Below are 60948 nucleotides of genomic sequence, written 5' to 3'. Positions count from 1 at the left end.
CTGCGGGCCCTCTCGGAGCGGCTGGGACCCCGCCGAGCCATGTCGCTACAGCCTCGGGGCCCCCCACCCTCGCCAGGCACGCGCGGGAGGAGGGGTGGGGGGGGGGCCCAGCGCTGCAGGCATCCCTTGCCCACCCCAGCCCCTGCAGGTGGGCCCACAGACCCCTGGGTAAGGCGCGGCCAGCGAGGGCAGGGCCTGGGGTCGGAGGTGGCCGGCTTGGGCCTCGAAGGCTCAGTCTTGGGGCCAGCGGGGGTGACTCTGGTGGGAGACCCGGGACCCTGCAGCCCTGCCCCTGGGTGGGTTCGGGTGCCGAGGACGCCCCCCCAGGAGTTAAGCGGAGTTAAGGGTCCCTCAGGCCCAGCCCAGCGGCTTGGCCCTGACGTGGGAGCCGCGACAGCTTCTTGAGCACAGGAGGGCTGTGTGTGACTCAGGTCAGGAGAGGCCTGCTGGCGGCTTTACTGAGGATGGGGGAGTCGGGGGACCCACAGGGGTCCCCGCAGGCTGGACAGGAGGGACTCGAGTATAGGCCCCGGGAAGCCTGGGGCTGGGAGGAGTGGACCCCCGGTCCCCGCCCTTCTTTCCCTTGTTGGCCCCTCTGGTGACAGTGGGGGCCGCAGGGGCGCCCAGGGTGGGGGTGGGCATCGCCGTGGTCCTCTCGTCCTGCAGCTTGTGGCCAGCAGCGACCCCTGGTGGCGGCCAGCATGCCACTGCAGCCCCCCAGGGGCCTGCCCTCCTGAGGGTGTCGGGGGCCTGCTGCCCCTCTGTGGGGACCGCCGCTCTGTGTGCTGGTGGCCCCCTCCTCAGGCCAGCGCCCTGGGGTCGGGGTGGACGTGCAGACCCTGGGAGTGCCCTGCGGCCGTTCCCGGATCCCGCCATGAGGAGTAACAGCTCCAGAGGTTGAGCTTCCGTGACCGGTATCCAGCCAGCGGTCCGGCTGCCTCCTCCATGGCCCCGCTGCCCTGAAGGCTGGGCCTGCTAGGTTCAGAAGGGCCCCCGCGGGCCGCTCGGCCCTCACTGCCCCCAGGCCAGGAACGCCCAACCCCGTCCCCACCCCGTGGGAAGGGGCCCAGGAGGAAGACGCACTCTGCGCCGGTGACCAGGGTCCGGTCGACGGGGACAGCCTTGCCTGGGGAGCAGGCCGCTGGCACTGGGGGTGGACTCTGAGCCCCACTTTCAGACTGTACTTCTGAGCCTTTTGTCTGTCAGGAGCGGCGGATGTCTGTCTGGCAGGCCTCTTCAAGGAAACCGCTGTGGAGACCCCCTGCCCGTGTTGCCATGCATGGCAGCTTCCTGGGTCTCAGGACTGGGGGCTTCCAGCTGGGAGGGGGTCAAGTGGGAACTGCCAGTTGTGCGACAGACCCCTCACCCCTGTGAGTGTCCCACTGCAGGCCTGCAGCCCTCCATGGGACACAGAGCCGACCCCCGCCGTGGCTGCCGTGGTTTCCTTTCTTCCACGAAGGCATTGGTCTGCGAGATCCGTGGTCGATACAGGCAGTGTCTACTCCAGCACCACGTGGCTGACCAGGCAGACCGGGGGGATCGGGGCCCACTCAGCCGACGCTCAGGAGGCGCTGGCGGCCAGTCAGGCAGCTGCGAGGTGCAGGGCAGGGACAGGCCGAAGTTACCAGAGGGACGGCGGCCGTGGTCAGGTCAGCAGAAACTGCCCCTTTAATGAAGACCAGGACAGCTCTATTGCTTAGATTTAAGGGAAACTTTATTTTTTTCCTAAAGCAACCTAGTTTAAAAACGAATTGAAAAAACAATTGACATCAATAGAGAAGAAAACCCTAGACAGACAGACAGACAGGCAGACAAATAGACACACACACAGGGAAGACGGCAAGGTCAGGGCCATTGCATCAGATTCTCTTCATCTTGGAAATGAGGTCGTCGCAGATCCTGGTCAGCTCATCATTCTCTTTAGTCTGAAGAGGAGAATTGGCCCCTGGATTTCTCACAGTGCTTGGAACCTGGAGCCCCCCGAGCCGCGAGGGCTGCCCGCCCCTGCCCCCTGCTCCATCCAGCCTAGGGCTCTGCGCCCACCTTCTGCTCCACCACCTTCTCCAGGGAGTGGACACGCATCTGCTCCTTCCTTAGGACCGCCTGCAGCGCCAGAGCATCTGTCTGGGCCTTGCTCCGGACCTGGGCGATCTCCTCACTTGCCCTAGAGCAGCAGAGGACCCGGCTGAGCCGTGGGTGGGGCCAGACACCCCGGCTCCTGCCCCCCCCCCCCCCCCCCCCCCCCCGAGCCCCCCACCCAGCTCCTGCCCCCTGAGCCCCACGCACTGCTGGAGCTTCTCCTCCGCCTGGGCCTTCAGCGCCTGGTACTTCTGGGCTTCCTTCTCCACCCTTCCTATGTAATCCTCCACACACTTCTTCAGCGACTCTTCGTTCTGGGAGGAAGATGGACGCTGAGCCCCGAGCGGAGACCCAGCTCTCTGGGGGGTTCGTGGAGCAGCCGTGGTCGAGGCCATGTGGGAGCAGCCTGCCTGTTTCCCTGCAGACAGCCTAGGCCCCCCCGACCCCCACCCGGGACCCTGAGCGCCCCTCGGGGCCCTACCATGGGGTTCCGTCCAGGCACTGTGGGGGAAACTGGTTCAGGCACCAGGCCCACGGAACAGCCTGTCCTGTTCCCCCAGCCCCGGGCTCTGGGGGCCGGGTGCCCTGTGGCCCCAGCGGTGGGGGTGGGGAACAGCGCAGCGGCCAGCACAGACCCACAGTCTCTGCACAGGCCCACATAGACCCCTCGCAGGCACCCGTGTCCAGTTGCAGTTAACAAGCTGAGAGCCCAGGGTGTGGGCAGAGGCAGGGTTGAGCCTGGCCCCACCTCCGGGCCTGCCTTCTCCCTTCTGCCAGGCTCCACACCAGGGCGCTCAGCCCCTCCTCCTGCAGGATCCCCACCGCCCCCGCCCCCGCCCCCAGGCTGGCCCAGCACCCACCTTGCGGTAGCCTTCGATCACCACCTTCTGTTTCTCAAACCGCTTGAAGAGGTCGGAGAACGACTTCTCCATGGAATGCAGGTCTGCCGTCAGCTGCGCCTTCTCCTTCAGGACCTTCTGCATCTCGGTCTTGGAGAGCTCCTTCTGTTTCTGAGCCTCCTCTGGGGGAGAGACCAGCACCTCGGATGGGCGGGCGGCAGGGGATCTGCCTCTCTCGGGACCTCCCAGGGTGGACCCTCGGGGCTCCAAACGCTCAGAAAACAGCCGTCTCCACACCAGCTACGCCCGGAAACCGAGGCAGCTGGCAGTGAGCCCAGACCTGTCCCAAACTCGGGGCTTCCAGCCCGGACACGGCTGGTGCCCAACATCCACGGAGGCCACAGTGGGACGCACAGCCCCCATGGCAGGGTGGACACTGCAGCGTCAGGGAAGGGACCCAACCTGCCCACCGCCTCACCCCAGATGCAGGGGAGGGGAGGGGGAGGGGGAGGGGAGGGGAGGGGGAGGGGAGGGGAGGGGAGGGGGAGGGGCACTCACCCATCACCTGGTACACAGTCCCCTCATAGCTGTCCATGATCTTCCTGTGGGAGGGGAAGAGAGGAAAGCAGAGGCGTGAGCCGAGCACCGCACGCACGCACGCACGCACGCACGCACGCACGCACGCGGCGGGGCCGGCCGCACTCACCCCATCTCCAGGAGCCTCCCCTCCAGCGCCGTGCACTTGCCCTGCAGCGCCTCGTTCTCCTTCTGCGTGGCCTCCACCTGCGTGGCCACACGCCTGCGTTGGCCCAGGTCCCCCCCCCCCCACATCTCCTGCCGCGCTTGGTGGATGTCCTGTGCTGGGGACACCTCCCAACATGGGCGGGGCGGGGTGGCCTGAGGCGGGTGGGAGGTGCTGGGAGCAGCAGGGTCCAGCCCAGGTCTCCACCCACTTAAGACATCGCCCTAGCCTCGTGCCATCACCCAGTGAGGAGGCTGGGGGCGTCCCCCCGGGACAGCGCAGACCCTCATGCCACTGGTTCTGTGACACACGTGGGACGGAAACAGGATGCCCGGCTGCGAACCGCCCCGTTCGGGCGCGGCGGGTAGAGCCTGTGACTCTGCCCGCCCCAGCCCCGCGCTCACCGCCGCGTCCAGGTCCTTTTGGCTGTACTGTAGCACATCGACGATCGGCCCAACAGGCAGCAGTGGGGCCCCGGGCCTGAGGTCACATGGAGCAGGGCAGGGCGTCTACCGGAGAGACAGCCGGGGCTGTGAGCTCCCCCACGCGGCTCTCCACCCCACCGGCTCCCCACAGCACAGCGCGGCCAGAGGCGACCCCTCGGCCCCCACCCAGCCCATGAAGCCTTCAGATCTGCAGCAAATGAAAGCCGGGCCCTTAGAACAAGCATGTCTCTAAAGCAGACGGGACGAAGCACTTACGGGAACGCCCAGGGCTCCTGGGAAGTCCAGGTCAAGCAGCTGGGCCTCCCGGGGGCTTCCAGAGGAAGGCGCGTCCACACCGTGAGCACCGAGACCAGGAGAGAAGCTGCCTGCCATCTGCGTGCGGCCGGGGCTCTCCTCGGAGGCCAGAGGGCCGGTGCTTGGGACAGGTGGGCCCCACGGCCTGTCAGGCGGCCCGCCTCTGCTGTGGGCACACAGGAGCACGCCAGCTCACTAACCAGGCCCCGGGGCGCCGTCCCCGCCCCCGGCCGCCCCTGCCGCTGGCTGGGCATACCTGCTGGGTGCCAGGGCCCAAGGACTGTCCTGCAGGAGTGGGTCGAAGTTGAGGTACAGTGACTGCTTCCTCAGGGCCGACTCTTTAAACTAAGAGGGAGGGAGCAGGGTTAGCAGCGTCCCCAGCATGCCTGCCTGCCCCGTCCCTCGGGGGAGCCCAGCACACAGGAGACGCCTCTGGGGCCTGAGCCAAGTGGTCTGGGGGCTGGGGGCAGGGGGCTGGGTGCGCTGAGCAGAGTGGCTGCAGCAGGGGCCTGGGGTGACGCCGCCTCCAGGGATGCAAAGCCTGCCCCTGGTCAGCGGGGCTGCGGCGACGCTGGATACTCACCGAGGACGCCCCAAACTGCTCCAGGTAGTCCACCTCGGCCCCTGCGCCTAGGACTGAGAGGGGGTCAGCAGCCGCCCCCGCCCACCATGGGCTGCCCGCCCCCCATGGGCCTCGGATGAGACACGGCCAGGTCAGCCATGTGCCCCCCAGCCTGGTGCTTGGCCGTGCACAGCACCCCTTCCTGGGCTCCTGGACCAAGCACCCTTTGCTAAAGAGCAAGGTTGCTCAGGGTGCCTGGGGCTGGAGGGTTGGGGGGGGGCGTGCTGTGCACCCCGGAGGCATCACAGAAATGTTCCTTGGGGACCAGGTTGCCCTGGTTGAGAACCACCATGGGAGGGCCTTTAATATCTGATAATCCAAACTCTGCTTAAAAAAACCCAAGGGTGACTCACGCCATAGACAAAAAATTTAAATTAACACCAAAAGCCCAAGCAGCAATGGAACAAATTGGGTTTGAAAGTGGACATCTGTGCTTCTGAAGACACCATCAAGAAAGTGAAGAAAGTTTTTGCAAATCATGTACCTGACAAGCAATTCTTATCTGGATTATATTAGAAATCGGTATAGCATGATAAAAAAAACAGTTCGAGTAAAACCAGGCAAAGAATCTGAGCAGATGAAGGTCAGGAGCACGCACACTGCTCAACATCAGGGAGCAAACCCCCCAGGCAGCCACCCTGGAGGGCGGCACAGGCTGGACCTCAGACCCTGCGGAGACGGGCTGGGTGGCAGCTCCATGAGCACACAGAGTGGGCCCCCGGGGCCTCTGTCCAGAGACAGACACGAGAGCACCTCTCCGGGCAGCCCACTCCTGAAGGCCAGAGCAGCTGGCGGAAGGAGACAAGGCGCCGTCCACGGCGGGGATGCTGCTCGGCCAGGAGAGAAGCCCTGACTCACCCTGACCAGAGGCAGAGTGTCACACAGTGACGCGCCTTCCCACTCCCAGCCCTGAGGGCACGGTGAGGACCCCACAGAGACCCTTGAGCTCTCCCGGCCCTGAGGCCCTGGCCGCGCTAGTGGGGCTCAGCCTGCACCCCCGGGACGGGCGGGCGGCTCCTCCTCCAGGGGCCTCGGTTCTCACAGCCGCTCCCAGCTCGGCGGCCTGCCACCTCCTGTGCCCACGCTGAGGATGGCGACCACGTACCCTCCACAGGGTCCCGGAACTGCTCCCCACTCAGGTCCAGGGTGGGCTCCGGCCCCCTCTCGGTGGGGGGCGTGGGGTTGGTGGGTGCAGTCGGTGGCTTGCTGCTTGGGCTGCCGAGGGGCGCCGACCCCCCCGAAGAGCCTGCGGTCCCCTCCTGAAAGGGAGGCCGGGGTCACTGCGGGGCTGGCTAAGACGAGCGGGTGTGGGGGAGCATGGGCAGTGGCATGCCCACCCCTCCCAGCCAGCTTCCCTCTGCCTGCGATGCCCTGCAGACGTAGTGCCCGCGCCCGTACCTCACCCGCCGCTCCTGGGGTCCTTGTCCCGGGTGTGTCATCTGGGCACGCCTGCCTGAAGAGACGGGGTCAGCAGGGCCTGAGCCCATCCCCAGCTCCGCGCTGCCGGGGTCCTGCGACCCCTCCCCTAGAAGCCAGGCTCAGGGCTGCATCGGGGGCCCCACAAAGCCACCCCCACAACCTCGCCTGCACAAGAATTGCTCCTCAGAAGTGGGCAAAGCACCCCGAGTCCATTTCAACTCAAGTAAAAGCAAAAATAAGTGAATCCTATGGCTACTAGGAAATGGCAACAGCAGCCAGCCCGGGAGGCTGGGGCCCAGGCTTGGCACTGTGCGCCCCTGGGAGTGGGCGGCGGGAGGCAGGTTCACTCTGGGAGGGAGACGCGGCGCTGAGGGGTATTCCTCGACCTTCCCGAGGCGCAGACAGCCCTCCTGGACTGCATGAGCACCCTACCCATCCCTGGGGGGTCCCGCAGCAGAGGGATGCTTCCCCACTGGTCCCCAGGGACTGCAGTGGCCCCAGGGCCCCCACCTGAGGAACATGTGGCACCTGTGGTCTCACATCTGCCTTGGAGCAGACGACCCGCCACTGCCAACCCGTGCTCACCGGCTCAGAGACAAGGCCTCTGCGGTCTGGCCGCTCTGGGGGTGCTCCGGGGGGCGGGCTTCTCCACCATCCACGGCCGGGTTACAGTCTGGGTCGTCCGGCTTGTCCCAGCTCGGGCTGCTGGACTCATGGAGAGCGAGCTCACAACCTTTGCCCGCCTCCTGGGTGGCCTTTCCGGGCCTCGCCTCTGGTCTCCTCAAGGGGGGCTTGAGACCCAGGGTCTTCCCTCGCTTCCGCAGTGGGGGCGGCCTTCTGCTGGTGGTGTCAGAGAAGTCAAACTCCAGCCGGATGGGCCCGCTCCTCAGAGAGCTGGTGGTCTGGCCACTGGCCTCCTCCCTCCGAGCACCAGGGTATGTGTCCCCTGCAGCCTCTCTGGGGCTGGTCAGGGCCATGTTCTTGCTGCCAGCGGCATCCGTGGGGCCCGTGGGGGCCTCTCCAGGCAGGTCCACGAGGGGCTTTTCTCCAGGATGGGCACCAGAGGGTGAGGTGGGCCCAGCGGGGGGAGCAGGGACGCCTTCTGAGTCCCCTCCCGTAGCGCTGAGCGGGTCCTCTGCCATGTCCCGGGATGCCACCTTGGGGGGCTGTTCTGGAGCCACGGGGCTGAGGGGCATGCTCTCCTCCGAGGGCCTCGGGTGGACGTGCTCCTCCTGGGCGCACTTGGGGCTGCCGGGCGCTGGGCCTCGGGAGGCCTCAGGGCTTTCCACACTCTCTGGGATCTGGGAAGAGCTTGAGGGACCCAGGCTGACCAGGGGAGCTGAGGGGGGCCCACCAGGAGGCTGGTCTTCGGAAGCTGGTCTCACATCCTCTGAGGGGGGCTCGGGGTCGGCCGGTACTGGCTTCTGGAGAATTCCATGGGTTGTTTTGGTATCTCTTTCCTTGGTGAACTGTTGGCTTTTCAGAAAGCAAACTTAGTTAACACTAAGGAACCAGTTAGGACTTTAGTTAGATTTTAGTCCATGTAAAAACATTACAGAAATAAGCATTTTGTCAACGCCCTCCTTGGGATCAGCTTTCACAAGAACATTCCCACAAGTCAGCGTTGGCGGGCCCTGGAGACACAGGTGACAAGAGCAGAAGCCTGACTGCTTCAGAGTTGAGCTTCCCCACACCAGCCCACTTCCCCCTTCTGGCTGGGGACCACCAGCCACGTGGTCAGGGGGAAGTGCACACGAGGGTCAGCCTTCCCACTGGAGAGAGAAAGGCCAGGTTGAGGCTGAGGCCTTCAGGAGGAGCAGGACCCCGGCTCCCTGCGGCTGGAGCAGCTCAGAGCCGGCGTCTCAGCAGCCTGGCCTCCCTCTCCTCTTTGGGCTCTGATGAAACAACAGTATTTGATTCACTCAAATCTCATTCAGCTGAATTTCAAACAGAAAAGTAAAAACCTGAAGTTGAAAAGCAGCAAGGAGACCTGGGTAGAGGGGAGTCAGGTGCAAGGAATTTCCACCCAAGGGGAGGTGGAAATGCCGCCTGGGGACATCTTACTTGAGCGAGAGGTGAAGGGTATGCTAGAGATATTTTGCTTTTATACCTTTCTCTGCACATCTAAAATCTGTTTAAAAGAAAAAGGAAGCTTTAAACTGTGTAAGTCAGCAAAAGTCAGAATGAGGCTGACTTTTATGCCAGCGAGGCCCCTTCCCACTCTGGATTCAGTGGGTCCCTTGGGGGCACTCGCTGGGTAAATTCAGCCAAATCTGGGGTGAAAAGCCGCCACCAGGGTCCCTGTCTTCAGACAGAGGCAAAAAAGCCCATGTGTTCACTGAGCTGACCACCACACCCAGCCAAATACCTAATGCCAGGTGAGGCTACAAAGAAGCACCTGCTGGTCAAAGTCAAGTGTTTCCAACCGGATCCGTCAGACCGGCCGGCACAACAGCCAGCCCCTGTGCCTGTCCATGGTCTCCTCCCGGGCGGGCTGTGAGCACAGGAGGAGACTCCTGACAGGTGCTGACACAGCAGCAGAGCCAGAGCGCCCCTCTCTGGAGATTCGGCCAGGGCACTTCAGGAAGTTAGAGGAACAAGAACCAACGTCAATTTGCTGGCAAGGGCACAACAAGAGAAGCAGAATGTAAAGTTCACACTTCCTCTGTTTCATTGCTCACTTTTCCAGTAACAAACGATTTCGGAGGTGCTCTGGGCCACGCAGGACACAGAGCGGAGACCAGGAGGAGCCTAACCGGATGTGGCAGACTCTGCGAACAGAGCTTTTCTGCCGAGTCCCTGAGGCTACGGACGGCAGTACATCAAACAACCCCACACTTACTTCTCTTTCTGCGGACAGACTTGGTGGCAGTTTTCTAATCCAATGGGGTCGCCCAGAGCAAAACAGGCTTCGAGCTTGCTACCCACGCTGGGACTTAAGATCCTGTGTGTCTGTGGGTCCCGCAGAGGTGTTTGAAAAGTCACCTGTTGGGTAGAAAAGAGGGCACCTGTTCAATAATTCAAGTCTTCGACACCCCTCTGGCAGCACTGTGCCCTGCCCGGGCAGCTCAGTAAGTTGCCAGGAAAGCAGGTGGCAGGGTAACCTCTCGAGGGACACGGTAGATCGAACGCAGGGGCCTGACGAGCTTACCTTCACAGCTTTGGCTGTGCTCTTCGGTGGCACATTCTCTTTCTGTGACAGACGGAGAACAGATGATCTTCCGGTAAGTTCCGGTGGTGAAAACAGGAAGTCGCAATTTTCTGTACTTTTGTCACCAGTGACATTTTCGTCACTGAAGATATGCAGACTCATTCTGGAAAAGCAGATAGTTTGGTGTCAGGAGGAGGGCAGTGACCCTCTGTTGCCTGAACGCTCATAGGTGACAGTGACAGGGTTGGCCCCACGGTGCTGCAGGGAGATGTCCCCCTTCGGCACAGGTGGGTCAGACGTCAGGCCGTGTGTCCTCTGCCAGGCAGTCCCCATCCTGTTCCGGGGGAGCTGTCACCTCCCAGGAGTAAGAGCCGGAGGAGCCTTCAGTTCACAGGGCAGGCGGGCAGGCTCAGGTGATTAAAACAACTTGAACTTTGTGGGTAAAACTTCAGAGACAGATAAGGGCTGATATGTGATGAAACTGAAGCGGCAGAGGAAGCCTGGGCCCCTTCATCAGGTGGAGCAGCTGCCAAGTTTGTGGAGAACAGAAATGTAATAGGGCCCAGCAGCACGGCCGAGGAGGAGCTGGAGAAGGGAACAAGCAGCAGGTGTAGAGTCACCTGTGGGGAGTTGAGTTTCTCCATCAGGGGCCTCCAGTCAGGCCCAGGGGGTTCCAGGAGAGTCTCATTCCTCCTTCCGGAGGCCCTCATGATGGTCAGGGCCACAGCATTCCCAATTTAGGAGTCACCAGAGAACTGAGCATTTGCCTCGCGGGAACACTACAGGTAGGTATTCGCTGGCGGTGGGGACCCTGGGGACTGGTTGAGGAGGCCAGGTGGCTGGGGCAGGGGGAGAAAGGATGGCTTGAAAAAGAGGTGAGGTCAGGGTGACAAGCCACCTCGAAGGGCTTGGGGGTAGGGGCTGCCTGTGGAGGACAAGAGGGGTAGGAGGGAAGGGGGTGAGTCAGAGGCTCTGGCACTGGGTCAGGGGCAGCCTGGTCAGCTCCTCTTGGCAGCAGGCTCACACACTGCATGGGGAGAGGGGAAAAATGAGCCTGAGCCGGGGCCACTCACTGTGAGGTCTGGCCTGAACAACTGGGTAAACAGGGGAGGGGGCTGGATGGCTGCAGGACACAGGACGGATAGAAGACTTAGAGGACGGCTTTCCGGCAGACGCCCCTTGGCCTGGGGAAGGTGCGGGAACAATGACGGCAGCCCTCCGCAGTTTGGCTTCTACTAATAATGAGGGCTTCTGCTCAAGAGGAGGAGTCTTTTGAGCAGAGGAGGGTTGGCCAGGGAGGCGGGGAGGGACTGGGGACCTAGGGTGAGCGGGGTCTGCGGAATCAGGTGCAGCAGGAGTCGGCGATGGGTCCGGGTGGGGCTGCACCCAGAGGGGCTGGGATCGGGAGGGCAGCGCTGGACGCAGGGCAGCGAGCGCGCGTGTACTCAGGCTCGGAGTCACCGGGCGTCTCGGGAGGCGGGGGCGGGAGCCCATCTGCTCTGCTCCCGGTTGCGGCCGGGTCGGCGGGATGAGGAAGGCGGGAGGGGACCCTGGAGGAAGCGGCGGGAGAACGGCCCAGACCGCGAGGAGGGCGGAGCCGGAGGCGGCATAGGCCCGGGTCTGGGGGGGGTCGCCAGCGCGGCAGGCAGACCCAGGCCGACAGAGCCCTAAGGCCCGGCTAAAGGCATGTCCGGACCCCCGAGCCGGGACCCCACCGCTGCCGCCGTCGCCCCCTTACCTGTCGGCCGCCGAACGGAGCCCAGGGTGGGAGGCGCCGAGTCCGCGAGCCCCTCAGCCCGCCGCCGATTCAAATACCGACGGTTGGCGAGAGCCGCCAATCAGCGCGCGGCTAAGGCGGGGCGCGGGGCGCCGACAGCCAATGGGAAGCAGAACGCCAGGCCACGCCCACTAGGAGGTTTCGTTTCCGGGGCGAGGGCACGCTGGGCGCGGCGGACGCCGGATTCCTTAGTAAAGGCGGCCGGCCTGATGCGCCTAGAGGAAAGGCCGCACGCGGGTGGATGGTGGCTGCGGAGCCAGCCGTCGCCCAAGAATCCCGGGCTTTGCTGCGGACGCGCCTGGACTGCGCGGAAATCAGGGCCCGAGAGCTTCTCCCCCGAGTCTCAGTTTCCCCAGCTGAGCAATGGGATCGAGTGCAGCACCGCCCCCAAGCGGGTCGTGTGGAAGAGCCAAACCCTCGCGAGAACTGGCTCGCGAAGTGGGGCCGAACGAGGGGCCCGGGAACTTCATTTCCCAAAATACTCCGCGGAACTCCACCTCCCAGAGGGCGCCGCGAGTGCCCCGAGGGCAGGGACTCAGTTTCCCAGAGCGCCCCGCGCCACCGGGCGCCTACCGGACCCGGACGCTGTGCTGGGTGGCGGGCCTCGCCGGGCCGGTTTCCCCGCGGCGACGGCGGCGCGATGGACAGCCCCGAGGTCACCTTCACGCTGGCCTACCTGGTGTTCGCCGTGTGCTTCGTGTTCACCCCCACCGAGTTCCACTCGGCCGGGCTCACGGTTCAGAACTTGCTGTCGGGCTGGCTGGGCAGCGAGGACGCCGCCTTCGTGCCGTATCACCTGCGCCGCACGGCCGCCACGCTGCTGTGCCACTCACTGCTGCCCCTCGGTAAGCCCAGGGCCCACCTCCGGGACCCGGAGCGGGAGGGACGGGGGCGGCCTCCCGTGCTGGAAAGCCGAGGCAGCGGGCTGAGCGCCCGTGTGCTCGGGGAAGTGCTGCCCCTTGCAGCTACCCGGCAGAGAGGCGGGCCCAGAACCCTGGGGAAGCGGTGCTCTGCTTACTGGGGCAGGTGGTGAGCTGGCTCTCGGGGACAGGTCCCTCGAGTCGAGGTATGAGTTAACTGATGCCCCTAGGGGTGGCCTATCCCACTCCTTGGAAGGTGGGTGCGGGAATGGCAGGCAGAGAGGGTGACGGCAGTCGAGTGTCATTTCCGCCTCCAGGGGATCTTCCTGACCCAGGGATAGAACCCGCATCTCCTGCATTGGCAGGCTGGATCTTTGCCACTGAACACTAGGGAAGGCCCCCACCCCCACCCCCAGCCTTTTTTAAAAAAATATAATTTTATTCATGGATGTGCTGGGTCTTCACTGTTGCGCTGTTGGGAGATGCTCTGTTGCAGGCCCTGGAGCACCCAGGTTTCAGTAGTTGTGGCTCCCGGGCTTAGTTGCTCCGCAGCATGTGGAATCTTCCTGGACCAGAAATCAAATCCATGTCCTCTGCATTGGCAGGCAGATTTTTATCCACTGCACCACCTGGGAAGTCCTAGAAAAGCCCTTTTGAAACTTCAGAGAAGTGTTATTTATTGCCACATGAGTTACTTATTATGTATCAGTTTGATCAATAGCATTTATTACTATGTTCTCAACTTTAAACCTTTCCTGCAGGTCACTGTCTGTTAATTTTGACATGCAAATTGGCTCCCATCTGGCCACCAGGGGCCTGGAGCTGGCTCCTGTGTGCCTGTGACACGCTCTTGTCAGTCTTCGTTTACTGTCTGGTACAGGACGTCCCAGGTCTGGGATGGGCCAGACTCTGCTCTGCTTCCTCAGAGCAGGCGGGATCCGGAGGCTGAGATCCATGCCTAGGACGGCCTGTGGGCAGCTCTGCATGAGGTGACACCAGATCCTTGTGCTTCTTTTTGCTTTTCTAGGATTTTCTCATTTTATTTCCTCTACTTATATGTGGTTTGTAGAAAACTAAAGTAGTAAGATGGGAATGTTTTCTGCTCACTGGACAAGTACTCAGTTGAGTCAGCTATGGAGCTGGGCAAGGCCCACCTGCCCTGGGGCACCATGGCCTTGCCCTGGGAGCTGGCCATGGCAGAGGGCCAGACCCAAGGCTGGGCATTAAAGGAAGAGGCCTCCCCGGAACCCCCCCAAGAGACAGGGATAGCACTGTGGACATGACCTGGGGAGGCTGGCAGCCTGGCAGTCCCAACCTCTGCTGAAGCTTGCCCCATCCCTTTTAGGCTACTATGTGGGCATGTGCTTCGCAGCCTCGGAAAAGCAGCTCTACTACCCCAGCCAGACCCCGGAAACCTGGCGGGCCTTCCTCCTGCTAGCGTTGATGCTGCCCGCTATCGCCTGCACCCTGATCTACTACTGGTCCCGGGACCGGTGGGCCCGCCACCCCCTGGCCCGCACCCTGGCCCTCTATGCCCTTCCACGGTCGGGCTGGCGGGCAGTGGCTTCCTCCGTGAATACGGAGTTCCGGCGGATTGACAAGTTTGCCACGGGGGTGCCAGGTGCCCGGGTGATCGTGACGGACACGTGGGTGATGAAGGTGACCACGTACCGCGTGCACGTGGCCCAGCAGCAGGACGTGCACCTGACCGTGACAGAGTCCCAGCAGCACGACCTCTCCCCAGACTCGAACCTGCCCGTGCAGCTCCTCACCATTCGCGTGGCCAGCGCCAACCCTGCCGTGCAGGCCTTCGACATCCGGTAGGCGGGCCTGCGGCTGGGGTCGCTGGGGTGGCTGTGCCCTTGGTCTGCTCTTTGTGTTGCTCCAGGGGGCGGGGTGGGTGGGAGCTGCTCCCTCTGGAGTGCCCCTCCCTCAGGTCCTCTGCGTTTCCCCTTTCTTCCCAGCCTGCCCTGAGCTGTCTTCCCGGCGTCTCGGGAGGAGCCCACTGGGGGTGTTTGGGGGCCACTGTATAGGACAGAGGCTTGGTGGCTCCCTGGGCCGGGGCCAAGGTGCTTCTGTCTAGTTCAGGCTGTGGCGGGCATGCCTGCCCCTCCTGGACCCGACTTGGCCTGAACCTGCCGAGGGCCAAGCCCTCTGCCGTAGCTGCAGTTCTCCCGCCCTCTGTGCCCCTCCCCACATCCTGAGGAGAGGCCCGTGAGCAGTACTGGGTCAGTGGGCTCTGGCCCCACGGCCATCTCTAGTGGTCCCCGCCCAGCAGCACCCACCTCTACAGGCTGAACTCCACGGAATACGGCGAGCTGTGTGAGAAGCTCCGGGCGCCCATCCGCAGCGCGGCCAACGTGGTCATCCACCAGAGCCTGGGCGACCTCTTCCTGGAGACCTTCGCCTCCCTGGTGGAGGTCAACCCGGCCTACTCGGTCCCCAGCAGCCAGGTAGGGGGCTGGGCAGGGGAGGTGGGTTCCCACAGCTAGGCCGCCATGAACTGCCTCTCCTGGGGTGGGTCAGGAGCCCCATCCCCAGGGAGGCCCGACCAGGCTTCCTCTGACCACCTGGCCTGCCTGCAGGACCTGGAGGCATGCATCGGCTGCATGCAGACTCGGGCCAGCGTGAAGCTGGTGAAGACCTGCCAGGCGGCGGCCGAGGGCGAGTGCCAGCAGTGCTACTGCCGCCCCATGTGGTGTCTCACCTGCATGGGCAAGTGGTTCGCCAGCCGCCAGGACCCGCAGCGCCCCGACACCTGGCTGGCCAGCCGCGTGCCCTGCCCCACCTGCCGCGCGCGCTTTTGCATCCTGGACGTGTGCGCCGTGCGCTGAGCCCCCTGGGGGGACCCTGCAGCCGCCTGCAGGGGCAGATGGGCCTCTGGGCCCTCCTCGGTGCTGCCGTGGGTGGCTCTTCGGTGCGGCGACTCATTGGTGCCCGAGGCTGCAGAAGGGCCCGGCTGCGGTTTCGGCAGAATCTTTCTGCTGGAGTTCTGTCCCTGGCAGCGGGGTGGTCTTCAGCACCTCTGCCTCCTTCACTCTGTGTTCTTCCGACTAGGGGTCAGTGCTGGGCACGCAGAACATGGTGTTGGATCCATCTCCAGAGCATTCTGGGGCCCCCAAGCTGTGTCTGGGCGACCCCTTGGTCAGCCCCAGATGACCCTAACCTAGCCACTTGCCTTAAATGTATGGGGCACAAAAGTCTTAACTGCTCCTCAATTACACGACAGACCTGAATTTGTCTAAGACTGCAGTCTGTCATGCTTCCGTCCCCAGGCTGGCTGCTGGCCCTGTGGCATGGACGCCCTCCACTCCCCATGAGGCCACTCTGAGGACTTGGTGCAGAGCCTGGTGGTGGAGGGCACCCGAGCATTGCCCAGGATCTCCTGGTGATCACAGCCAGCCAAGAGCGCCCTCCTGTGGGGGGGTGGCCCCTATCTGCCCCCTACCCAAGGCCTCCTCAGGCTTTCCATCAGGGGCTGTTTTCACCTGCTTTTCCCTTAGCCGAGTGCATGTGGGGCTACCCACCCCTTTGAGGGGCCTGTGACCACGTGCCTTCTGGTGCTCCTGCGAGTCCAGGGAATGGGCTGTCTCAGACTCCTGGTTGCACGGCAACATCTTGTGTCCAGACAGCAAGATGGTGGGGGCCCAGCATGAGGCTCCCCACAGGCCCACCCACTTCAGAAGGGATGTGCCCCGCAGTCAAGGCAATGACAGCCGTCTTCCCAGTTCTTGGTGGTGAGGTGGGGTGCAGGGAGGAAAGTGTTAGGCTCCTGGGTACAACTCTGAATGTGGCTGTTGGCGGGGCCCTAAGCCTCCTAAACTTGGTCCTTCTAAGCAGGTTAGATGGAATCAGCTGGCTCAACTCGCCCGAGGCTACACCAAGCCCAGGGATTTGGAAGTGAGCAAGCCCAGATTCATGGTCTTCTGGGGGCACCCGCAGGGGACAGCCATCAGAAGGGCAGCCAGGAGCCATGCCCGGCCTCAGCCTGGAATTTCAAACCTTGGCAAGGGAGAGCCAGGCCTGGGGTTGTCTTTTCTAGAAGAGAAGGTTACTTAGTTTTATAAAGATATATCTATTGTAGCAAAGTGATATGCTATTGAATAAAATGTTAGTATGAAGTTATCAATATTTTGTTTTTCCTGGTATTCAAACAGTTGGGGCCAGGCCATCTTAGAAGTGGCCACTTTAATGTGCATGTTTTCTTCAGAATAAAGGGAGGCAGACTCTTCATGAATCTTCCCCTGATATTCTAGCTGGGGTCTCAAAAAGCTCACTTCCAGGAAACCTTTGTGGATGGGTCCAGGGGGGTGGGAGTGGGGGTTGGCATACACATGCTGCAGATGCAGGGGCCCATGTGAGGGACCCTGGTGATCCAAGGTGGTGAGCCCTGCTGGGCGAGGCCTCCAGCTGTGTGCTTGCTGCTGTGTCCCACGCGGAGCCTGGTGGTGCAGCCGCTTGGCTGGGGGGAGCTCCACAACAGCACAAGCTCCCTCTCCCTTATGCTGCTGCTGGACCCTGAACATGTTTATGAAGTACACACGACCCACTGAAAGCCAGTGGACTGGAATTTTTTATATCTTGGAGATACTTGATTTTCTTTTCACTATAGTCCTCTGATAGTTTAGTCACTAAGTCATGTCTGACTTTGCGACCTCATGTGTTACGGAGTCCAAGCTCGCTCTGCTCGCTGCACTGCAGGCCAGTGACTCAGACGAGGTGTTGAGGCAAGGAATACTTTATTCTGAGAGCCGGCTGACTGAGAAGATGGCAGACTGTCTCAAAAGAACCATGTCATTGGGGTCTGGATGCCAGATTCTTTCATAGGTCAGAGACGGGGAGGTGAGGGAATAGTAAAAAGGCCAATAATCTTGCAAATGTTTCCTAGAATTGCAAACCTCAGGCAGGGTATATGTTAATTTCTTCCTGCCATCTACAGGTGGACAGGGTTCTGAACAAAGGCACTTTAGAGTCAGGCAGAAAAGCAGGATTCTCTGAGCCAGGGTTTATGTATGATTGTCAAACAGTTCCAGCATGGAGTCAGAATTGGCTTTTCCCTAAAACGTGGGCTGTAGCCCTCCAGGCTCCTCTGCCCATGGGAGGGCATTCCCAGGCAAGAATACAGGAGTGGGTTGCCATTGCCTTCTCTAGGAGATCTTCCCAACCCTGGGATTGAACCCAAGTCTCTTATCTATTTGCACACAAGCATCACCACCTAATGCATGGAGACTGGCCAAGGGTCCGGCCCAGTGAGGGAGGGAGGGAAGGGAAGGGGTATGTGTGTGTGTGAAGAATGTGATGACGTAGGCCCACAGGGTGTGTGTGTGTGTGTGAAGATGTGATGTAGGCCCACAGGTTTTGTGTGTGTGTGTGTGTGTGTGTGTGTGTGAGAAGAACGTGACATAGGCTCTCAGGTTGTGTGTGTGTGTCTGTGAAGAACGTGACGTAGGCCCACAGGTTGTGTGTGTGTGTGTGTGTGTGTGTGTGTGTGTGTGTGTGAAGAACGTGACATAGGCTCACAGGTTGTGTGTGTGTCTGTGAAGAACGTGACGTAGGCTCACAGGTGTGTGTGTGTGTGTGAACAACGTGACATAGGCTCACAGGTTGTGTGTGTGTGAAGAACGTGACATAGGCTCACAGATTGTGTGTGTCTGTGAAGAACGTGACGTCGGCTCACAGGTTGTGTGTGTGTGTGTGTGTGTGTGTGTGAACAACGTGACATAGGCTCACAGGTCTGGGCATCTGACGCCGGCAGCGAGTTACCACAGACTTTTCGGGGCGCGAAGCCCGCAGCCCGAGGCCGCCTCCCCTTCCGGGTTCCGGGTTCCCGCCAGCGCGGACAAAGTCCCGCCGTGCCGACCAATCGGAGAGCGCCCCAAACCTGGGCTAGGCCAATTGGAGGCGCGTCCTTTGCCCCCTCGGCGCGACCGTGTCGCCTGCCGCCGAATCTCCCGCCAATACCCCTACCCCGCCCGCGAAGGCGCGGCCAATCAGCATCGAGCGTCCCGGCGGACCGGCCGCCTCCATGGCGGAGGGGACAACCTTTTCTTAGGGCCTCGCCTCAGTCTCCCCGGCGGAACCCCTTCGCCGCCCGGACGGCAGTGCGCGGGGCAGCAGTTTCACGGCGGCCGCCCCGGCCTGGGCAGCTTGCGCGGCGCGCGCTGCCGAGGGGCTACCCCTGGGCCCCGGCCCGATGGTCTCGCCCGGCGCGGCGCGCGCGGGAGCCCGGGGGCGGGGCGTCGCCTGATAAATACGGTTGGGGGCGGGGCGCGCGCGTCAGTCAGCGCCTCGCTGAGAGAGACTCGCGTCTGCTTCCCGCGCCACCGGACCCTAGGAGCCCGCCCGCTGCGTCGCCATGGCCTACAGGCCGCGAAGCCCCGCCGGGTACGAGAACCGTCGCGACAACGACGCCAGGTGAGGTCGGGCCGCGCGCCGGGTGCTCCCGGGCGGGCGCGCGGCGGGCGGGGTCTGGACGGGGGTCCTGGGCGGGAGTCCCAGGCCACCTCGCTCTGACGCGGTCTCTCGTCGCCAGCCCTCCACCCCCTGCGCGTTGGAGCCTCGGACGCAAGCGCACGGCCGACGGGAGGCGCCGGAAGCCCGAAGACGCCGAGGGCCTCGCAAGGCCGCCCAGCGGTCACAGACCCGACAGGTGGGCCCCTTACGGCGGCTCAGGGGGCCTGGGCGGAGGTTCCCCTCACCTGACTGGGGGTTGCCGGTGGGTCACCAACAGCACTCAGCTAGTCGGGGCGCCCCTGGGTCACCACCCGTGACTAGCCCTGGCCCCTGTGCGTCACAACAGGACTGGGAGGTCCCTGAGGGTCCGAGGAGGTGTCTCAGTGACGGGTGTCAACAAAAACTGGGCTCAGTCTCAGTCAGCGAGCCCTGCTAGGTTCCAGGGATGGCATTGAGGGCCACCACAAACTTTATAGAACGTTCCAACACGGCGAGTCAGGCTCCCCCGTGAAAGAGTCAGGAAAGTTGGGTGTTGTAGCAGTCACAGAAGGTGGGTGCCAGGATGCAAACCAAGCCTTAACCTCCAGGACCCTCTTTGCACCCTGATGCTCCTGAGGCACTTCCCTTCTGAGGAGCCTTGGCCGTACTTCTGCAATTTGCAGTTTACTTGAGTGTTTTCTAGTCTGGGCAGTGTGTTGGGCAGGTCAAGACACCCTGCCAACCATGGTTTCTTTTTTGTTCTTATACTCTTGACACGGGTGGGTCAGCAAGTCAGACAAAGTATTTCAGGGAGACAGGAGTTTCTGGAGTACACGCAGCGGGTGTCCGGTGGTGAAGGCCGGCAAGCTCTTCAGATCCGTGGTCTGGAAAGGCCTCGGTCCGGATGAGATGGGAGGTGGTCCCTTGAGGATCCACACACCAGGGCCCTCAGGTGGGGAGGCATTTAGCTAGTATGAGGACTGGCTAGAGGAGAACAAAGGGTGGGGGACAGCTGCCAAGTCAGGTGAAAGGGGTGGTGAAGACCGAGCTGTGGAGACGGTATAAGGAGTGTGTAGCTTAGGGTAGACTTCTAAGGCAGGACTCTCAGTACTTGATGGGTTAAGGGGCCGGTGCAGGGAGGAGTCAGAGACGACTCTAGCTTTGAGACCTGCAGACCTTGGTCTCTTATGAAACTTTGTTAGCAAGAGGAAGGTGTGGACCAGACCTGGTCTGGGGAAGAAGTCAGTGATTAGGCTTTAAGTTTTTGAGATGAGTAAAGAAAAGATATTGAGAGAGCAGCATCTAACAGTCTGGGTGGGGAGGCATAAATTGAGGATCAGCATACCTGTGACTTTTAAAGATTTGAGATTTCTTGGGGAAAGATGTGAGAGAAGGAGAGGCTCTAACAGCCCTGGGGCTAGATGTGAGGAATAGGTTATTGTGCAGTTGCTAAGTGGAGTTCAGCTCTTGCGACCCCATGGACTGCGGCACTCCAGGCTTCCCCTGTCCTTCACCATCTTGTGGAGTTTGCTCAAACTCATGTCCATTGAGTTGGTGATGCCATCCAACCATCTCACCCCCTGTCGCCCCTTTCTCCTCCTGCCTTCAATCTTTCCCAGTGTTGGGAGTCTTTTCTAGTAAGTTGGCTCTTCACATCAGGTGGCTAAAGTATTGGAGCTTCAGCATCAGTCCTTGGAATGAATATTCAGGTTTGATTTCCTTGCTGTCCAAGGGACTCTCAAGAGTTCTCCAGCACTACAATTTGAAAACATCAATTCTTTGGTGCTCAGCCTTCTTTATGGTTCAACTCTAACATCCGTGCGTGATTACTGGAAAAACCACAGCTTTGACTATACAGACCTTTGTTGGCAAAGTGATGTCTCTGATTTTTAATACAGTGTCTCGGTTTGTCATAGCTTTCCTTCCCAGGAGCAAATGTCTATTAATTTCGTGGCTGCAGTCACCATCCCCAATGATTTTGGAGCCCAAGAAAATAGTCTGTCACTGTTCCACTGTTTCCCCATCTATTTGCCATAAAGTGATGGGACTGGATGCCATGATCTTAGTTTTTTGAATGTCGAGTTTCAAGCCAGCTTTTTCACTCTCCTCTTTCATCCTCATCAAGAAGCTCTTTAGTTCCTCTTCACTTTCTGCCATTTAAGTGGTATCATCTGCACATCTGAGGTTATTGATATTTCTCCTGGCAGTTGATTCCAGCTTGTGACTCATCCAGCCCAGCATTTCGCATGATGTACTGTGCATGTAAGTTAAATAAACAGGGTGATGATACACAGCTTTATTGTACTCCTTTCCCAGTTTGGAACCAGTCCGTTGTTCCATATCTGGTTCTGACTGTTGCTTCTTGACCTGCATACAGGTTTCTCAGGAGGCAGGTAAGGTGGTCTGGTATTCCCATCTCTTAAGAATTTTCCACACAAAGTCTTTCAGGTAAATGAAGCAGAAGTAGGTGTTTTTCTGGAATTCTGTTGCTTTCTCCGTGAGCCAGTCAATGTTGACAATATCATCTCTGGTTCCTCTGCCTTTTCTAAATCTAGCTTATACATCTGGGAAGTCTTGATTCAGATACTTTTGAGGCTTAACTTGAAGGATTTGAGCATTACCTTACCAGCATGTGAAGTGAGCAGAATTGTACAGTATTTTGAACATTCTTTGGCATCACAAAGATGCCATCACAAAGATAGCTATCACAAAGCTATCTTTGAGATCAAGCTTTGACCCCTGCAGTGATCTCACTTTTAACTGAAGACAAAATGTTAAATCCTTAACTGCTTAATTGCTTTAAAATTCCTTTGTATTCTGGGATTCCGCCTGTGGCTCACAGCCACACAGGCCTCCTTGTTCCTGTGCCAGCAATGTTCCTGTCCTAGGTGCGTTGCCCCTGCCGTTTGTTCTGTGTGCTTTTATTCCCACAGTCCCCTGTGGTGGCAGTGGAACATGATGCAGGTTCTTGGAGAGTGGAGCCATCCACATCTCCATGGATACAAGAACTGATCCCTTTGAAGGGACATTAGTTCAGTGTGTAAATAAACCTTTATCTTCCATTTGAGCACTTTCCCCACAAGTACTCATCCCAAGCTAGGGGTGAGGTGGTGAATGTAATTTGCCTAATCTAAAACATGAGTTTCAGTTCCACAAAAGGTAGTGTCTGTCGAGCTACCAAAATGTGAGATGGCGTAAAAGGGCATTGTTCAGTTGCCAAGTTGTGTCTGACTCTGCATCTCCTTGGACTGCAGCACGCCAGGCTTCCCTGTCCTTCATTATCTCCCTGAGTTTGCTCAAACTCATGTCCATTGAGTCAGTGGTGTCAACCAACCATCTCATCCTCTGTTGTCCCCTTCTCTTATCCTCAGTCTTTCCGAGCATCAGGGTCTTTTCCAATGAGTCGGCTCTTCACATCAGGTGGCCACAGAGTTCGCGCTTCCACATCAGTCTTTCCAATGAATATTCAGGGTTGATTTCCTTTAGGATTGATGGTTTGATCTTGCTGTCCAAGGGACTCTCAAGAGTCTTTTCAGTACCTTTTAAAAGCTGAGGCACCTGTTATGGCTGGGAAATGCAGACCTGGACCTCTTGACACACTATTGAGAGTGTTGATGTCTAACCCTGGGCACACCTCCATTTGATTTTCCTCTGTGTCTGAGATACAATCTTGAGTCATTTTAACTTGTTCAATAATTTGATTTCAGACCCTGCCAACCATATTTATACTGTAGAAATTTGTTTTTAGGATTTGAGTTTTTCTGGTTGGGGTAACTAAGGGAAGAAATTACAATTACGTAAGGGGATTATTTCTTTGGTTATTGCTGTTGCATTTTCGAAGCATGCCATTGAGTTTTCAGCTAGAATATATAAAATTGCTTGTTGTTGCAGTTGAAGTTCTCTTTTTGATGTATGAGTAGTGACCAATAGAAAGTTGAGGAAGAAAGATAAAAATGTGAGTTTACATCTTATCTATAAATAACAGACATACCAACAATTCTAGCTGCCACAATTCTTGGCATGAAGCCCCATGCTTTCAAATTGCCTGAACTTGACTGAAGATTTCCTTGAGTTCTAGATAGAACTGAGCTCCTAGATTAAATGTATCCAACTCTAGGGATGCCTTTATCAGTAGACTAAGCCCTGATGTGGTAAGAGCTCTGAAGGATATTTTTATTCCCCACATTTTAATTATGATGTGATATATTCTGAACCGTTAATTGCGTGCATCTGGAAGTAAATACTAGCCACATTTATTAGGTGTTGGTCACTCTGCTTAGCACTGAGAATGTATTAGCTGAAATCTTTCTTTAAAATCCTTTTAAAAAAACAAAACTTTTTACAGAAAAAGTTGTATTAGATAAGTGCACTTCTTGGTGCTAATGATACCTGTTGACTTGGTCTGCCTTTCCCCCCATGGACTGTGTTCTCATAATCTAGCTGACACATAGGGAGTGCACGGTTGTTTAACAAACAGAACCCAGAGAGGCTTGGAGCGAATTGCTGGAACTTGGTGAGCTAGGGAGTTAATGGAGCTGATTACTCTGGAGCCCATTTTCTTGGCACTCTCCAAACAACCTCAGAACATTTCCTGATACATGATTTGAAAGGAAACTGAAAGTTGTGTCATGGTTCAAACATGCCCTTTCATTGTTTTGCAGCTTTACCACTCCCGAAGGCCCTAAGCCCCGTTCTAGATGTTCAGACTGGGCAAGTGCAGTGGAAGAAGATGAAATGAGGACCAGAGTTAACAAAGAAATTGCAAGGTATATATTTTAGACCACTTTGAAGTGTTACCTGTGGTGTTTTAAAGTGTATATGAAATTTGAGGCATATCCTAAAGTGGTGGTGGGCCCCCAACCAGCCACATCACAGCTCCTGGGAACTTGTGAGAAATGCGGGTTTTCAGGCCCCACCCCAGGCCTGCTGGATGGGAAACGGTGGGGTCCAGCCACGTCTTAAGCTGGTCTGTTGAGCCTGCCAACTGACATTTGTGGACCAGTGTCTTGGCGCTGTCCTAGGGTGGCTGTGGTTGGACAAGTGGCTGGCTGGGCTGCAGGCATCTATGGCCATGTGCTCTGACCTTCCACACTGGCTGTTCCCACTCCACTGGGGAATGCGCTCTTGACTGACACCTGCCTCAGGTAATAGCTCAGAAGTGCCAGAATGCAGGGAAGTCCCTGACTTGGGGTCTGTGACCCCTTTGCAGGCCTGCCCAAAGTTGTGTGTGTTCAAGTTCAATTCCAAGTTACGTCCTCTCCCTCAGCTCCTTACAGTTGAGAAGATGATGGCATTCTTCACCCCTGCTCATCCCAGGATTACATTCTCCCTGGTGTTTTGGGGCCTTTCTTCTACTTGATATATGCCATCCAATCCAGTGAATGAGCCTTGAGTTAAAATGCTGTGGCTTGAAATTAATTGAAGTATATTGAGCCAAGAGTCTGTTGGTTCTTAATTTGGATGAGAAGGTCTGTCCTCACTGTCAAGCAGGGAAGCAGGGCCAGACTGCTTCCTCTGCGTCTGCAGTGGTCAGTGGTGTTTAGAGCTGCCTCCATTGGAAAGGACACAGGCACACGTTGAGGTTGGTTATGACCATTTAAGGGGCCACTTAATTTCTTTCAGACATTAAAATGTATGTGGACAGATAGTCTACGTGGGTAGAAGAGTGAACTGGGAGTTGACAGGCTCCAGTATTTTGAATGAGTTGTATTTATATAGATGTTGATTTTTCTCAGCTGTGAAAAGTTAGGCTGTTTGACTTGGTCTGTGCAGTTTTTGTGTTTGTTCACAAGGTTTATAACAACTCTGGTCATGTCCTTGTGTATTTTTTTTTCTTTTGACTGTGCTTGGCATGCAGAATCTTGGTTCCCTGACCAGGGATTGAACCTGTGCTTCCTGCATTGGGAGTGTAGAGTCCTAACCACTGGACTGTGGAGCCCCAGTGCTGTGTGTCTTGACCCCCACTGTCACCCCTTGCTGGGGACCGTCTCCAGCACCTGTTTGATGCAGGGAGACCCTGTTTGTCTTGACCCTCCTGTTGTTGGACTCCTCTTTGTTCCTCTCTGGAAGTTGTCCTGCCCTCGTGCTGTTTCGGGCCACTCTGGATCACACCCTTTCTGATGGAAAGGTGCTGCTTTTGAGCAGACCAGGTGATGGAGCTTTTGATGGTGGTGGTCTGCCTTACTTCCCACCAGGTGGTGAGGGGTGAGCAGTGAGCTTGCTGTATGTCAAGGCAGCTGGCTCACACTACACACCAACAGTCTGAAAATTGGAAAATGGGTTTTAGTTATACCTGAAAGTGAAAGTGAAGTCGCTTAGTCATGTCCGACTCTTGCGACCCTATGGGCTGTAGCCCACCTGGCTCCTCTGTCCGTGGGATTTTCCAGGCAAGAATACTGGAGTGGGTTGCCATTTTCTCCCGAGAATCTTCCCGACCCAGGGATTGAACTCCAGTCTCCCGCGTTGCAGGCAGACTCTTTACTCTCTGAGCCACCAGGGAATCCCTTATCATACCTGAATGGGTTCCAGAAAGAATGAGATCCTACAGAAAATGATTTCAGGGACTAGTGTTTTAGTTCTCATGGGATGGTTCTAGATACACAGAAGGAGATTAATTGATTGTCTCCTGGTGTCCAGACTTCACTGGGATGCCCCAGCAAACTTGGGGCAGGGTGAGGCACCAGAATATGTGACATCTTTTGGACCCTAGCATGAACTTCTAGCTAGAGGCAGTTTCCAGGTTAGATTGTACTGTGTTTTTTGGTTGGTGACATAACTTTGCAAAGTTGGGTGTTGGTTGTTGCTGTGCTAGAAAGCAAATTCCCGGTGACATCCACAAGGAAGGAGGTTGGGGGTGGGAAGGTGTGCAGTCTTCCCAAGGTGAGCGGTGCCCAACAGGCATGTGTTTCATTAGTGAGTGATTGTGGTATTAGAAATAAAGACTTCATTTCAGCTCACGTTTAGTTTTTCCTGAAGGTTTCAGGGTTAAGAGAGATGTAAAGTTCCATGGTCTCACTACTTAATTGGCAGCAGTAGTTTTCTTTCAGAACTGGTTGCTTTAAGCATCTTGTATGGTCTTGGCAAGTAGCCTTTATCTTCTCACCGGAGAGTGGTGATTGAGGGAGGTTGAAAAAGAAGCCACCTTACTGTGACTATTACTTAATCCCCTTACCAGACCGCACCCTCACAGAGGCTTTGTAGCTCTGAAAGCATTGTGTTGATTTCTGTACCTTTGTAAAAACAGCAACATTTATTTACTTTGCTCTCAGATATAAAAGGAAACTCCTCATAAATGACTTTGGAAGAGAGAGAAAGTCATCATCAGGAAGGTAAATGCTGTGTAATCATTTCTTTTCTAACTAATAACCCTGTGACTTACTCATGACAAATAAGGTGAACATGTGAACGTGAAATGCTGACTCTCAATAGTATTTATTATTTTTTCTGTTCTTCACTGATTTGAAATATGTATCCTGTACTAAATTTCCATATATTCAGAGATTCTAGACTGTTCTGGAGTTAATATAGTTTGGAAATCCAGAGGGCAAATGCTCTTTTATTGTGTTTACACATTTTCTTACATAGTGATCTTATTTGTGAGGTTTGCTGTGTTATTTTCCTTCTGTTTAGTTCGGATTCGAAGGAGTCTGTGTCCGCATTGCCAGCCGACTTGGAGACGGATGAAAGTGTCCTGATGCGGAGACAGAAACAGATCAACTACGGGAAGAACACCATCGCCTACGACCGCTACATTAAAGAAGTCCCCAGGTAGTCCTCTGCCACCAGCGTGGGCTGGCCAGGTCACCTGCGTAGGTGGTGAATCTGATTCTGGGTGTCTTTCACCTGCTAAGAGCTGTGTTATTAATGACCTTCAGGCACTTATATAAAGAAGAATCTGAAAAAAAAAAAAAAGAAGAATCTGTTGGTGACTGCAAAACCAAGGACATGAAGACAAGTAACATTTTCATAATTTAGAATGTTAGGTAACGTTTCTTAGGAATCATAGCTGTCTTATAAATGTGAGACTACTAAAGTACATGACGGGGGAAAAGTTAAGTTCAGGTTACAGATTGTAAAGCTTTTACTAGAGAAGAACATGAGCCTTACCCAGTGTATGTAAGGAGCATGCGTCCCGCTTCCCGCACAAGGATACAGAGGGAGCTTTACAGAGCATGGCAGCTGCTGGGCTGAATGCAGGTGTCCTTTACTGGAGCGTGGATTGCGAGGGATGAGCAGTCAGCGAGGTAGTGCTGTTCGGCTCATGTTCACACGTGGGTCTAGTTGCGCACCAGGATCATCCCTCTTTCCCTGTAGGCACCTTCGACAGCCCGGCGTTCATCCCAAAACCCCCAACAAATTCAAGAAGTACAGTCGGCGGTCGTGGGACCAGCAGATCAGACTCTGGAAGGTGGCTCTGCATTTTTGGGATCCCCCAGCTGAAGAAGGATGTGATTTGCAAGAAATGTGCGTCTCTTAGAGTCCTGTCCCCCCTGTCTGCGTGATGGCAGCAGCTCTCTCACTGTGTGGCGGGTCCTCCTGTATCGTGGCTGTTCTCTGTGCTAGTGTCCGAAGCCGGCCGTGTGGGCTCCCGGAGGGCTGGGGGGAGGGATGTGCTTCCTGGGTTGGACTTAACTGTTTGTAGCTACGACAAACTCATGTTAGTAGAGGTACATGGGGTTTTGTTTGTTTTTTAAGATAAAACATCTTGAAAAGCTTGAGTAATTGTTGAGCTAGGCGGCTCAGTGGTATGGAATCCACTTGCAAGAGACTCGGGCTTGATCCCTGGGTTGGGAAAATCTCCTGGAAAAGGAAATGGCACCCCACTCCAGTATTGCCTGGGAAATCCTATGGACAGAGGAGCCTGGCGGGCTACAGTCCGTGGGATCACAGAGTCGCACATGACTTAGGGACTAAACAGCAACAAGTGTGCATAGTGGATTCACTTTGCTGTTTGGTAAAAACTGACACGAGCTCGTAAAGCAACTGTACTCCAATGAAAATTGGGGCTTCCCAGTTGGCTCAGTGGTAGAGAGTCCTCCTGCCAGTGCAGGAGATGTGGGTTCAGTCCCTGGGTCGGGAAGATCCCTGGAGAAGGAAAACATCCAGTATTCTTGCCTGGAGAACCCTATGGACAGAGGAGCATAGTGTTTCAGTCCACAGGGTTGCAAAAGGGTCAGATATGACTTAGTGACTGAACAGCAATGTAAAAGTAAAAGGTTTTCCTTTTTTTTTTTTTTTGCCTATGAAAGGTTTTTATCTTTTAAAACTTTGTCCAGTGGAAAAGGTCTCAGGTTGAACTGCCATGTGGTCCGGATGCCAAGTGGGCAGGGAGGTGGAGGCTGGTCTGTGGTTCTCTCCTCGGTTCCCTCGTTTGAACATCTCCCTCTCTCAGAGATGCGGTTAGTCCAGATTTCTGAGTTTTTGCTCTGAGCTGGGGATGTTTATTAGAACTGTCAGGTTTGAAACGATGTCTAATACATCTTTATGAGGTTGGCCTCACCTTCACAGACACACCCTGGTTTCTTTCCAGTTGTCACTATTGTCCCGTTCTCTCTGTCAGCAGGAAATTGGAAAAATGAGTGGTGGTGTGTAGTTTGGTTTGTCAGTGTCTGTCCCCCCAAACCGGACTTTACTGTTGTCGCTTCTACTTACAGGGATGCTTGTGGGTGTGTACAGACGGTTGGCCACGCGCAGGAGTGGGCAGCTTCTTCTTGTGTGCTCTGAGCACGGTGGACATCCTGCCTGTGGTGGCTGCTGCCAGTGTTCCTTGGGGAGGGCCTGGGCGGAGGAGTGGGGGGCGTCCTCTCGTCAGGGCAGAGGCGGTGCAGGGAGCGCATGTGGCAGCGTGGGCCTCACGGACCCGGCCTAGCTTGCTCGCCTGCATCACGTGCCTCCTGTTTCCCTCACGTGGTGACTGACACGCATGTGTTCACTGCACAGACATCCTGTGGACCTCGGGGAGATGGAGACTGAGTCCGCAGAAAGCAGCTCTGAGTCCCAGACAAGCTCTCAGGACAACTTCGTAAGTGCCTTTCCGCACAAGTGTTTCAGATTTATTGTTTATAACATATGTCCCTTTATAAACTGAACTTTAAGCTGAAATTTGATTCTGATGCTTAGAAGAAGGGGTCCTTACCTCTTTCTCTGACTTTATTGAAATGTCAGATTTGATGGATCCCTATTTTAAGATTTTGGGTTTGGTCTGACTAATCAATACCACCATTTTCATTTAAAAGTAAAAGGTCTTTTCTAGTTCTGGTGTTAGATACAGGCCTTGTCATTAGTGTTAATTTTAGGCTATTTAGTTTGTGCTGGTGAATTGCTGATACAGGATCACTGGCTAGCTGTCATAAATGGAGAGATGCTTTGGGCCTGGGGGTTTCCCCACATTTGCCAATTTTTAAAAAGGACATGTTTTGGGGCAGGGAAAAAAAAAAAAAACTCAGAAGATGAAAAGCAGTGTACAGACTCCTCCGTCTCTCAGTCTGTGGTTACTGATTGAGTGCGAGTTCTTCAGGCTTCTCTGCGTGTGTGCAAGCCACACACAATAGCACTTCACAGCAAAGGGTGCCTTTGTTATCACAGGGGCTTTCCCAGAGGCTCAGTGGTGAAGAGACTGCAATGCAAGGTCCATCCCTGGGTCGGGAAGATCCCCTGGAGGAGGAAATGGCGACCCACTCTAGTATTCTTGCCTGGGAAATCCCATGGACAGAGGAGCCTGATGGGCTGCAGTCTGTTGGGTCTCAAAAAGTCAGACATGACTGAAGTGATTGACCTCTCACTTGTTATGAAGGAGATTGCTCCAGTACTTACATGTAGAAATATCCTGCCCACGAAGTGGAAGGAAAAACAGGTTAAAAACTAGAAGTAAATGTTTTCTTGAAAAACTCAGGCTTTATATAAGACCAGCCTGTACTGTGAACAGCTAAGGAGCAGGTAAAATCAAAGTGCACAACTGCCTTTCCCTGCCTGCCACCTGTTGCCCTGGTAAACAGGTACCTGTCCTTCCAGTCGTGGGGCCACCTGCACCCCGGGTCCTCTCTGACTCTGAGAGGTGTTAGAAGTAACACAAACACCAACATAGAAGGATGACAGAGATATTCATGAGGGATACAGCTACCACAAATGCTTTTTGAGGACTAGTAACCTGGAAACTTGTCAAATGAAAACAGGATATTTAACCACAGGAGGATCCCAGTTTAGTGGGTATTCAGATGCAGGCAGGACTACAGAGAAACCAATGCCGAACGATCTCAGCAAGTGGTGTCCTTGATCTGGATTGAGTGACCCTCATCCCAGCTCAGCAAACGGATTCTGATCGTGTGCTTGTGATCAGACAAGTTGGGAGGGCGGCTGTGCAGATAGAGGCAAGGGTCCTTGTGGGGGGTCCTGGGACCTCCAGGGAGAAGTGATGCGGAGGTGGGGGATGCGGGAGGCGAGAGAGCAGGATGGGTGGGAACAGGTGAGCCCGCAGGTCCCCCTCGGGAGCGGGAGCCCGGGGGAGAGCTGCTCAGCTGAGCAGAGAGACGCCACAGCGTCACTGCTGTGCACAAAGGCCACCTTGCTAGAATACCGCTGCCGCGTAAACAGGCTGTTCAGGCTTTCCGCTTGTCCCAGTAATACCCTTTTCACAGGTCTTTTTCTCTCTCTTGATATGGAGTTTAATCAAGGATTACATGTTTAATAGCCACGTCTCTTTAATTCCCTGTAGTTTAGAATAATCTTCCTGTTTTCCCCCATGAAACGACTTCTTAGAGGGGTTCAGGCTCCTCGGTGGGCGGTTTCATGTTGTCCCCTTAGATTAGGTTCAGGTTGAACACCTTGGCCCCTGTTTTTGGGTGGAGTGAGGTCATGTCAGCCCAGGGCCAGAGCTGAGGGTGGCCGTCCCGATCTGGTTTCTGGCTCAGCAGTGCTTCTGAGCCACATCATGGCTCCCACCGCCTCGAGTGGCTGCGGCTCAGAGGACTTAAAGGGTTGCTCCGTTTCTCATGGGGCAGGGTTGGGGGCGGGAATTTGAGAGGTCAGCTAAAGTTTGACATTATCTGTGAATGTTAATTCTCTCGGAGTTTCCTGCGATCCTGGGGAGTCTTGAGTCCCCAGAGGTTGAGCGGCCCTGCTCAGCGCCCTTCAGCAGCAAGTCCTGTGCCCCAGGGGCTGCTGAGACTGTGCTTCTGTCTTCCAGGACATGTTCTGCAGCACCCCCACCAAAGTCAGGCACATGGACCGCCAGGCAGAGGACGAGTTTGATTTGGAGGCCTGTTTAACCGAGCCCCTGAGAGACTTCTCGGCCATGAGCTAACCGGCGCCACCTGGAGGCCAACTGCCCAGCATGCATCCTCGTTTGTAACTGGAGGTTCCCGTTAATAGCTTGCTGTTTCATGGTGAAGTGTTCTTGCCCCGTTTTCTTAAGAAATGTTAATTTTATGTATAGGGAGTGTACTTTGCATGTTTTAAATTGTAAATGGAACTAAATTTGAGGAAAATTTAACTTGAAGCAGTCTTGCAACAACCTTAATCGCTTAATCTCCAGCATCCTTGATGGTAACCTGGAAAGTGTACTGTAACTGCTTTTCCACAGGTATAGTAGATGTTAAATTGCTACTCGTCAAATGGCTGGTTTGGGTTTAACTGTTCTTGGGACCAGTCTAGCATTGACTTTCTTCACTGGTATCTGAATGAGTGTTCTCACAATTGGCTCCTTTACTATCTCTATGGAAAGCGTTAGGTTTCTGGTTGTTTGTCAGTATATCAAGATGGGATTTTTTCCTCATACAGAGCACTGAATAGTCAAAGATTGAATTGAGCTGATAAGTTAATGGATTTTATGTGTAAGTTATACAGTCTTAATTTGGTACTTGTAAATAGCACTAAGTGGGCCTTCTACCTAAAATACTCCAAAAGTTAAGGCAGCAGAGGGATTAGAATTTTTTTTTATAATCAGTTAATTCACTTTGTAAAATGGCTGTAAATGATAATGTGTACAGATTTTCTGTTCGTATATTCAGTTGTAAACTTCTAAAGACTGTTATGTTTCTATTGCTTTTGTATGGAATGACACTGCAAAAATAAAAAGAACCTTCTTTGACTTACTGTGTTGCCAGACAGACTGGCTGCTGGGTGATGCCTGTGCTGGGAGGAGCCACGTCAGCGTCGGTCCTGGGCGCGTGCACGGGGAGGGTGGACACGGAGACGGTGAATGACCTCCTTTTAGTCGGTTTGCAGCTCTGCCCTGGGGCCCTGGTCATGCTGAAGCCGGGTCCAGACCTTGGGTGTGGAGCCAGCCACGTCCTGTGTGTGCCTCTCGGCCCCAGTCTGCGACTGAAGGGAGTGTGTACCCAGCGGGTGCTAGGAGGCCAGGGCCTCGGCTTGCTGCTTGGTTTGCAGCTGGGGTGCCAGGGCCTTTCCGTGTCTGGGGACCAGGGCTGTACAGTCCCCCCTGCAGCCCGAGGGGCCGCCCGCCCACAGTGCGTCTCCATACCCAGGCTCTGCCTGCAGCTGTGGCCACCTCCTTGGAAGTGACACTGAGCTCCTTTTAAGCAAGGGGTGGGCTCTCGCCACTGTGTTCAAAGTGCTTTGCGGGGGGCAGAAGCCCTTCCTGGTCCCGTCACTTGTGCGGACCTCGCACTTTCCAGCAGCCTCATGGATGGGGGGACACAGACAGGCGCTGTAAGCCTGCACTCAGGTACTTGGGGACAGTGAATGTGGCATCAGGTCACAGGCAGGAGGGCTGCGAGGCAGGCTGGAGGCTGGGAGACACCTGGGTGTGCTGGGAGCCAGCTGTGCTGCGGGAGCCAGAAGCATTGGCCCCAGGGTGCGGCCAGCACAGAGGCCCAGAGGTGGGAGGGCGGTGACCAGGCTGTCCACACTCATGAGGGGCTCGGCCGGGGGTGCGGGCGAGAGCTTGAGAGATGGGCTGGGGGCGCAGGGTAGAGGGCGCCTCAGCGCCTGGGAGGGTTGGGGGCGCAGGGTAGAGGTGCCTCAGCGCCTGGGAGGGTTGGGAGCACTGGGAACGGAAGCAAAGCGGACCCTTGCTGCATAGTGGCCCCTGGCAGCCCTGTGCACACGGGGGGTGGAAAACACTGACCGATGGGCTGGATGGGGTCTCTGGGCAGAGCCCCAGAGGTGCCTCTGCTTCCCTGGCTCCTGGAGGGGTGGGGTGCTGTCTAGCTGGGGGTGGGCCCTTCCAGGTCCTGGCCCACCTTCCCCAGAGACGGGGGAGGGAGGTCCTTAGTGAAGCAGAGCAGGTGGTCAGGACCGTGGAGGTGGAGAGCCTTCCCATCTGAGACGCACAGGACCCTGTCCCCTAGGAGCCCACCGTGGAGAGAGCTTATTCTGAGGGGCCCTCCTGCATGCCCCCTCTGGGGTCCCCCAGGCAGGAGTGGTTGCCGCAGTGACCCCAGGCTCGCCCATCGCATGGGGTGTGTGTGGCGGGGCCTGGGGCAGAGTGCAGGTGAGTTGTCTCTAGTTCACCTGTCCTCACACCCTGAGGACCTTCACCTTGGGGCCTGTATTTAGGGGGACTCCGTCCACCAGAGCCTGTTCCCATGATGGGAACCAGCACTTCAGGCTGGTGCTGGTGGAGAGGGAGACTTGGGGGCCTTGGGAGGACTGTAAATGATCTGCAGCCGTAGCGTGGATTGTGCTGGCCGTAAGTGGGGTGAAGGAGGCAGGCTGGCTGGAGTAGAGGGTGAGGGATGTGGTCTGGGGTGGGGGTCTGGGGTGGGAGGCATGATACCTGACTCAGGTTCTAGAAGAGTCACCCCAGCTACCGCTTTGGTGTCACATCTATATCTTTAGAATGCTCTTAAGCACCAGGGAAATCTGTCTTCAGACTTTAGTTCCTGCCTGTTAGCACTGTTAACATAATCTGGTCTTTCCATGTGAATGTAACAGGTAACCGATCGGCTGGGACTGACTGGTCTTTATTCTTGACTCTTGTACTTCGAACCCAGGGGTGTCAGAACTCAATTACGTTTGGCCAGCATGATTAATTCTTCACCGTTCCGGGCTGATTGTGATCTTGTCGCCAGCGGAGATTCATTTTCCTGTCTCCCGTGTATAGACGTGGTCGGCTTATCGGGGTTGTCATCCCCGGCTCGTGCCGCTCCTGCACCAGGGTGTCGTCTTCCCTGCTGGCCCGTCGGGACCCTGCCATCAAGTTGCTGACCCTCTGCCTCTCTGGGAGGAAGATGCTGATGGCGCCTCCCACGTGAGTCAGCAGCCTGCCTGAGCCAAGGGCTGCGCTTCCACCGGGTGGTGGCTCTTCTGGTTAACGGAGGGATTACAGGAGCGTTTTTGTCCCAGGCAGGCAGACTCGAAAGTCCTCCTGAGTGAAGTCACATGATGGCAATAGGTGAACTGGGAGGACCTTGACGTTAGCGGTTTTCTTGGAATCTGGGTGGGGGAGGGGTATGTGCCTTTTTAATCACCAGTCTGTATATTTTATGTTTAAGAATCTTGAGAGGGGGGTACTCTTTCTACCCCCTTCTGATGTCTATGTCAGAAGCTTTCTCTATCCCTTTTATACTTTAATAAACTCTATTGCACAAAAAAAAAAAAAAAAAAGAATCTTGAGAGGGGGCTTCCCTGGTGGCACAGTGATGAGGAAATCTGCCTGCCAATGCAGGAGACACAGGTTCAGTCTCTGGTCTGGGAAGATCCCACATGCCGGGGAGCAGCTAACCGTGAGAGCCACAGCTCCGGAGCCTGAGCGCTGGAGCCTGGGAGCCACAGCTGCTGATGCCCGTGAGACCGAGCACGCGTGCTCCCCGACAGGAGACCCACCGCAATGAGAAGCCTGCGCACCACAGTTGGAGGCAGCGCCTGCTCCAGGCAGCTAGAGAAGGGCCTGAGCAGCAACGAGGAAATAAACACGTTAATAGAACATTATTTTTTTAAGAAAAGGAAGAATCTTGGGGACTTCCCTGGTGATCCAAAGACTGAGCTCCCAGTACAGGTGGCCTGGGTTCAATCCTTCACTGGGGAACTAGATCCCACATGCCGCAACTGAGACCCAACACAGACAAATAAATAATTTTTTTTTTTTTTATAGGACGAGTGTTGAGGGGGACTTCCCTGGCGGTTCTGTGGCTAAGACTCTGTGCTCCCAATACAGGGGACCTGGGTTCAATCCCTGGTCAAAGAACTAGATCCCACATGCTGCAACTAAGACCCAGCACAGCCAAAAAAAACAAAGTCTTGAGGGTTTTTTTTGTTTCAGACTTTTGTTGCTTCGTTGTCAATGTTTGCTTTGTAATTACATAAAAATATGTAATTTTTATGTAAAAAAAATATGGTTTTACTGAGTCTAAGCCACTTTGTAAAACTCACACTTCGGAGATGCCTGTGAAGTTTTCTTGGAAAACCCTCAGCGGACGCACAGGCTCCAGCAGTGGCACTCCGACCTTATGGCTGGCCTCCCAGAAGGCGCTGTGTACGGGGTCCCCAGAGCCCGCCGCCCGGCACTTGCAGGCACGTCAACATGCAGCAGGTGGAATGCGTGCCGGCTCCGCCTTCTCCAGCCGTGCGACGGCCTCCGTGTCCCCGTGGACGCGACCAGGCAGTAGCGCCTACCAGCAGGCTGGCCCTGAGGATTACAGGAGAGAGGGCACGCCGGGACCTTAATGACCTCGTGACGGCAGCTGCTCTGGTGGCCGAGGGCCCCGTTTAAGATGTTGGCAAAAGCGCCACATCCATTAACTCTCACCGACCGGTAGGGCGGGGTGGTCCTCGAACAAAAGTAACAATGCAGACCTTTAGGAAGTGGGCGCCTGCCACACGGGCACAAAGCTGCCTCCCGGAGGCTGAGACTTGGTCAGCCTGCCCGGGGAAGGGGTGCCCCCAGATCCCAGTGCTCCTGAGTGAGCACCAAGCCACATGAGGGGCACGTGGCAGGTGCGATTTCCAGGGGTTTCCAGGTGTGATGGCCACCGGCGAGCTCGCCGTGCTCTTTAAGAAAAGGGTGGAGAAACCACCTTCCCTCCTTCGGGTGGGAGTGGCGAGCGGGGCCCTGCCGCCGACACGGGCCGGCGTGTGAGGCTGAGACAGCTGCCTGCTGCTGTGGGACAAGCCGCCACAGGCTGGCTGGCTTAGCAGACAGTCTTTACCATCCCCAGCTTTTGCGGCTTGGCTGGGTCCTTGCATTCAGGGGGCTGGGATGTCATCTGAAGGCTTGCCTGGGGCGGACCCACGCCCACGGCTGTGGTCAGCGGGCACCCCCCACAGTGTGGACTGGCTTCGCCAGAGCGAGTGGACGCAGCGTGGTGGGGGCCTGTCACTGACGCCTGTCACTCCAGTTAGGCAGGAGCAAGTTGCCATCCAGCGTGCCCTCAAGAAGCAGGGCTGTTGGAGCCACAGCCAAACCCACATGTGAGAGGCCCTGGCTGGGTAGCCGGACGTCTGCTGGCACCTCAGCTGCATGTTACACAGAAGTCGGCTTCAAACAGGCCTCAGGACTTCCTTAGTGGTCCACTGGCTAAGACTCCTTTCTCCCAGTGCAGGGGGTCTGTGTTCGACCCCTGGTCAGGCAACTAAGATCCTGCATGACCCCCGGCACAATCAAATAGAAAAAAAAAATGGATCTGAGTTAAGTGTAAAAGTGCAAAAATATAGAACTTGTAGAAAATGGGATTCTAGGTCCAGGCAGTGCTTAGGCTGGACACCAAGAGCACGCTCCGTTAAATGGAAAATTGTTAAACGGGACCTCGTGAGGATGAAAGACTTGATCTGGGCAAAACCTGGTGGCAAGACCAGCCGCAGACTCAGAAAAGATGACTGCCAAGCACGGACATGATGGGCTTGCCTCAGATGTGCAGAGAACCCCCCAAACTCACAGTAAGAAGCGATCCAACTGGAGGACGGGCCGGGGCGTGAGGAGGGAGGGATCGCACTGGAGACCACACGCAGGTGACAGCAGAGCACGTGGGGAAACGCCCAGGGCGGCTGGCTGACGACCCGCGGCGGGAGCCAGCTAAGGATCAGTTGGCCGTAGGTGCCTGAGGTCAACGCGGGGACGCACGGCCGGCTGGAGGCGGAGAGACGGTGCAGCTGCTCTGGAAAGTACTCAGACCTCCCCTCAAACCCAGCAGCTACCACTGGAGCCAGCACGGTGCTCCTGGAGAACGCCTGTTCACGAGGACCCCATGTGCAAACGCTCCTGGAGGACGCAGAGGTCCTGCTGCAGGCAGAGCTGGGCCCCAGGGCACCCACAGCACAGACGGGTCGCTGGTCACGACCCTGCGCTGGGGTTCTGCAAAACGTTACCCTGGTGGGGTGAGTGCTCATGATGATTTTCCTGGAACACGAGAGAGCTGAAACATCCTGAAGAGCATGCCATGCTCCTGGGTGTCTTGGCTCAGAATGACCGACACAGAGACACCTCTGGTGAAATGACTGGACTTTAAAAGAAAAAAAAAGATTCTTTGGTCATCTTGAAAAAAGCACATTATATCAGAAAGCATATTAGACTATCATACTTTTACATTTTTTAATTGTTTTTGTTTTCTACATATGTTTTGTTTTGACTTTTTTTGTCCCCGGGGTCGGGACGTGCGGGCCTGCTCCTCCTGCTGGGCTGCTCCAACATTCAGATCTGCATGGCCGCATCCATCACGCCTCCTGGGTTCCGGGATGCGCCTGTAGCGGAGGACAAGGCGGTATGCAGGCTGGGAGATCCCCGAACTGCGAGTACCCCTTTGAAGGCTTCAAGAAGAGGAGGTGAGGCTGCAGGTCTGCCAGCCCAGGCTCTGTGGTATGGGGCCACCGTCGCCCAGGCAGGCACCCCTCCAGGGGGCAGGCAGCGGGCAGCCCGGCCCTGTGGTCACAGCCTCAGGACGGCCGGCGCCAGGTGGGGGCAGGGGTGTCCTCCTTCCTGGTCCTTGACTCAAGGCCTCAGACTAGCCTGAGTGCTGGGACTATCACCAAGGAGGCTGGGTGACCGTGGCTTCCTCGTGAGCCAGTGCTGGTGGGCAGCCCCATCTAGAACGCGACCTGCTGTCCCTGTCTAGGATGTAGCCCGCTGTCCCCGTCTAGGACGTGGCCCCCTGTCCCATCTAGAACGCAGCCTGTTGCTCAGCCTTCTCCCGTTCTCCCCAGGTGACTGAATTTTTAGCTCAAGGCGACATTTCCTCAGTAGCTGTGGCCATGTGACTCGGTCCAGCCCAGAGGTCTATGACCCACTTCAGGTTCTGCCCTAAAGGGAAGGGGTGCCCTGCAGTTCCCTAAGGGCACCACTTCCCTATGGCCGGAATGCAGAGGGGATGAGGGGAGCCTGGCAGCTGCCTTGTAGCAGGAGGTAGAGCCTTCCGTTGAACAGGCAGAGCAAGGGGTGGGAGGAGCCTGGTCCTGACAAACCCACTGTGCTGGCCAGGGCTCCCAGACAGACAGAGCCAGCAGTGCACCTGGGGGGACGGGGGTGTGCCTGTGTGTGCATTTGTGCGCTCGCTTGACTGTGTCTAAAGTCCACCATTTGGATGTCAGTGTCATCTAGAAACACGCTCCCAGCAATCCTAAGGGCACAATGTTTGCCCAAATGTCTGGGCACCCAGGGACCCTGCGAGCGGACACGGACAGTCACTTTTACACCAGCCTCGAGTGGTGACACGGGGGCGTCCTGTTCGGGGCAGGTGGGCCATGTCCTGAGGGGTCTGGGGTGCTGCCTGGGTTGCTGGGCTATGACCAGTGCAGCCTGGCTGAAGCAGCAGAGGCCTCCTTGGACACTGGCTCCTTGCTCCCCCAGATGCCGTGTTACACACAGGTCGGCCTGGAGCCACCTCCATGAGCGGAGCTCCTCCCAGCTGGGAGTCCGCTCCTGCCCGAGGCCCCGGCAGACCCGTCTCTGCACCCTCACCTGATGGTCCAGGCGGCCATCATGAGGCAGGTAGTCCTGGCCAGGCTCCCCAGGGGCTCTGCGGTCCCCCGGCCAGGCTTCTCGGCCGTGACTCTCAGCCCTGCACCCTGGGCCTCACCGGCCCGAGCACAGAGAGCCCTGCAGGCTGCCCCGTGGGGTCCAGACCAAGTCCGGGCTCCCGCTGTTCCCCGGTGGTCACCCCCACTGCCCGTCCACTGTGACGGCTCTCACCCACTGGCCTGTGGACCCTCCTGCCCTGGAGGAAGGGTCTTGCCCCAAGAGCACTGCCCCACAATTTTGGTCCCCAAGTTCCCAGGCCCACCCCCCTAGAGCACAGGGCACTTTCTGCCTGGAGCCCTGAGCTCAAAGGGCGGTATATCCAGGAGGGAGGCCCCAGGCTGCCAGGTGCCTGAGGGCAGCAGTGGCACCAGGAACTGACGCTGGGCTTGCTGAACCCAGTGCATCCAGACCACTGCCCACCTCCCACCCGGCCCCCGAGGCTGTCAAAGCTGGTGCTGGGCCCGAGGAGGACTTGGACCCTGGCTCCGAGTGGCGGGTTTCCAGACCCACCTCCAGCTTGAGTTTCACAACCTCCCCCGGGTTTCTATTCTGTGAAGTGGGACCTTGGTGACTTGAGGTGGTCATTATGGGTCCAGATGGATTAGAAAAAAGACCCAGCTTCCCTCCTCTGCACAGGTACCCCCAGGGGTCTGAGTCTTGCTCTGACCTGGATCACAGAGCTACTGGTCCTGGGGAACCTGGCCAGCACCGTCTGACTCTTAGATTAGAGGCCGGTGGTGTGGACAACTGCAGCTTTGCCAGCCTGGCGTGGATGGCCTGGGCACCTGCATCACAGTGCCTGTCCCCCAGCCTCCATCCATCCCCCTGGCCCAGCCCCTCACCAGCTATCCTGTCCCCCAGCCTCCATCCATCCCCCTCGTCCTATCTAAAAGAGCCTCCACCCCATCCCTGTCATGCATTGTCTGGCCTCAGGGTCCACAGCAGGCCCTGGTCAGCTGGAGCTTCCTCTTCAATTTCTCCCTGCCCCCAGGCCGAGTCAGCACACAGGTGGCAGGGGGCTCTTTTCCATCAGACACCTTCTCACCACCTGCAGGAAGCTCAGAGCCTGGGAACTCAGATGGGAGGCCTCTGGACCACACGGTCCCGAAGGCCTCTCCAGGCCCAGTGACCCCCGTCTGCACCCTTTTAATGAGCCATTTCATTTGAAACAAACGGACTTCCCTTGCGGCTCAGCTGGTAAAGAATCCACCTGCACTGCGGGAGACCTGGGTTTGATCCCAGGGTTGGGAAGACCCCCTGGAGAAGGGAAAGGCTACCGACTCCAGTAATCTGTCCTGGAGAATTCCATGGACTGTATAGAGTCCATGGGGTCGCAAAGAGTTGGGCACGACTGAGTGACTTTCACTTTCACGCAAGCTCCTAGCCTCAGAGCTGCCCCCTGAGCTGGGGTGCCAGGGCCCTGTCTGCTGCTGGGTCCAGTGGGTCTGTGTGTCTGGGTGAGTATCCCAGCCGCCCCCCAGGATGGAAGGCTAGAAAAGGTGGAGCAGGGCCCCTTCTAAGGGCAGGACCGCTGACAGCCAGCCTCATCTGGAAACCCCTCCCAGGTCCGATCATAGCTGCCACTGGGTTCAGATGGACGAGTGCCCAGCCTTCTTTCCAGCCAGGAGCCTTGGACCATGGCCTCGGGGCCTATGCCGCAGACCGCACAGGGCGGAGCCGCGGAGAGACCCGAGAGAGCAGGAGGCCTGCCCAAGGCCGCACAGCCAGACCCAGGCAGGGGCAGCGAGAGCGGCGACGGCGGGCCAGCGCTCAGGGCCAGTAGGGACCCCGAACGGCCGGCCGGGCCGCCAGCGGGCCCGGGCCCTTCGCGCTGGGCAGGTCGCCGACCTCGAGCCAAGCGTGCCCCGCGCCGCCTCAGATCGCCGTCACCGGCGAGCCTCGCGGTCCGGAAGGGGGACCGATACCCACCGCTCGCAGCCACATAGGCTGGTGGGGCTCCGACTGGGCAGGCGGCGCCAGGGTTGCGCAAGCGCTGTTCGCTGGCTCGCCGCGGAAACGCACCCGGGTCTGCACAGGCCCCGCCCATCGGCATAAAGCCCCCCCCACAAGGCAGAACATCAGCTTCACAAACCCCGCCCACCGACGCACCAGCCCCGCCCACCCGCAGACGGGGGTTCCGCCCCTAACACAGGCCCCGCCCCTCAGGGGCTCGGAGCCGCACGGCTGCCAGCAGACTGTCGCGTGGGCGCTGAGGTGCCACTTCCTTTGAGGGAAGAGCGGGGCCTGACGGCCAGGGCCTCCCGCCCTTGTCCCGCCCGGCCGCGCTCAGGCTCCGGCCTCAGCGTGGCCCGGGAGCTCCGCACGCGTCGGTGCCCGGCGTTTGTGCGGCTGTTCCCTGGGGGCGCCGGGACTGGAGGCTCGCGGCCCGGGGTTGGGACTCCTGCTGCGCGCACCGCCCCCGAATCAGTCCGGACCCCGGGACCCCCCAAGCCCCCTGCACCCCAAGACCTCGCTCACCCTAGGGCCCTCCGAGCCCCACAAATCTCGGGACCCTTGTGTCTCGAGAGCTCTGAGCACCCTGGGATCTCCGTGAGCCCCAGGAGTCCCTGGCCTTGGGGCTCCTGAGCCCCGGGACCCCTGCTGCCCAGGAGTCGGGCGCCCCGAGAGCCGGCGGGCCCCGTGCAGTCCGCCCGCCCTTCGGCTGTAAGGGGCCCCGCCTGGGGCGCGCTGCCACTCGCCAAAGCGACTTTGGGTGCCGCCTTTGCGAGCTGTCTCCTCCCAGCGCCCAGACCCGCGCCTGAGCCGCTCCCAGGGCTCCTCCCGCGCCTGTCCTCTGGCAGCGAGAGAAGCAAGAAGTTGGACGCGATCGACTGTGCCTTAAGAGGGCCCAAAGGTGGGCCCGCTGGACCAGGGAGGCCAGACCCTCCTGGGGACCTGTGGAACGCGACTGACTGGAAGTGGGTTTCCAAGCCGCTTTCTCTGCCAAGAACAAGGGTTCTAAGTCTCTTTAGGACTTTTACTGGGAGTGCAGACGTGTGTTAGGGGGATGGTGTTTTTCTTAATTTCTACTTCATTTCCCCCTTGCTCTAAGTACACTCGCAGGTCTGAAGTTAGTCTGTGTTCAGTTGACCAGTTGTTTGCCTTTGATCATGGGTTACCTTCTCCTTGACTCTCAAGTGTCCACAATTTTATAGTACTTTTCTTTTTAACTCCGTTACTCAGTACTTAGTTGAGTTTATGATGATCTTTCAGTGTTGAGAAGTTAGTGCAAGAGAAGTTAGTTTGACTTCAAGAATGGCTTCAGCTTCACAGTATTTAAAAATTTAATTGAGCTTTTAGATGTGGCTTCTTCCTCTGACCGTCTGGAGTGTGTCCTCATTGAAAACAGGTCTGGAGAGAGAAGCACAGACTCGCCCACTGGCAGTAGAAGGCAGGAAAACAGCTTGATTTTGAAGTTCTAGAATATTACCACCACCCCCCCCCCCCAACTGAAATTGAAATGCACTTGTTTAGGAACAAGTGTATATTGTCAAGGCTGTGTATTGTCACCCTGCTTATTTAACTTATATGCAGAGTACATCATGAGAAACGCTGGGCTGGAAGAAGCACAAACAAATCAAGATTGCCGGGAGGAATATCAATAACCTCAGATATGCAGATGACACCACCCTTATGGCAGAAAGTGAAGAAGAAGTAAAGAGCCTCTTGATGAAAGTGAAAGAGGAGAGTGAAAAAGTTGGCTTAAAGCTCAACATTCAGAAAACTAAGATCATGGCATCCAGTCCCATCAGTTCAGTTCAGTTCAGTTGCTCAGTTGTGTCCAACTCTTTGCGACCCCATGAACCGCAGCATGCCAGGCCACCCTGTCCATCACCAACTCCCGGAGTCCACCCAAATCCATGTCCATTGAATTGGTGATGCCATCCAACCATCTCATCCTCTGTCGTCCCCTTCTCCTCCTGCCCTCAATTTTTCCCAGCATCAGGGTCTTTTTAAATGAGTCAGCTCTTCACATCAGGTGGCCCAGGTATTGGAGTTTCAGCTTCAACATCAGTCCATCCAATGAACACCCAGGACTCATCTCCTTTATGATGGACTGGTTGGATCTCCTTGTAGTCCAAGAGACTCTCAAGAGTCTTCTCCAACACCACAGTTGAAAAGCATCAATTCTTCGGCGCTCAGCTTTCTTTATAGTCCAACTCTCACATCCATACATGACTACTGGAAAAACCATAGCTTTGACTAGACGGACCTTTGTTGGCAAAGTAATGTCTCTGTTTTTTAATATGTTGTCTAGGTTGGTCATAACTTTCCTTCCAAGGAGTAAGCATCTTTTAATTTCATGGCTGCAGTCACCATCTGCAGTGATTTTGGAGCCCAGAAGAATAGTCAGCCACTGTTTCCACTGTTTCCCAATCTATTTGCCATGAAGTGATGGGACCAGATGCCATGATCTTAGTTTTCTGAATGTTGAGCTTTAAGCCAACTTTTTCACTCTCCTCTTTCACTTTCATCAAGAGGCTCTTTACTTCTTCTTCACTTTCTGCCATAAGGGTGGTGTCATCTGCATATCTGAGGTTGTTGATATTTCTCCCGGCAATCTTGATTCCAGGTTGTGCTTCATCCAGCCCAGCGTTTCTCATGATGTACTCTGCATATAAGTTAAATAAGCAGGGTGACAATATACAGCCTGACATACTCCTTTTTCTATTTGGAACCAGTTTGTTGTTCCATGTCCACTTCTAACTGTTGCTTCTTGACCTGCATACAGGCTTCTCAAGAGGCAGGTCAGGTGGTCTGGTATGCCCATCTCTTGAAAAATTTTCTATTGTTTGTTGTGATCCACACAGTCAAAGACTTTAGCGTAGTCAATGAAACAGATGTTTTTCTGGAATTGCCTTGCTTTTTTATGATCCAACGGATGTTGGCAATTTGATCTCTGGTTCCTCTGCCTTTTCTAAACCCAGCTTGTTTTTGCCTGAAGCATTACGGGACATTTGTCAGGTGGTGACTTAAAAAATTCCGTCCTTCCGTCGGTGTTTCTGAGTTGGCATTTTCCCAAAAGGAAGAACCTCCTCTCCTCCCCCACCTTTTCCTTCTTTTCTCAGTTTTTTCTCAGTCTGGGTTCGTGGACCGTATTTCCTCTGTGGAGTATGCTCTGCTTGCCTCGTTCTCTTGGCGCCTGCCTGGGACCCTGTCCCACCCTCTCACCTGCCCTGACAGTTGGGTGCCCGGAGAAGCCCCGTCCACCTCCGGTCCTCTCCCCGCCCAGCCCTGGACACCCAGCATCTCTCCAAGGACCGTGAGGCCTGTTTTTCAAATACTAGTAGTTTTGCTATTTATTTCATACTTGTCATTGCTGCTGTTCCCTTTCTAGGGCTGAGTGTGCTGTGAGCTACCAGGATGGTTTGAGAGACTTGGGCGGCCAGCTCGGCGGGCAGGGGCGGTGTCGTGGCTGTCGGGGGCTGGTGAGGTTGCAGCAGGGCTGGCCTGTCCCAGGTCGGGCCCTGGTGAAGCCCCTCTCCCACGAGGGGCTCTGGGTGGGGCCCAGGGGGCCTTGGGGGGCGAAGCAGGGCAAGTGTTCTGTGGCTGCTGCCACCTGTGGGCTGGGGACTGGGGTGTGGGCACGGTGTGGCCGGCTCTGGTCTGGCTCTTGAGTCCGAAACACACTGAAATGGGGCCACTCCTGCTGCAGAGCCACACCCTGGGGACCCGCTGGCCCTGTCCCACCTGTCAGAGCCTCAGGGCCCCGACTGTGTTGCAAGAGGTGGTCACCCTGTGCGGGAGCCCTGGGGGTGCCGTCAGGGCTGAGCGTGCCAGGGGCTAAGGACCCCGTGGATGGGCTTCAGACTGAACTGCGCCGACGCAGATGCTGAGGACAGCAAGCGCCTCTCCTGGCCTGGAACCAGCCCTGGTGGCGGTCGATGCCTGTGGTGGGCAAGCTCATGACCTCCGTGCGCACATGCTCCTGCTGGAGAGAGGACCCTGCGCCCTGGAGGCCCCCGTCTCTTCTCTACCAGAGGGTGCACCCTGTTCGCACCAGGATGCCTCCCTCTCCCCGCCTGCAGCGACGCTGGCCTTGGGGCGCTGTTTCCAAGTCCTTCAGGGGGCCTGTTGAGACCCGCCGAGAGCGTGCTCGCACGTGTTTTAGGATTAGAGGGCATCCCAGCACCTGTGGAAGTCTTCAGGCGACTTCTCCCTGAATCTGTCCACGGGTTTTGTGACGGTGAGTGCCCCTCGCGATCCGCGCAAGGTCCCTGGAGTGCTTCCCATGGGGAGGGGGCTGTGCACCAGGCTTCGGGGCAGTGAAGCTGCCCAGATGGTGACCAGCTGGTTGGAGGTGGGTCCTGGGCCCCTGCCGAGCCCTGGGCAGCCTCGGGGAAGGGGGTCTCCAGGCCCCGTGGCGGGTGGGAACCAGAGTCTGCAGACTCCCGAGCCCCATCTCCGCTTGCGGCTCAGTCTCTGAGAGCTCTTACTTCCATCAGTGCTTCCTGATTGCGTTTTGTAGCTGCGGTGCCTTCTTCCTCCCGCGTCCTCTGTTTCCTCCCGTCGCGGGGGTTTGCCTGTCTCTCCGCCTCTGTCTGCGGCTTCTCGGGCTGGTGGCCCTGGCAGTGCCCACAGGTGGCGGTGGCCACGCGAGGGGACCGGGGTGGGTGACCAGCCGCAGGCTCAGGGCCCTTCCCATCAGCATCCGGGGGGCCTGGGCCCCGCTGCCAGCTCCTTGTCTCTGCGACCCCCGAGATGCAGACCCCCACTCCGCCTGCCTGGGAGAGACCGCCAGCTTCAGTTGGGGGCAGGGCCCTCGCTGGCTGGGTGCGGTGGGGGAGGGGTGTTTAACTGCTGTGGTCAGCGCTCAACGGCCAGGTCATCCCCGGGGTCTCCCCGCCGCTGGCCGAGGCCTCGGTTTCCCAGCAGCTCCTTGTGTCCAGAGTGTGGCCGTCTGGCCTCCTCCATCTGGCACCTGTTTGGAGCCGTGGGGCGGGGGGGGCGGGCCGCCCTCGCTGTTTCCCACCCTGTCCACCCTCCGTCCTGCGATCAGACCACAGCTTTTATTAGGTTTTCCAGGAGAAAGCTCGTGAGGTCGTTTACATGTGGGAGGGTCTTAGGGGGAGAGTTTGTTCACCGTGTGGAGCCGGTGGAATTGCTCGTGGCCCCGTGTGTGTGTGACGGTTTCTCTTTGCCAACAACAGGCACGGAGTCCAGAGCATCCTTGGAAATGGATTGCTCATCTTTAGAACCAAAACACACGTGTGTGGGTTAGCTCAGCGCCTGCAGTAGCCCAGGCCTCCCGAAACCTGATGCTCCAGAAGCCCGGGGCCTCTTGGCACCGAAGGAGGGCCCAGGCCCTGGACCATGGTCACCCTCATCACTAAGAAGCTGCAGAGCCAGTGCCTGGACGCCCTCGCCCACAAGAGCTATGATACTGGCTTGGTGAGCTGCCCACCCTGGGTCAGGGGGCGCTGCCCGGGCTGGGTCTCAGCTGGGGGAGGGGACGGGGGGGTGGGTGGGCCTCTCCCCAGGGAAGCCCTGGTGTCCTCAGAGCTCCCAGAGCCCCCCAAGGTAGTGATAGGGTTCTGGCATCATTAAACCACTGTGAGGGAGAGCCCAGCTCCCCGTGGACACGTGCGTTCCTGGGTGCCCAGCAGGCACCGGTCGTCGGTAGCCGCGCCCAGCGACGCCGCCCTGGCCTCTGGGCACGGCTCCTCCCGAGAGCCTGTCTTGAATTCTGTCTCCCTGGGCTGGTTTTGCCAGAGGTGGAGCCGTGCTCTAGATCGAGTTTCCATAACCGTCAGCTCACACCCGCCTGGTCAGGCTGCAGGTCCAGAGGGAGGCGACGGAGCGTGGGTGTGGCCTGGTGCTGGGGTCCGAGCCTGCAGGTCTCCCGGGCGGGCACTCAGAGCCGGCGTGCCCTTGGTGCTCTGGGCCAGCTTGTCGCCGGTCTGGCAGGGAAGGCGGTGGGCAGGAGGGTTCACCTGCAGAGACGTGGCCAGAAATTCCTGCCTGTGTTCTTCCCGCTCTGACACAGGGGGTGCCTGGCCCTCTGCACTAGTGGGCGTGTCGCCAAGAGCCATGAGAGGGTCAGGGTCCTGCAGGGGGTGCACAGACGGGCCTCAGGGCGTGGGGACCGGAGCCCAGGGGGCCAGGAGCCCGGTGTGGGGACAGGTGCTTGGCATCCCCGCTCCATGAGGACCGGCGCTGGAGCCGAAGCTGCGACCCATGGGGAGCAGGCCCATTTGCAGGCCTTGGTGGGGCCTGGGCAGGGAGCCCCTTGGGGGGGGTGCCGGGTCAGGGAGAGTCAGCGTGTGCCGGCCTGTGTGGGCGTGGCCTCAGTGTGCTGTGTCCTCTGGTGTGCCCAGCTCTGCAGGTACAGACTTAAGCAGGTAGAGAGCTCAGCTCTGAAAAGCCTTAAGTTTAAAAAATACTTTTTCTGTTGAGGCGTAAGTTGCATGGGCTTCCCTGGTGGCCCAGATGGTGAAGAGTCTGCCTGCAATGCAGGGAGACCCAAGTTTGATTCCTGATTCAGGGAAGATCCCCTGGTGAAGGGCATGGCTCCCCGCTCCAGTGTTCTTGCCTGGAGATTTCCACAGACAGAGGAGCCTGGTGGCAGGTTAGAGCCCGTGGGGTCGCAAAGAGTCGGACACGACTGAACGACTAACACTGACTTTTCAGGCTGCAGGCAGTGAAATCGACAGTGAGGTCTGTTGTTGAGTGGGTGAGTTCCCCAGTCGTGTTCACACTGACTTTGTCCCCACCACCCCAAACATCTCTCTTGCCCGCGGAGGTCCCCGTGTGGTTTTCCGGTCCCAGAAGGCAGCAGTGTGCTGACTCACAGCATGCGGGTGCCCTGGAGTCTGGGGTGCACTCAGCGCCTGCGTCCCTGGGACTCTCTGTGTGGAAGGAGCATCGGCAGGTGTCCCTGTGGCCTGCTGGACGGCCCTCGCCTCCCTGGAGCCCGGCCCTCAGGCTGTGTCCACAGCCGACTGTTAGGAGCAATGCTGCTGTCCGCATTTGCGTGCGGGCCTTTGTGTATTGAGTGGGTGGCCTGCCCAGCTGTCTGTCGGCACTGATCCGGCTGTGCCTTCTCCCAGGTCGGCTGTGGTGGCATCACGGTGCTCATCTCGTGTCTCTGATGACCAACGAGATCACGGCCATTTCCCATACTCTTGTGGCTGTTCAGTCGCTCAGTTGTGTCCGACTCTTGCAATGCTGCAGCATGCCAGGCTTCCCTGTCCTTCACCATTCTCTTGGAGCTTGCTCAAACTCATGTCCACTGAGTCGATGATGCCATCCAACCATCTCACTTTCTCTATTTTTCCCTTCTCCCCCTGCCCTCAATCCTGTACTCATCAGAGTTTTTTACATGCTTTTTGGTGTCCTTTTGCTGATTTTTGTTTTTTTTGGAGGGGGGAGTCGTGTGTATTTTTCTTATTGGTTTGAAGCAAGTCTTGGCATATTCTAGCTACAAGTCTTTTCTCACCTGTGTATTACGCAAATATTTTCTCCTATCTGGTCGGGCTTGCCTTGTCACTCTAGTTTATAAGAAATTTAATTAATTAGTTGTTTTCGGTGGTGCTGGGTCTTAGTTGTGGCACACGGGATATTTGGTTGCAGCATGCAGGCTTCCTGCGGCGCCCGTGGGCTGCAGCGTGCAGGCTTCCTGCGGCGCCCGTGGGCTGCGGCGTCCAGGCTTCCTGCGGCGCCCGTGGGCTCCGGTGTGCAGGCACAGTTGTGCCGTGTGGGGTTAGTTCCTCATGGCATGGGGGGATCTTAGCTCCCCACCCAAGGATTGAACCCAGGCCCCCTGGAGGGGGGATTTCCTGGTGGCTCAGTGGTAAAGAATCCTCCTACAAGTCAGGAGCCTCAGGAGATGCAGGTTCGATCCTTGGGAGGGGGAAGATCCTCTGGAGGAGGGCATGGCAACCCACTCCAGAATTCTTGCCTGGAGAGTCCCATGGACAGAGGAGGCTGGTGGGCTGCAGTCCATGGAGTCACAGATTCAGTCAGATGTGACTTGGCACGCACGCACTCTCCCCTGCTTTGGAAGGCGGATTCTTAACCACTGGGCCACCAGGGAATCCCACCTCGTCACTTTCTTACTGGTGTCTTTTGATGAAGAGAAATTCTAAATTTCAATGCAGGCAAATGTATCAGTGTAAATTATTATTATTTTTTTTTAATCCTGTTTAAATAGTCTTTGCTAACCTGAGTCCAGGAGACACTCTCTGAAGCGCCGCTCCCTTGCTGCAGCCTGAAGCCTGCACTGTCTGAGCTGATCCGTGTGGGGTGAGGCAGGTGTGTGGGGGCGCGGCCGGCCGACACCGCTGCCCAGAACCACCGTCCCTGCCCCGTCAGTGGTCTTGTGGGGCTCCCGTGGGACCCTGTTCTGTGTGTCCCGGGGTCACTCCTGTCCTGGGCGGGAGACGAGGCCCTGGGGACGGGCTGCGCTCCTGGCCCCTCACTGCATGGGTCATCACCGGCTTCCGCTGTGGTGGAGGCAGACTGAGATGGAGCCTCTGCGAGTGTGGAGGGGCGCTGGGAGCCCCGCGAGTGTGGGCACCGGGAGCCCTGAGGCACCAGCCCGGGGCCTTAGCCAACCCCACCCCAGCGAATGCCCCCACCCCCGGGGCACGTGGCTCAGCTGGCCCTGTGCTGGGCCAGGAGGCACATAGCCCGGCAGCCCGGCCCTCTCGCAGAGGCCTGGCCCAGCCTGCTTAGCTCCCTGCCTGGCTCTGTCTAGAACCAGAGCCCTGGGGCGCCTACTCGCCGGCCGACCGGGCGGCCTGCGTTTGCACAGCCTGACTGTCGATGGGCCTCCTCCTTCCAGGTGATGAACCCAGCTTTTCACTTACTCCCTCTATGAGAACAGCAGAGAAGTTCTTTGTTTTGTCAGGAGTTTGTCATCCCATGAAACAGTCCCCCCGAGGAGCTGGAGCCCCATAACAGCGCTGCGTGCTGTGGAGGAGACTCTGGGTGTGGGAGGCAGAGAAGGCTGAGCGCCGAGTGCACACGAGGTCTGGGGGGGGAGCAGACATAGGCCTTCAGTAGACGCAGCTCCAAGTGGGCCCTCCACCTCCTGGGGCTAAACTGTGGCAGAGCAGAGTTCCATGGGCTTGGGCCGGGCCCCACTGGCCGCCGCAGCCCGCAGCTGCCCACCTCGCTGGACAGAGTGCCCATGTGATGTGGTCAAGGCGGGACCAGCTTTCTGAGGAGTGGCCCTGCTGACGACAGCCCTGGCGGGACACAGCAGATGTGCGTTTCATATTCTTTGCTCACCTGAAGACCTGTTAGGTATTTAAGTCTTACGGAAAAAAAGAAAAAAAAAAATGCATTTTGAGGTCCAGGCCTGCTGCAGTCCACGGGGTCTCAGAGAGTTGGACACAACTTAGAGACTGAATAACAACTTCTCCTTTTAATCACCAGGATGGCCATTGCTGGGGAAAAACAGATTTCAAGACAGGCCTATTTCTGAACTGTTCCTGAATCTGCATGTGTAAACCCACAATACTGAAACTTCTTTCTCTTCATTTTCAGTATTCTGCCCAGAAACTGAGCAGAAGTGGCCACTTGTTCCGTTTTGAGACTAACAGTGAGTGTTTAAAAGCCGCGGCGGGTTTTCCTGGGCTGTTGCGGGCTGGGACCGTGAGCAGGGCGGGACAGGGTCGCTGGCCCAGAGGCGAGGTCGCCCTCTGCGGGCCTTCCTCCAGGGGCAGCGGCGTGGGTGGGGCCCGGGGCTGCCGCCCACCTTCTGGAAGCTGCCTGCGGCGCACAGCTGAAAGGCCCGCCCTGAGGGGTCGTGTGGTCAAAGGACAGGCGGTCAGGCAGCGTCTGCCGCCTCGGCTCCAGCATGCTGGGTGCGTGCGTGCCTGGAGGGCCTGGGGCTGCCGGCCTGCCCTGCACGGCATGCCCACACACTGTGTGCCCTGCGGTCTGAGTGGCCTGGCCGCCGGCGCGGGTACTCCGGCCCCAGCGTGGGTGCTCCGGCCTGAATGTGGGTGCTCCGGCCCCAGTGTGGGTGCTCAGGCCGAGTGTGGGTGCTCCGGCCCGAGTGTGGGTGCACGGGCCCGCCCCTGGGTGCCCCCTTGGACGCAGCCCTGCCGTCCTCTCTGACTGACCGGGTGTGCTCGTTCCCCAGGATCTCCCGGGGCGTCCTGCTCTCCTACACAGGCCCCTTGGGCTCCAGGCCAAGGCCTCCTAGCTGGGGGTGAGACAGTGGAGGCTCTGGGGTTGGGGTCGCTGTGCACCTAGGTGACCCCTACAGCGTGTGCTGGTTGGGGGCCGATGTTCCCAGTGGGCAGGGCCCCTCAGCCCCCGCTGCCTGGAGGCCAGGGGTGGGGGCTCGAGGACGCGCACCCCTCACCCGTCTCTGTGTTTCCGCAGAAGAGTAGCACCCCCGGGAGGTCGTCGGTGGAGGACGGCCCGACGGAAGCCAGGTGGCCGTGGGCCCAGCCAGCCCTTTCCTGCCCGGCCCCCGCGGCCCGAGCGTGGGCACGCTCAGGGCCCGGGACCTCAGGGGCAGCGCCCGGTCGCCCTCAGTGCTGCCCACCAAGTGGCACGGCCGCTCCCTGTCGGAGCCGGACGAGCGGGCGAGCGGCGGGTCCCCGAGGCACCCCAGCGGCCCCAGGGTCTGGACTCCGGTCACCAAGAGGCGCTGCCACAGCGGCGGGAGCGCCTGGTTGCCTGGCCGCGCCCTCCCGGTCACCAGAGCCGCTTCACCCCTTGCGCCATGGCCGGCCTCGGCCAGCGGTAGCCTCCCCGCTCCAGGCCTGGGCAGGCCACCCGCGGGCGCCCGCACGCCCTCCCCGCGATGCCGCCTGTCGCTGGCGCAGGAGCGCCTGGTGCCGGCGGGCGCGGCCCCGCCGTCGGCCGGCAGCGCGCCCACAACCACGCCCGCATCCACGCCCGAGCCTGTTCCGCCGCTGCTCGCCGCGGTGCGTACGCGCGGGCGGGAAGGGCCGGAGGAAACACGGGCGCGCGGAGGATGCCCGCGCCCGGCCCTGAACTTCCTGAAGATGGCCCGGGTGAGGCTCCCTCCGGTGACGGGTGCTGGAGCGCCCCCCGCTCGGCCTGTTCCCCAAGCTCCTCTGTCCTCGGAGCGCTGCGCGAGGACAGACCCACGTGTCCGTTGTTTGTCGGTTGTGCCTGGTCCTTGGGGGTCAGCTGGGCCTGGGGCTCCCATGTCTGTTGGGAGATGATTCAGGGGGATGTGCCGCCCCGCGGCCCCTCCCCGTTGGCTCTGGCCTGCCTCCTGGGGCCCTGCCCTCCCCGTTCTCTGTCTGCTTGCTGGTGGAGAACCTTGTCTGCCGGCTGGTTCGGTGCTGGGGGTGTTTCCTTTGTCTCGCATCCCCCTTTTCCTGCAGACCGTGTCGTCTCGTTTGTCCTCACGGCCGCCTCACGTGGCAGGCACTGTCCCCGGGTGTCTGGTGACGCTGGGACCCAGAAGCTGACCTGTGGCCTTGCGTGTTGGGTGTGGCCTTTCCACCGTGAGCTTTCAGTGGGGTGCTGGAATGCCCCCATCTGCGTCCCCAGTTCTCCAGAGAGGTCTCAGCGCCAGCCGCCTGGGGAGGCTGGGCCCAGGCGGGTGTGACCCTCAGGTGGCCCCTCTGGGTGCTTGTGTCCTGCCTCTGGTGGACCACGGCCCCCCCAGCCCCGTGGCAGGGGACGAGGGCCTTGGGGCCCTCAGGTCGGTGGAGGTGTGTGTCTGCGCGCCTTCCTGCGGCCGGAGCCCCAATGCCGGGCTCCAGGTGCTCCAGGCAGTCGAGGACCCCTCCCTCGGCCGTCCGTGCCGTGGCCTGTGGGCAGGGTCAGCTCTGCCGTGAGCATGGACACTGGGCTGTGTTTCCACGAGGGAGAGAGGTTGAGCGTTTGTCTGGAGAAGGCCCGATGCCACGGCTAGGGGCGTGTGTGACGGAGCAGGTCGGCTCTTGGCTCGCGGGACGGTGTCTGTTCAGGGCCGCATGTGGCGGGGCAGGTCGGGTGTCTTCCCTGCTCTCGGCTCAGTCTCGGGGCCCCTTGGCTCCAGCTGCCAAGCCTGGGTGCATCTGTCCAGCGTAAATCGGCCGACGCTGGCAGGCATGTCCATACCGACTGTTTTGCACACAAGATGAGAGACCCCGTAAGATTGAGGGCCCCCGTTTCAGACTTGAAGTCTTGACCTTTGATTTTTTGAAAAAGCATTTTTTGTTCACCTGGTTAGATGTAGGTCGCTGTCAAACTGGAGCAGGACCGTCCAGTGACGAGAGTCGTGCGTGTTGGTTCAGGTCCCCTGACCAGCTCGGATTCTGTGGATTTGTGACAGGCCTTTTTGGGCCGTGAAGAGTCGGTGGTTTCTCGCTGCGTTGGCCTGAACCAGGAACATCCAGAGCTGCCCCTTTCACACTTGAGCTGTAGCTGTGATCAGGGCTGGGCTCGTGTCCCGGCTGCAGAGAGATCTCTGGGCCACGGTCTTTCTGCCTCCCGGCAGGTTTCAACCATCCAGCAGAAGGCCCAGCCTCTGTGCTGTGACTTCATGGGTGGAGAAGCGGGGAGCTTCTGCCGCCAAGTGTGCGGGGCTGGGCCTGCCCTGCAGTGGGGCGGGGGTGGTGGTGGAGTAGGAAAGTGACCTTGGCTGGGGAGTCCACCTGGATCTGAACGCAGAGGAAATTCTTTCCCGAGCCCTCATTTCGTGACCAGAATGTGTGGCCAGCTGTCAGGTCTCTGAAGATTTGATTCTTCAGTTTCACTTTCCAGCGGCTCACTCGTTGCAGTAGAGTAGTGACTGCCAAAACCAGGCTGTTTGTCTGCTGGAGCCAGTGGCTCCAAAGTGCCGGCTCTAGAGGGACGGCGGGTGGCCCGGGGGCGCTGTTCTGGGACACGCGTGTCCAGGACCCCGGCTGCGGGGGGCCCAGGGGTGCTGTTCTGGGACACGCGTGTCAGAACCCCAACTGCAGGGAGCCCGGGGGCGCTGTTCTGGGACACACGTGTCAGAACCCTAGCTTCAGGGAGCCCGGGGGCGCTGTTCTGGGACACACGTGTCAGAACCCCAGCTTCGGGGAGCCCAGGGGTGCTGTTCTGGGACACGTGTGTCCAGGACCCCGGCTGTGGGGGGCCCTGGGGCACTGTGCCCCATAACCGCTGCCCACACATGCATTGCCACCTCGTGCTCTGCCAGTGGCCTGAGAAACCCTGAAGCATGCAGTGACGGGTCCGGGGGCAGCATGGGCGGCCTGGAGGTTGCCCTGGACACTCCGTGGACAGCCCGTGGCCCTGCAGGATTCAGGGTGAGGGCGGGGGCGGCGTCAGGGGAACGGGGTGCTGGCCACACGAGGGGCTGCTGCTGTGTCATTCCCGCTGCTCCACCCGGATCAGGACCCTGGTGTGGCCTGGGGTGGCCAGTGGGCCTTGGCGGCCCGTGGGACCACCAAGGAGAGGTACCTCCGAGCGGGTGGGCGTGCGTCTGCCGCTGGGGCCGGTGCTTGGTCTGGGGGCACAGACTGGGGATGCGATTGTCGGGGGCAGGCCATGGCAGGGAGGAGCTGGCCGTGGGGGGCAGGAGCCCTGTAGAGCCCGTCTCAGATGGGCGCCCTGAGCTGGGCCAGGAGATGCCCGCTGGTACGGAGGGGGGTGGCGGCTCAGGGGAGGCTCCAGTGTGGAGTGTCTGTCTGTCTGCAGTTGACAGGTGAGGACAGCTGCAGTGTGTTTTTGTTGAAAGCGGAGCCACTGGACGAGGGGGGGCTGAGGAGGGGCCGTGGGGGGCTTGCCTGCCTGGAGCTGGGGGGCCCTGATGGGTGCCTCCTGAGGCTGCAGAGGCAGGAGTTGGGTGGTCTGCTGAGCGGGGCAGTTGGATGTGGACCCTGGGCCTCCGGCCCACCTTCCCCTGGGTATTTCACGGGACTGTGGACACAGCTTTGGCCTCGGGTCCTGGGCCACCATCCCAGCACACTGGGTCTCAGTGGGACCGCCTGCCCGAGGCAGGGGTGGGTGGGCAGGGCTCTCAGAAGGTAGCCCCCCAGGCAGCGGGGGTGTGTGGTGTTGCCAGGGGACCAGGGAGGTTAACGTGGACTCGGGGACCCTCAGGGGCCAGTGGGACGCCAGTGGGACACCGCCTTGCCCGTGACCTCCTGGAAGTGCCTGACGCCTGCGTCTCTTCTCTTGCAGACTCTGAAAACTTCAAAAAGCCTCTGCCCTCTCGGTTATGAAGACGAGGATGAGGAGGACACCTGAGTGAGGACGGCCTTGTCCTCCCCGTGGCCCTGCTGTGTGAGGCCCTGGTCTCCGCCCTACCAGCCCCGACCTGGGGTCCTGGTGGGGCTAGGCCACCGGCGAGGGCGAGGGCGGGAGCGGCCGGGACCCTGGTGACTGGGACAGTGCTGGCGAGGAGGGTGTCCTGCCTCTGGGCCCTGGTGAGCTGGACCTGGAGCAGATGGAGAGTAGCTGATCGGCGTGCAGGGCCGGTGCGGGCGCCTCACCTCTTCCTCGCCAAGGCCCGGGCTGTTCTGAATGTGAAGTGTCCCTTGGATTAAGTCTTTCCTAAAGCAGTGTTTTGGATTTTTACATTTCACAGTTCTGAGAAAGCATCTCTGTTTTGAAAGGAATTTTTGGATGCGCGTTCTGTTAACAGGCTCTGTGCGCAGACTGGCGTGGCCGTGTGTCCTGCACGAGAAGCTGTGTTCAGCTTCTCGGGACCCCGCGGCACGGTCCCCGCGAGCCACCTGCCCTGTCTGGAGCGGGGCCGCATCTCGGGCCGCTGGCTGGGGGCTCAGGGCTGAGGCCTTGGGCTGGTGAGGATGGTCCGGCCTCTCGTGCCCCTCCCCGGGCAGGTGCGGGGTAGGGTGGGGGCCGCACAGACCTCCGTTTGCTCCTTCTGACTCAATAAAACCCTGAGATTTCCACCAAAGATGTTGATCCGAGGAACTTTGGATAAGAGATGGAGCTTGAGAAAGCAAAAGGAAACGTTTATGATCTTTGCAGAAACGTCCTTAATTTTCTTTCCTGAGAAATTGTTGTGGGGCCCTGTGGAGAGCAAAGGCACCCTCTGAACTAGTTTGGATGTAGGCGGAAGGCAGGCAAAGCGGGGAGGTGGGCTCGTCCTGCTGAAACCTCACTCTCAGGCCTCCACCTGCAAGGTGAGGGGCAGGGGCTCCTGCCTCAGTGCTGGGGCCCCTCCTGGGGACGTTGGGCTGCCTGCCAGGCGCTGACCCATCTCCTGCAGGGACCCTGGCAGCACCTGCCCAGTGGCCGGAAGGATTTCTTCCCGTTGGCGTCAGAGAGGTCTGTCTTGTGCTACAACCACGGCTGCAGCCTGAGTCCTCAGACACACAGTTTGGCTCCTGGCTTGTCCCCTGGGGGGTGAGGGTGGATGTCCGTGCCCCAGACGGATGCAGAACGGGCCGCCTGTCCCATCGGAGGCTCCCCACCACTGGTGGCCTCTCTGGGGTGTCACCTGGACAGTGGGGTTTTGGAAGCTGCTCAGACTTAGCTGAAAGAGGAGAGGTCAAAAATAAGCGGCCGGGGGAGCTGCAGAGCACGGGGTGGAGGGATGGGATGGAGGCCTCAGAGGACCTCGCGGGGCAGTGGCGGGCTGGTGCGAGGGCCCGCAGCGTGCCGCCTCCTCAGAGGCTGGGTTTGGAGGGTTGGTCTCCTCCCAACAGATGCCTAAGATCCATCTGAGCTCTCGGCCAGTCGAAGTTCAGCGGGCGTTTGCCGAGCCCTGGGTTCAGGGAATAAAAGGATAAAAGCGAAGAAAGACGAAACAGGTAATAAAATAGGGGCAGAAAGGGAGGACGTTGACAAGGCCGCCGCGAGGAGACTGGGGGTCTTGCCTCTGCTGGACTCAGAGGATGGCCGGGCGGGATGACCAGAGAGGGACTGTGGGGGGCGAGAGGTGGGGTGCAGCCCCTGAGGGCCGCAGAGATGCTGACGCTGGTGAGGGGGCGCGGTGGGCAGGGGAGGGGGCGCGGTGGGCAGGGGAGGGGGCAGGGTGCAGACACAGGAGTCAGACCCGGGGACCCTGCAACCGCTGACTGTCCTGCAGAGACCATGCCCACCCAGGACGGCTTTGGGCAGACCCCACGGAACACACAGACGGGGTTCCACGTGGAGACACGCCCCTGAGAATCGAGCCAGGCCAGGGGACCCTGGTGTGGACAGCATGAGGGGACCCTTGGGGTGGGGGTGGACCTCAGTGGCAGCCGGGGTCAAGTGTCAGGGTGGACAAGGTCGAGGGCAAGCAGGGTCCAGCTCCTGCAGCCTCCACACCAACCCTCCAGATCACAGCGGGGAGACGGCCCTGGTCCCACTAGCCTGGAGGCCCCAAGCCCCTCCCCACGTCTCCCCGGGGCCTCTGACCTTGGCCCCCCACGCTCAGCAGGGCCCCGTCCCGAGGGTTTCTGCTCTGGGGTTCAGTGGAAGGGGAAATGATCCCCCCCACAATCATGCACCTCTTTCTGCTTTTCTGCAGGTTTTTTAGCTCATTTAAAACCTATTTAAGTTGATTTTGGTGATTTATATTGTCTTAGCACGTTGTCAGTTTCGTCAGTAGCATCCCCCTCTCTAACCTGTCACTCTCGATCCCGGCTCTCTGACCCCGCAGGGCCTGCTGGGCCTCTGTGTTCTCCCGCTCTGTTGATTAGCCCGTCAGACGTTTGTTTATTTTATTTATTTATTTTGAGGCACCAGCTCCTGGATTTACTGAGGAGTTCCCCCATTTTTCTTGTTTCCAATTCATTAATCCGCCTTTATCTGTACCCCCCTCCTGCCTCCCTGGATTTACTTTATTGTTCTGTTTTCCCTCCTTGTGTCCAATGTTTAGTTCATTTATTTTCAGTCTCTCTTGCTCAGTAATAAAAATATTTAAGGCTGTGAATTCTCCGCCAACTCCTCCTGAAGCTGGCTCCGCGGACGTGCGGTCTCTCTCTCTGTACAGCTGTAAAATCGTCTGTCACAGTAACTTTTATTTGCTCTCTGACCTAGGAGTTATTTAGGAGAGTAGCTTTGAATTTCTAAATCGTCCGGCTTCTTTTAAAGATCCTTTTAGCAATTTTTAGATTCACTGCATTAGCCTAAATAATGAGGCCTATAAATGTTTTATTGCTTGGAATATAGCAAGATACATGTGCATGTGTGTTCATGCATGTGCATGCATGTACCTGTGTGTGCACACACGTACACCAGCACCTATGTCTGTGTGCACACATGTACACACACATATGCACATGCACACACTCGTGAGGACCTGTGGGCCCACGTGGGCCCACTCATGCATTTGTGTGCCTGCCCAAGTGTGGCTGCATACATGTGTGATATGTGCACGCACACACATGTACACATACGTGCACATGTGTGTCTGCACCTGCATGTGCACACATGTACACACATACTCACATGTGAGCATCTGTGGACCCACATATGTGCATGTGCAGAATGTGTTTTTCTGCCCATGTGTGGCTGTGTACGTGTGTGATGTGTGTGCATGCACGGCTGTGTATATGCCCCTGTGGGGCTGTGCCCAGGTGCACACACACGCGTGCACACGTGTGGGGAATGTGCTGTGGTTTCCAGCTGGGCAAGGGCTGCCCAGATGAGGCGTCCAGGAGGGGACTCAGGCCTTGTTCTCCAGTTTCGTCCACCTGCTCCTGGGTCTCTGGCCAAGGTCCGGGCACTGGAGCTGGGCTCCCCAGGTGCTCACGACGACACCCCCGATCTCACGCCCCTTGGTGGGTCTAGGTGGCCAGGACTGCTTGTTAACAAGCCACAAAGACACCTTGAAGCCCCACTGCTGGGCAGCCTGGAAGAGGCTTGTGCGGGACCCCTGTGCTGGCGCAGAGGGTGGCCCTCATCCTGGTCCTGGCCTGGGTGTGTGCCAGGTCTTCCCCTCAACCCTGAAACAGGGAGCGGAGCTCGGAGTGGACCCAGGCGGTTCAGACAGAGCAAGTCCAGTTTTACTCCTAGTCTGCTAAATGTAGAAAATCATGTGAATGTTGAGCTTTCATTTATCTATCGAGACGATCATGTGATGTTTCTCCTTTAATCTGGGGGACCCTGGGGGGCTCAGACAATAGACACCTGTTCCCCCCAGTCCTGAGGCTGCAAGTCCCAGGTCAGGGTGTGGGTGGGGCGGGTTCCTCCTGTGGCCCCTCCCTGGCCATGTAGACAGCCATCTCCTCCCTGTGTCCTCACTGGGTCTCCCTCTGTGTATCTGTGTCTTGATCTCGTGTTCCTATAAGGACACCAGGCAGAATTGGGTCAGAGCCCACCCTCGGGACCTCATTTTACGTTGGTCACTTCTTTAAAGACCCTGTCTTGGGCTTCCCTGATGGCCAGTGGATAAGAATCCAGTGCAGGGGACGTGGGTTGAATCTCTGGTCTGGGGAGATGCCACTTGTCGGGGAGAAACTAAAGTCCATGCTGAGCCTGTGCCCCGGGAGAGGCCCGCAGACTGCAGGCGAGAGCTGTTCCTACTCAGCACAACCAGAGAGCCCGGCAAAACCAAAAATGATGAATAAATACACTAATTAATTATGTTACAGAAAACAGCCCTGGCTCCAATTTTTTGATCGTGGCAAAGTACGTGCGATATTCACCATGTTAGCCAGTTAAAACGTTTACCGGAGTCGAGTGGACTTGCAGTGTTGCCTTAGTTCCAGGCGTACAGTGAAGAACCTACTGTTTGTCTCCCGCCTCGTTTTCAGACTCTTCGCGTGAAGTCACCGGGTGTTAAGTGTAACGCCCTGCGCTACACTCTGGGTCTTTACTGTCTGTTCTGTGTGGTAGAGAGATGCTGTGAGCCGTGCTCCATCGCTCAGTCGTGTCCGACTCTTTGCAACCTCATGGACTATGCAGCCCATGGGACTCTCCAGGCCAGAATGCTGGAGTGGGTTGCCATGCCCTCCTCCAGGGGAATCTTCCCAACCCAGGGACTGAACCCAGGTCTCCCGCATTGCAGACGGGTTCTTCACCACCAGGGAAGCCCATCTAGCAGATCCAGCGTGTGCCTGTCAATCCCAATCTCCCGATTTATCCTGCCCACCTTCCCTCCTGGTAACCACAAGTTTCTTTTGTATGTCTATAAATCTATTTCTGTTTTTTTAATTATTATTTTTAGTATTTTATTTACTTGTTTGGCTGCGCTGGCTCTTCGTTGCGGCACGTAGCATCTAGCTCCCTGACCAGGGATTGAGCCCGGGACCCCGGGAGCGCAGAGTCTGAGCCACGGGACCGGCAGGGAAGCCTCTCTGCGGCTCTGCTCCGCGCTCCGGTGGCAGTGAGGACGTTCACGTTGCTGGGCAGCCGCCACCACCGTCCACTCCGGAGCATCTCCGTCCTCCTAAACTGACTTCTGCACCCGCTCCACTTCCCATTCCCCTCCCCCAGCCTGGCTCCCCCTCGACTTTGTCCCCGTGGATTTGACTATTCTAGGGACCTCAGATGAGAGGAACCACACAGTGTTAGTTTTGTTTTTTGGCGACTGACTTACATCCCTGAACTCAGCACAACGTCCTCAAGGTCCTGCCGTGGCAGGCGTCCCCCTCCCCTTCCTGCCTGAGGCTGCAGCACGGCCGGCTCTGTGGATGGACGCGGCGGTGGCCTCCACCTCGTGCCTGCGGAGAGCGTGCCGCTGTGGACCCGGGGCGCCGATGCCCCTTCGAGAGCCTGCTTGCAGTCCCCTGGGCTGTGTGTCCAGAAAGGGAATGGCGACCCTGTGGTGACGCTCTGCGTAGTTCTTCCAGGCGCCTCCACGCTGTTTTCCAGCCGCCGCACCGTTTACGTTCCTGCCAGCGCTACACGGGGCTCCAGGTTCTCCACGCCCTGCCTGGGGCTCGTGGTTTGCGGCTGTGTGGGTAGTTAGCCTTCCCCACGGGGGAGGGGGCTGGTGCCTGTGGAGACTGTTTTCTATTTTGTTAGTGATATTTAACTTTCCTGCATGATAGTAGGAAATGTATGGAAGTTTATGGCTTGACGTAGGGCCAGTTTTTATAGATATTCTGCCTGTGCTTGAAGAGAATATATATTCTGAAGATGTAGCATTCTATATATGTCTGTAAGATCTAGATTTATTGTACAAGTCTTTGTCCCTATTGAAATTTTTTATTTACCTGATGAATCACGTCTCGATAGCGTGTTAGAGTCTATGATGGTGGAAATGTCTGTTTCTCCGTGTAGCTTGGTAGGTGAATTCACATTAGAATTATATGTTTCTAATTAATCTTTTCTAAAAATAGTTTTATGTATGTATTTTTTTTGGCTGTGCTGTCTCTGTTGCTGCTCAGGCCGCTTACCTTCTAGATGTGGGGAGCGGGGGCTCCTCTCTAGTTTGGCACACAGGCTTGTCTCTGCAGTGGCTTGTGCTGCAGAGCACGGGCTGGAGGGCGCTCAGGCCTCAGCAGCCGCGGCCCGCAGGCTCTGGAGCACACGCTCACTAGTTGTAGTGCACAGGCTTAGTTGC

The 60948-nt window shown here is 57.9% G+C and overlaps 4 protein-coding genes across 6 annotated transcripts; 3 read left to right on the top strand and 1 right to left on the bottom strand.

The window, feature by feature from the left end:
- Positions 1-1696: 1696 nt before the first annotated feature.
- On the bottom strand, positions 1697-11469 carry TACC3 (transforming acidic coiled-coil containing protein 3). 3 transcript variants are annotated; one of them, XM_043905951.1, is made up of 16 exons: positions 11331-11469; positions 9593-9755; positions 9284-9426; positions 7027-7917; positions 6421-6475; positions 6128-6281; positions 4984-5036; positions 4657-4745; positions 4362-4566; positions 4065-4169; positions 3625-3701; positions 3477-3520; positions 2940-3100; positions 2287-2393; positions 2044-2164; positions 1697-1925 (listed from the first exon to the last, which is right to left on the bottom strand). In XM_043905951.1, exons 2-16 carry the CDS (start codon positions 9752-9754, stop codon positions 1860-1862), a joined length of 2433 nt encoding a protein of 810 aa, XP_043761886.1. In that variant the 5' UTR covers position 9755; positions 11331-11469; the 3' UTR covers positions 1697-1859. The 3 variants fall into 3 exon arrangements, with proteins under 3 accessions (XP_043761886.1, XP_043761888.1, XP_043761887.1); XM_043905953.1 differs by having other exon boundaries at positions 4362-4563; XM_043905952.1 differs by lacking the exon at positions 11331-11469 and adding an exon at positions 10213-11142.
- A 141-nt stretch (positions 11470-11610) lies between these two features.
- On the top strand, positions 11611-16354 carry TMEM129 (transmembrane protein 129, E3 ubiquitin ligase). The gene is made up of 4 exons (XM_043905954.1): positions 11611-12214; positions 13575-14049; positions 14523-14682; positions 14815-16354. Exons 1-4 carry the CDS (start codon positions 11611-11613, stop codon positions 15061-15063), a joined length of 1488 nt encoding a protein of 495 aa, XP_043761889.1. The 3' UTR covers positions 15064-16354.
- Positions 16355-18486: 2132 nt separating this feature from the next.
- LOC122696242 (stem-loop binding protein) lies at positions 18487-31750 on the top strand. The gene is made up of 8 exons (XM_043905950.1): positions 18487-18643; positions 18762-18878; positions 23323-23427; positions 25930-25989; positions 26291-26428; positions 26975-27124; positions 28601-28682; positions 30843-31750. The coding sequence occupies exons 1-8, from the start codon at positions 18585-18587 to the stop codon at positions 30957-30959; spliced, it is 828 nt and encodes a 275-aa protein (XP_043761885.1). The 5' UTR covers positions 18487-18584; the 3' UTR covers positions 30960-31750.
- An 18679-nt stretch (positions 31751-50429) lies between these two features.
- FAM53A (family with sequence similarity 53 member A) lies at positions 50430-57725 on the top strand. Its single transcript, XM_043905882.1, has 3 exons — positions 50430-50576; positions 50915-51547; positions 54663-57725. The coding sequence occupies exons 1-3, from the start codon at positions 50430-50432 to the stop codon at positions 54726-54728; spliced, it is 846 nt and encodes a 281-aa protein (XP_043761817.1). The 3' UTR covers positions 54729-57725.
- The last annotated feature ends 3223 nt before the right edge of the window (positions 57726-60948 follow it).

The sequence above is a fragment of the Cervus elaphus genome, chromosome 6, assembly GCF_910594005.1.
Source record: "Cervus elaphus chromosome 6, mCerEla1.1, whole genome shotgun sequence".
Lineage (NCBI taxonomy): Eukaryota > Metazoa > Chordata > Mammalia > Artiodactyla > Cervidae > Cervus > Cervus elaphus.
This window is presented reverse-complemented; position numbering and strand designations above follow the sequence as displayed.

Bases quoted from the DNA above. Each gene is read 5' to 3' on its own strand.
- TMEM129 (XM_043905954.1), top strand. From the start codon at position 11,611: ATGGTGGCTGCGGAGCCAGCCGTCGCCCAAGAATCCCGGGCTTTGCTG. The intron at 12,215-13,574 runs GTAAGCCCAGGG...CATCCCTTTTAG, and splicing joins CCACTCACTGCTGCCCCTCG to GCTACTATGTGGGCATGTGC. The intron at 14,050-14,522 runs GTAGGCGGGCCT...CCACCTCTACAG, and splicing joins GTGCAGGCCTTCGACATCCG to GCTGAACTCCACGGAATACG.
- FAM53A (XM_043905882.1), top strand. From the start codon at position 50,430: ATGCCCACACACTGTGTGCCCTGCGGTCTGAGTGGCCTGGCCGCCGGC. The intron at 50,577-50,914 runs GTGGGTGCACGG...GCAGAAGAGTAG, and splicing joins GTGGGTGCTCCGGCCCGAGT to CACCCCCGGGAGGTCGTCGG. The intron at 51,548-54,662 runs GTGAGGCTCCCT...CTTCTCTTGCAG, and splicing joins ACTTCCTGAAGATGGCCCGG to ACTCTGAAAACTTCAAAAAG.
- TACC3 (XM_043905951.1), bottom strand. From the start codon at position 9,754: ATGAGTCTGCATATCTTCAGTGACGAAAATGTCACTGGTGACAAAAGT. The intron at 6,282-6,420 runs GTACGGGCGCGG...CCTCCCTTTCAG, and splicing joins CCCCAGGAGCGGCGGGTGAG to GAGGGGACCGCAGGCTCTTC. The intron at 4,170-4,361 runs GTAAGTGCTTCG...TCTCTCCGGTAG, and splicing joins CAGGAGCCCTGGGCGTTCCC to ACGCCCTGCCCTGCTCCATG.
- LOC122696242 (XM_043905950.1), top strand. From the start codon at position 18,585: ATGGCCTACAGGCCGCGAAGCCCCGCCGGGTACGAGAACCGTCGCGAC. The intron at 18,644-18,761 runs GTGAGGTCGGGC...TCTCGTCGCCAG, and splicing joins CGTCGCGACAACGACGCCAG to CCCTCCACCCCCTGCGCGTT. The intron at 18,879-23,322 runs GTGGGCCCCTTA...ATTGTTTTGCAG, and splicing joins AGCGGTCACAGACCCGACAG to CTTTACCACTCCCGAAGGCC.